The sequence below is a fragment of the Ananas comosus genome, unplaced genomic scaffold, assembly GCF_001540865.1.
Source record: "Ananas comosus cultivar F153 unplaced genomic scaffold, ASM154086v1, whole genome shotgun sequence".
NCBI classification, from domain to species: Eukaryota; Viridiplantae; Streptophyta; class Magnoliopsida; order Poales; family Bromeliaceae; genus Ananas; species Ananas comosus.
Window position 1 is genome coordinate 148851 of NW_017892583.1, and position 71349 is coordinate 220199.

The 71349-nt window shown below is 42.5% G+C and overlaps 4 protein-coding genes and 4 long non-coding RNA genes across 10 annotated transcripts; 4 read left to right on the forward strand and 4 right to left on the reverse strand.

Annotated features, from left to right (window-relative positions):
- Positions 1–5776: 5776 nt before the first annotated feature.
- Positions 5777–7341, reverse strand: LOC109705420. Its single transcript, XR_002214751.1, has 3 exons — positions 7252–7341; positions 6737–6799; positions 5777–5816 (listed from the first exon to the last, which is right to left on the reverse strand). It is a non-coding gene; the product is annotated as an uncharacterized LOC109705420 (long non-coding RNA).
- A 5822-nt stretch (positions 7342–13163) lies between these two features.
- On the forward strand, positions 13164–15017 carry LOC109705421 (putative nuclease HARBI1). Its single transcript, XM_020226156.1, has 3 exons — positions 13164–13238; positions 14252–14477; positions 14566–15017. Exons 1-3 carry the CDS (start codon positions 13164–13166, stop codon positions 15015–15017), a joined length of 753 nt encoding a protein of 250 aa, XP_020081745.1.
- A 183-nt stretch (positions 15018–15200) lies between these two features.
- Positions 15201–16208, forward strand: LOC109705422 (L10-interacting MYB domain-containing protein-like). Its single transcript, XM_020226157.1, has 2 exons — positions 15201–15542; positions 15633–16208. Exons 1-2 carry the CDS (start codon positions 15201–15203, stop codon positions 16206–16208), a joined length of 918 nt encoding a protein of 305 aa, XP_020081746.1.
- Positions 16209–29669: 13461 nt separating this feature from the next.
- Positions 29670–34322, forward strand: LOC109705423 (gamma carbonic anhydrase 1, mitochondrial-like). The gene is made up of 6 exons (XM_020226158.1): positions 29670–29675; positions 29890–29934; positions 31476–31512; positions 32769–32894; positions 33153–33304; positions 33679–34322. Exons 1-6 carry the CDS (start codon positions 29670–29672, stop codon positions 33958–33960), a joined length of 648 nt encoding a protein of 215 aa, XP_020081747.1. The 3' UTR covers positions 33961–34322.
- A 622-nt stretch (positions 34323–34944) lies between these two features.
- Positions 34945–39667, forward strand: LOC109705426. 2 transcript variants are annotated; one of them, XM_020226160.1, is made up of 3 exons: positions 34945–35708; positions 38109–38267; positions 38455–39667. In XM_020226160.1, exons 1-3 carry the CDS (start codon positions 35087–35089, stop codon positions 39522–39524), a joined length of 1851 nt encoding a protein of 616 aa, XP_020081749.1. In that variant the 5' UTR covers positions 34945–35086; the 3' UTR covers positions 39525–39667. The 2 variants fall into 2 exon arrangements, with proteins under 2 accessions (XP_020081749.1, XP_020081748.1); XM_020226159.1 differs by having other exon boundaries at positions 34952–35708; positions 38109–38272; positions 38445–39667.
- A 10429-nt stretch (positions 39668–50096) lies between these two features.
- On the reverse strand, positions 50097–51773 carry LOC109705424. Its single transcript, XR_002214754.1, has 4 exons — positions 51419–51773; positions 51213–51345; positions 51038–51138; positions 50097–50126 (listed from the first exon to the last, which is right to left on the reverse strand). It is a non-coding gene; the product is annotated as an uncharacterized LOC109705424 (long non-coding RNA).
- Positions 51774–57551: 5778 nt separating this feature from the next.
- LOC109705425 lies at positions 57552–58786 on the reverse strand. Its single transcript, XR_002214755.1, has 3 exons — positions 58665–58786; positions 58490–58590; positions 57552–57568 (listed from the first exon to the last, which is right to left on the reverse strand). It is a non-coding gene; the product is annotated as an uncharacterized LOC109705425 (long non-coding RNA).
- Positions 58787–65067: 6281 nt separating this feature from the next.
- LOC109705427 lies at positions 65068–66516 on the reverse strand. Of its 2 annotated transcripts, XR_002214758.1 has the most exons (4): positions 66425–66516; positions 66220–66351; positions 66045–66145; positions 65068–65126 (listed from the first exon to the last, which is right to left on the reverse strand). It is a non-coding gene; the product is annotated as an uncharacterized LOC109705427 (long non-coding RNA). The 2 variants fall into 2 exon arrangements; XR_002214756.1 differs by lacking the exon at positions 66425–66516 and having other exon boundaries at positions 66220–66417.
- Between the last annotated feature and the right edge of the window lie 4833 nt (positions 66517–71349).

Sequence of the window (71349 nt, forward strand, 5' to 3'; positions counted from 1 at the left end):
TTCGCAGGGTGTGTACCGGTACACGGGGTCCCGTACCGGTACACCACCCAGGCTGCCCAAACCCAAGAGCAGCCTGTGCTCGGGTCGCTTGCTGTACCGGTACAACCACCATGGTGTACCGGTACACAATGCTCCAGAATGCTGTTTTGGCTTCGACTCGACTCTACTTCGCGTCGTTCGATGCGAAAACCATTCCAACACTTCTTTAACTCATTTTTGCCATTCCAAACCTGCTGGAATGCAAAAATCACTCACCAATCCATTTCTCTCGATACTTTAACCAATTTGATTAAAGTTCGATTATCGTTTTCGAGTTTCGTTATGTTACATTCTCCACCCCTTAAATTTAGTTTCGTCCGCGAAACTAGCTTAATTTAAGCCCGAACTCGACTCGTACCTTAGTTCAGCTCGTCGAAGAGATGAGGGTAATGCTCCCGCATTGCGCTCTCGAGCTCCCAAGTAGCTTTCCGGTCGTCGTGATTGCACCAACGAATTTTAACATACGGAATCTCGCGATTTCGTAGTTTCCTTACTTCTCGATCGATGATGTATGCCGGGAACTCCTCATAGGTCATGTCCTCTTGAATCTCGGACGGTTCAAACGAGAGAACATGATCGGGGTCGTGAACATATTTGCGGAGATTCGACACGTGGAACGCATAGTACAGTCCCGCAAGTCTTTGTGGTAATGCTACTCGGTATGCCACCGCGTCGACCCGTTCCAGTATTTCGAACGGTCCAAGGTACCGGGGACTTAGCTTCCCACGGATTCCAAACCGCTTAATCCCTCGCATCGGCGAAATCTTTAGAAACACGTGGTCTCCAACGGCAAACTCTATATCTTTCCTCCGTTTGTCGGCATAACTCCTTTGCCGAGATTGCGCCGTAGCAAGTCGTTGGCGAGCAAGATGAACCTTCTCCTCCGCCTCCCGCACTACATCGGGCCCAAGAGCCGCCCTCTCGCCCACATCGCTCCAATGAATTGGGGAGCGATACTTCTTTCCATAGAGGGCCTCGAATGGCGCCATCGCAATACTTTCTTGATAACTGTTATTGTACGCGAACTCCGCCATCGGAAGATGATCATGCCAATTGCCCTTATAATCCAGTATACACGCTCGAAGCATATCCTCAAGTATTTGTATTGTCCTCTCCGATTGATCATCACTTTGAGGATGAAATGCCGTGCTAAAGTCGAGCCGCGTGCCCAAAGCCTCCTGTAGGCTCCTCCAAAAGTGAGAGGTGAACCTCGGGTCCCGATCCGACACGATAGACACGGGCACCCCATGAAGTCTCACAATCTCGTCGATATATACTTGAGCCAATTTGTCCCCCGACCATGTAATATGAATCGGTAGGAAATGCGCCGACTTCGTCAACCGGTCCACTATAACCCAAATTGCATCGTGCCCACCTTGATATCGTGGCAATCCGGTCACAAAGTCCATGGCGATATTCTCCTATTTCCAAACGGGTATAGGCAAGCTTTGTAATTTTCCCGCCGGAAAACGCCCCTCCGCTTTTACTTGTTGGCAAGTAAGGCATTGCGCAACAAACTCCCCAATTCTTTCTTCATGCCCGGCCACCAATAGTGCAACTTCAAATCTTGATACATTTTGGTGCCGCCCGGGTGTGTACTATAAAGGGATTGGTGCCCTTCTTGCATGATCGCCCTGCGGATGTCCTTATTCTTAGGCACACACCAACGGTTTCTAAACCGGAGTGCGCCGTCGGTCCCAATGCCAAAATCATCGGCACTACCGCTCTCAACTTCCCGACGCACCTTTTGGAGATATTCATCTGAAGCTTGCAACTCTTTAATCTTCTCCAATAGCGTCGGTTGAACAACCAACGCCGCAAGTGTCGCCGGTACTCCCGGTGCTACCACCTCCAATCCAAGCTGTTGCATCTCCTTTTGTAGTAATGGTTGGGGTGTAATTGCAGAAGCCAAATTTCCCCCCGATTTTTTACTAAATGCATCGGATACAACATTCGCCTTCCCGGGGTGGTATAGAATAGTAACATCATAGTCTTTCAACAATTCTAATCACCGCCGCTGTCGCATATTCAACTCCTTTTGGGTGAACAGGTACTTAAGGCTTTTGTGATCCGTATAGATCTCACAATGTTCCCCATATAGGTAATGCCTCCATAGCTTTAGCGCGAAAATAACCGCCGCTAGCTCAAGATCGTGAATCGGGTAGTTCTTCTCATAAGTCTTCAGTTGGCGTGAAGCGTAAGCTATAACCCGCCCGTTTTGCATCAAGACACACCCGAGTCCCACGTAGGAAGCATCACTGTATACCACAAAGGTCTCCCCCGGCGTTGGTAGAGCAAGCACCGGGGTCGTGGTCAACCTTTCCTTTAACTCCTCAAAGCTCCGCTCGCATTCGGGGCTCCAAACATATTTCACCCCTTTGTGTGTAAGGCGCGTTAGTGGAGTAGTTATTTTAGCAAACCCCTCCACGAACCGCCGGTAGTAGCCCGCTAGCCCTAGGAAACTGCGGACCTCCGATACACTCGTCGGGTTAGGCCAATCCTTAATTGCCTCCACTTTCCCCAGATCCACCGAGATACCATCGCCCGAAATTACATGACCAAGGAAAGTGACCTCCGATAGCCAAAAGTCGCATTTCTTCAACTTGGCATACAACTTTTCTTTTCGGAGTATTTCCAACACGGTCCTCAAGTGCTCCTCGTGTTCTTCTTCGGTCCGAGAATATACCAATACGTCGTCAATGAATACCACGACGCAACGGTCCAATAGCGGACGGAAGACTCTATTCATTAAGTCCATGAACGCCGCCGGGGCTTTAGTGAGCCCAAACGGCATCACCGTGAACTCATAATGGCCATACCGCGTACGGTACGCCGTCTTGTGCACATCTTCGGGCCGTATCTTCAACTGATGATACCCCGATTGGAGATTAATCTTTGAATATACCCTTGACCCCTGCAGCTGGTCAAATAAGTCATCAATCCTCGGCAACGGGTACTTATTCTTCACTGTAACCTTGTTCAACTCGCGGTAATCCACGCAGAGTCGAAGTGTGCCGTCCTTCTTCTTAACGAATAGCACCGGAGCTCCCCAGGGTGACACACTCGGCCTCACAAAGCCTTTGTCGAGCAAGTCTTGCAATTGCGCCTTAAGCTCTTTTAGCTCTGCCGGTGCCATTCTATACGGGGCCTTCGAGATTGGCGCCGCCCCCGGGACCAAGTCAATAACGAACTCGATCTCCCGGTCCGGTGGCAATCCCGGTAACTCCGCCGGAAATACATCCGGAAATTCGCACACCACCCGAATGCCTCCCAAATTCGGGTGCTCTTTTTGGGCTTCCACCATTGTCGCCAAGTAGGCCACACAACCACCTTTTATCATTTTCCTCACCCGAGCCGCCGACACGGTCGCCGCGAAAAGCGAGCTTTTAGCTGCTTGATACACTAGCTCCTCTCGATCAGGCTCGCGAAACGTGATCACCTTACTCTCGCAATCTATCACGGCATAATACTTGGAGAGCCAGTTGGTCCCCAAGATCACGTCGAAACCCCACATTCGGTTTAGTACCAACAGATCAATCGGCATGACCCAGTCACCTATCTGCACTAGGCACGCTACACATTCTTCGTGAACATGAAAAGTATGCTTGACCGAATTTACCGTCCAATAGTCATAATGGTGCACGATCTTAATGCCATGAGTCCTAGCGAATGATGCATCTATAAATGAATGCGATGCACCTATGTCGAATAAAGCTCTAGCTCTGGTGCCTCTGATAGAAATAATACCTGCCACGATGTCGTCGGGAACAGGAATCGGCTCCTCCTACACCTGAGTGGCAAAAACCCGCCCACTCGATGCCCTCGATGCCTCCGGTTGACGCGATGAGGACGAACGTCCAGCCGACAAAGCCGGTGGTAACCCCGCCTGCTGTCTCGGGGTATAAGGAACTGATGCCGAGGTCGGTCCAGATGAGCCCCAGCTCGGGCACTCCCGAATCATGTGCCCCGCCTGGCCGCACCTGAAGCATTTTCCTTCGCCCTGCGGGCATGCCGGTGGTTGATGGTTACCGCCGCAAATAACGCAACGGGAGGGTCTCTAACCCTTCGACTACGGTCGGGGATACCGAGAGGGTTTCTTTGCACTCGGCCGGCCCCCGGTGCCAATCCGCCGCTTGTTTCTTGCTCTTATCCCTTTCCTCAGCTGCGGCTTCGCGCTCCTCACGCTCGTGGGCATAGCCCCGCTCTGCCCACAGTGCTCGATCAAAAGCCTCGGCGAAGGTTGGAAGCTTGAGGATTTGCACGGCCCGATGAATCCCCGGCCGAAGCCCACGCACAAACCAATCGGCCCGGTCCCGATCATCACGAACTACATCCGGGACACAGTCGATTATGTGGGAGAACTCCCGCTCGTACTCCCCCACCGATCGGTCGCCCTGCTTCAACTTGCGGAACTTTTCTTGCAACTTCCGCTTCTCCGTGTCGGGAAAATAGTTGGCGAACAACGCCCTCTTAAACTCCTCCCAAAGCATAGGCGGGAGGTCAGAAGATCGATCCTGCTTCACTCGCTTCCACCACACTTTGGCCGCCTTCTCGAGGCAGTGTGTGGCGAGAGGTACTTTGTCTTTCTCCAAGGAATAGATATCCTCTCTAACGACGCGCTCCGCTCAGCTTCCACACGCCTGCACTATCGGAATTTTGCGGTTCCGATCGTCCAAGTATCGCCGTCACTGTACGGCCGCAACCGCTGGCGCCGCGCCACCCACCACTGTCGGCACCACAACGGGGAGCGCAGGGGGTTCGACCCCCGCCTGAGTCGCCGTCATCTGCTGCCGCTCCAACGCCTCTTGGAGCCTTTGAATTTGCTCCCCTTGGCGTTGGACCGACTCCGCCTGTTGCCGCACCACGCCAATGAGCGCGGCCAACTGCTCCCGAAACTCCCCGTCGCCTCCCACTCCAGGCTGCACGGGAGCCGCACTAGGCTCCTCGGCCATCGACCTCGTCCGCGGTTGTCCACGAGGCAACTTAGGTCGCCCACGAGGCGGCATCGCTTCCTGAAACGAAGCCATTCACGTTAGTTACTTAGACAGTATACTCGATTGTACCCAATCTGGCGAAAGCAATAAGTGTATTTATTCTCCTCCCTAAGCATCATGTCGTCGGCCGCCGATCACAACACAAAGGAAAGAAAACAAATAACAACTTTATGTTAGTCTCTAACCACATTAGAGACTTACAAGCATTAAACCAATCGTAAGCTTTCGCTATACTTTGTTCAACGTCACTCACGTTTCCTAGATCCTTAAGGTCTTTCCATTCCTAAGGGTCTCTAGGTCCATCCTATACCTTCACCTTTGGCTCTTTTACTCTCTGATACCATCTTATCTGTCACGCCCCGAACCCGATCCTTTTGGCCGGTTCGAGAGTGTGAAACAGACGCCGAACGGACAGAGCCTCCCCCGTCCGCCCAAGGCTCAACAACAGGTACAGATAGAGTATATAAATTGCATAAGTGGAAGCATACACAATGGCTTGCACGAGGGCAAGCAATAGCCAAGAGTGAAAGTAAACAGCTACACCTATAGAATCTATTACAACTTTGCATCATTTCTTTTTACATCTCATATCACCCAAAATATAACTTTTGACATTTAAAGTAAATATCCCTTACATCATTCATTAAAGTAAGTTCGTCATCGAGGTACAAAAGATGATATAATAAAGGGTATGCAACTAAGGTAAATGAACAACTCGGGCGGTCTCTACCTAGGGCGCGAGGCCCTTACCGCGATCGTCCGCCGGCTCGCTGGGTCCCGGCTCTGTGGAAATAGGGGTGTGAGAACTACAACGAAGTTCCCAGTGGGTTCGGCAACCAACCACGCCGACTATCCCACTAGGTCTAATCAGACATAATAGAATAAAGGAAAGTAAGTAACCAACTAGCAAATGCACTAATATGCCTGAACAATATAAATGATATGCACAATATAATGCTCATGATGAATGCAAGATCATAGTGTTAATACCCAATCTCTTGGCTAACCCGTAGGTTTCGCCCTCAACAAACTCACCAACTCAAAATCCCAATAATCGAGGAGATACCCGCTACAACCCGATGGGACCGTCCTCTGGGGAGATACCTGCTACAACCCAGTGATGTCGACTCCGGAGCACATCGCCCGAGGGGGAGCTACCGCAACCTCGAGCAAGGACTAATGTGAGTACGATCAATCCTACATTCGAGGATTCCAAGTTCAATCCATTCCTTAACTTTAAGGAAGACTATGCTCAAATGACTCTTAACACTAAGGTTGAATGTCATAATATCTCGGCCGTTCTTGTTCTTGCATTCTTTTCTATCACCAATATCATATACGCTATCAAGTTCTTGTACTCATGCCACACTTGTTTACTAAGTGTTCTATATTCTTGTTCTCACGTCAAATGCCACACTTGTTTACTAAGTGTTCTAGACTCGTCGATGTCACTTGCTTAATCTATGTCAAAGTGTCACTTTTCGTTTACTAACCCTTCTAGGTTCTTGTCACAATCATGCATACATAGGGATCATCATTCTCACATTCTTAAAAACATTTAACATGCATTTGAATTTACATTAGACTATATAAAAGAACTCACAATTAACCCTATTATGCAAGATGCTCAAAATGCATAAATGCTCAAAGTATGACACTTAGACATAGAGAGATTTCCGATGTCCTTGGAATGCACCACCCACCTCGAGGGGTAGTAGAAGCAAGGTGTGGAGTCTCGTGCGCCACACGGACGTCGAACTCGTGTCCTACAACCAAAATAGTGCCAATTAGGCCCTATGTACATGAACTATTTTCCAATATTTTCGAATGCTTAAACGGAGTTGTCCAACACGTTTAGGACACCCCCAATTAGGTTTCTACGGGTTCAATTTGTCCCCGAAAAAATTCTAGGGCAAAAACCCCAATTTTCAAACCCTAACAATGTCATTTGGCATATCCCCTAGATCGATCTCATTGCTAAGCAAAAGATAGCTTAGAATCAACCTTGAAGCTTTCTAATACCCTCCTTAACCCATTTGAACCATCCCTAGGGCATCTACTTTGAGCCCTAGTGATCCACCATGAGAGGGCTTCATGAAAACCATGGATTTAATGGTTTCATGGGTCCCCAAGGTTTCTAAATCTAGAAACAAGCTCAAAACCCTAAAACTTTGGGTTAAAATCCAAACCCTAAACTCAAATAAGTGATTAAACTCACCTTTGTCCAAGCCCTAGCAAACTCCTTCTTGTTGGAGAGCTTCTTGACCCTCCAAAGCTCCAAAATCTCCTTCTCCTAGCTCCTCTCCACCTTCTCCTTAGCTCTAGGGTTTGGTTCTAGAGAGAGAAAGAGAGAAATGAGAGGAATGAGAGAAGGGGAGATGAGTGGCTGTGGGAGGGTGAAAGAGAGGGGTTGGGGTGCTAACATGTTGCTACAATTGCAACTAAACCCTCCATCTCTTCTTATTTGCAACAAGTCTCACTGGGCTGTCTGGAGCCTCTTGTACCGGTACACGGGGTCTTGTACCGGTACAAGGCCAATTAGCAGGCCAAACCCGAGAGCTCGGTTCTCGGTTTCGTCGGGCTTGTACCGGTACAAGGAGACCTTGTACCGGTACAACAACCAGAGCACTGTTCCGTGATGGTTGTACCGGTACAGCCATCACCTTGTACCGGTACAACAGCTCCAGAATGCTGTTTTTCGCTTTTCTTCGGCTCTATTTCGCGCCGGTCGATGCTAAAAGCATTCTAAGTCTTTCTAAACTCATTTTTCCCCCTTCCAACTCGCTGGAATGCAAGAGGAACTGGTTCATCGCTTTCCTTCGACGCTTTAACCAATTTGGTCAAAGTTTGAATATCGTTTTCGGGTTTTGATACGTTACATATCATAATACATACATACATATATATACATACATACATATAATACAATATATATATATATATATGTATAGAGTGGGCTGTTATGCTTCTGGAAGCACGGAGCCCTCTGTGCTTCCAAGTTGTTTTCGATGTTCGGACTTTCGAATCGACGATCGGCTCCGTTAGAATTGATCTAGAGTATTTGAAGTACCTAAAAAATAAATTTTGTGATTTTTCGATATCATTTGCCTAGTGATCAAAGGGGCTCAAAATCAATAATTTTAATGGCCGTGGTGAGCCGTTTGCAAGTTTAACGGTGTAGAAATATACAAATCACATGAAATTTTGATAGAAAATTTTTTATACCATATAAAACAAGATCAATAACTTTGATCTAAAATTTTAATGTCATATCATCATATTTTGTAAGATTTTTATTTTCAGCCGTTGATTTTGAGCCACTTCGATCACTAGGTAAATGATATCGAAAAATCGCAAAATTTATTTCCTAGATACTTCAAATACTCTAGATCAAGTCTAACGGAGCCGATCGTCGATTCGAAAGTCCGAACATCGAAAACAACTTGGAAGCACGGAGCGCTCCGTGCTTCCAGAAGCATACCAGACGCACCTGTATATATATACATATATATATATGTATATATAGATACATATATATATATATATATATATAGAGAGAGAGAGATTAGGCTGGAAATACTATTTAATAGGCACAATGACTTGGTGCTTATTAGTTTCTGTCATTGATTAAAAAATGTCAGTTAGGATGATGTGGCCATGCGCCTAGGGTTGTAGTGGGTGGTTAGTTGAATAGTAAATTAATCGAACGGCATGAAATGATAAAAAAGAGGTAATCTACTGCAGAAAATTTGATAGCACAATGCTCGTGCTATCGATAGTTCCCCAACCGACTATTATAATAATTATTATGTATATAATACTATATGTATAATAATTAATATATGTATATATAATGTATGTATATTATATACTATATATAGCATATATATATACATATATATACATTATAATATCACATATATATATATAGTTTATTTGAATGCTATCAGTAAGCAACCGGCTTTGTGCTAATCAATGCCCCGCGACCGCCAATTTGGTCGGTTCAAGTACGTCGATCAGACGCCGAACAGACAGAGCCTCCCCTGTCCGCCCAAGGCTAACAACAACGAGATCATGTATGTCAACAGTTGCACAGGAAACACCAACCTCATACATGATCTAAGCAAGTACCAATACAAGCAATCAATAAAAGAGAGAATAAACTAGCTATTACAATTCCATTCAACATATACATCGAGTTTACATTTTTCATCTCCAAACTATATACATGTCCATCCACAACTCTCCAAAATACATATACATCATGCCCTCTCATCTATACAGGGTGTGCTAATGCATAAAGGAAAGCTGCTAGCTAACTAGGGCGCTATGCCCTTACCGTGGTCGTCGCCCGGTACGCTCGAACTCTGCCCTACAACAAAGTGGGGTGAGAACTATATAAATATAGTTCCCAGTGGATTCGGCTGCCGACTTCGCCGATCTTCTCACTAGGTCTAAGCAGGCATAAGTAGATAGATAGATAGGTATGAAAATGACCTGCTACATAGTAACGAAATCTACAACATGCTACTATGCCTCAATAAACAGAATGAATGTATGAATATAGTAATGTACTCTACTAACAAAATACTATGTTCCAAACTGCATGATATAAAGAAAATGTCTCCATAGTAATGAAACCCACTATCAAGTACTAAGTCTAATGTCCAATCTCATCTCAGCTAACCAAAAGGTTACGCCCAAACTCACATATCAAATCTCGCCGGTGAGTAGACTCTGCGCTACAAACACCCGAGACCGCCTGCTGGGTAATCATGTTACCCAAACGCGACATCCACTCCGGAGCTCACTACTTGGGGTAGAGCGACCACGCCAAGGTTACACAGACTATACGAGTACGATCCAATCCTCTCACTCGAGGATAGTTAGTGCCTCTGTTGCACTAGTTCACATGCTACTACTTAGGAAATCATCTATATTCCTAAGTTCATGTCAAAGTGTTCCTACTACACTAGTCCAAATGCCACTCTCTGGTTCACATGCTACTACTCAGGAAATCATCATTTATTCCTAAGTTAATGTCATAGTGTTTCTACTACACAAGTCCAAATGCCACTCTTTGAGTTCATTTATATGTCCAAAGTTCATCTTTTGTTCCTCGATACTATAGGATTCCATGTCAAGACCCAATCTTCATGTGTCCACTAAATCAAGTGCTCAACTCACTATATGATTTCTACTATGGAAACATGCACGGAATTGAAATACAAGTACTTAACACACCTATAATGCATGATAACAATATATATGAACATATGCTATGATAAACAACTTGGATATAGAAGGAAGTTCAACTGCTTCGGGATGGACACCCCCCATCTTCTGGTGATGCCACGAAGCTTGACTCCAACTTTCATAATTTTTCGCCGCCTATCTCTCTCGACTGCGGGAAACGAAGTCAAAAATAGGCTTTCCTTTAATATCTTCGCGCCTACTCGTCGGATCGCCGAACCGAGTTCACCAATGCGCTCGACTACCTAGCAGATAGGTATAAAAGAGATCAATCCCAACTTTAGATCTCAATTTAACAAAAACCTTTTTCGGAACCCTAGATGTTTGATCTTGCAAGAATACACCATAAAGATCCTCGATTCAAACGAATAACATCTATTTAACATCAAATGGTTCTACTAAAACCAATTCTAGAGTTTCAAACTCAAACCCTAGAATTCTACCATTAAATTACATAACGAAACTCGGTAATTAAATTCTAACACTTGGTTAAATTGACCAAAGTGTGAGGTTGGTACACTTTCGGATAGAGCGAAGGCATCCAATAAATGAAAAATGCATTCGGGGACCTTCGAAAGCTTTGGAAATCAAAATTTGCAAACTGCAGGTTTTGTGCTCTCGGGGACCGGTCCCTGGTGGGAGAGACCGGTCCCCGAACGCGTAGCCAGCGAGATGGCTGAGAAATCGGCTAAGTCCTGAAAAATCAGCTCTCGGGAACCGGTCCCTGCGAGGAGAGACCGGTCCCCGGAGAACGGTTCCATCAAGGAAGACCGGTTGCATCGCGCATAGCCTGCGTAGTCTGCGGGAGGAGCTCTCGGGGACCGGTCCCTCACTGCGAAAAATGCCCAGTCTGGGTAGTGCACAGAGAAAGAGTTGGGGGACTTAGTTGCAAATATTGCAACATGTTATATGGCCCATCCCCTCTCCCCTTTTCACAGCACACACACACACCTCTCTCCCTCTCATTTCCTCTCCTCTCTCTCTCTAGAAATCACCTAGGGCTTGAAGGAGAAGAAGAAGAAGAAGCTTGAGGAGGAATTTTTGGTGGACTTGGTAGGTCTAGGAGCTCTCCAACAAGAGGGAGCTTGCTAGAACTTGGGCCAAGATAAGTTTTTAGCAAGTAGAGCTCTAGAGTTTGGAGTTTAACCTTAGATTTTGGAGTTTTGGTCTCTTTAGAGGCTTTAGAAGAGTAGTAGAGCTTTGAATACCATGAAACCCTAGTTTTCTTCATAGTGCTCTAATGGGGGATTTCTAGGGTTTGCATTCTAAGCCCTAGGGATGGTTGGGATGGTTCTAAATGAGCTTCTAGAGGTTAAACAAGCTTTCTTTTGCTTGTTTTAGAGATCAAAATCTAGGGTTTAGTAATAGGTTTGGTTAGGGCTCTAAATTTGGGGCTTTTGCCCCCGAGTGTTTCTAAGGCAAATTGACCTTGTAGAAATCTAATTGGGGGTACTCCCGACACGTGGGACAACTCTGTTTAATGTTACGAAAAGGTTTAGATGGAGTTATTGATAAAAAGCCTAATTCGGCTTCGTTTTGCCGCAGGCGAAAAAGTAAAGCTTCAAAAAAAATTCCAAGAAATTCACCGTAGCATCCTCTCAACCTTCTAAGGTGGGTGGTGCATTCCAAGGACCTCGGAAATCCCTTTATGTCTAAAGTGTCATGTTTGAACATATATATATATTGAGCATATTGTATAGTAGGGTTAATTGTGAGCTTTTATTGCATGATTGTGAATTTAATTTCGTATGAAATACTTGTAAGAATGTGAGAATGATAACCCTATTTATGCATGGCGAGTGACAAGAATCTTGAAGGGTTAGTGAACAAAAGTGACACATGGACATAGATCTAGTGAGTGACATCGATGAGTCTAGAACACTTAGAAAACAAGTGTGACATATGGCATGAGAACAAGAATATAGCACTTAGTAAACAAGTGTGGCATGAGTACAAGAACTTAGTAGTGTATATGACACAAGTGAAGATAAAGAATGCAAAGAAAAGAATGATTGAGATATTATGACATTTCAACCTTAGAGTTAAAGGTCTTTGAGCATGGTTTTTCTTAAAGTTAAGGAATGGATTGAACTTGGAATTCTCAATGTAGGATTGATCGTACTCACTTTTAGTCCTTGCTCGAGGGTGGTAGCTCCCCCTCGGGCGATGTGCTCCGGAGTCGACATCACTGGGTCCTAGCGGGTATCTCCCCAGAGGACGGTCCTATCGGGTTGTAGCGGGTATCTCCCCAGTTAATAGGATTTTGGTTGGTGAGTTTGTTGAGGGCGAAACCTACGGGTTAGCTAAGAGATTGGGTAAAGAAATTGTGATCTTGCATTCATCATGAGCATTATATCGAGCATCGCATTTTATATTGTTCAGGCATATTAGTTGCATTTGTTAGTTGGTTACTTTCTTTCTTCTATTCTATTATGCCTGATTAGACCTAGTGGGATAGTCGGCGTGGTTGGTTGCCGAACCCACTGAAAACTTTGTTATACCCCTATTTCCGCAGAGTCGGGACCGAGTGAGTCGGCAGACGACCGCGGTAAGGGCATCGCGCCCTAGGTAGAGACCGCCTGAGATGTTTTATTCCTTAGTTGCATACCCTTTTGATATATCATCTTTTGTATTTTGATGATTATAGTTGTTAAAAGAAAGGACATGAATGATGTAAGAGAGTTTATTTAATATCAATGTTATATTTTGGAAGAATGGGATGTAAAAAGAAATGATGCAAAATTGTAATTGATTTCCTAAGGGGCTGTTTGGTTCCATGTTTTTCCAACTGCAGTGCAGTTGGAAATGCATGCATCAATTACTTTTTTGTTTGGCTTGGTGCAGTTGGGCTCAACTGCAGTAGTTGCATCCGCATGAATGGGCCCAACTGCTGCAGTTGGTACTGCAGCCAAATTGGCTGCAGTACCAACTGCAGCAGTTGGGCCCGAGTCGGTTCACCCCCAAAAAAAAAACTCTAATTTTTTTTATTTATTACTTTTTTTCCTGAAAATATCATTCGGTCCTAGGGTTTGCGGCGGCTGCTGTTCAACTCTCGTGCTTCTTCAATTCTCGTGCTTCACAATAGGTCCTAGGGTGGTGCGTCTATCTCTTTCTCTCTCTCCCTCAATCTCTCTCACACACGTACACACATAAATAATCATCACACTCATTATTCTCTCTCTCTAGTCCTGGTAATTGATTTAGTTAATTTATCATGCATACTTTATTTTTTTAATATATATATATATATATATAGTATTTTATATTTAATGCTATGTGTTTTGATACTGCATTGATGCTATTGGGTTATCTTAATACATTGAATTGTATTATGAGATTTTTTATTTTATTTTTATCTATTGTTAATTATAGATGGCCGATGAAATTTTTTTCTTCGACAACAACGATATCGAAGCCGCAGCACAAGTTGTAGTTGCAGCAGTCTATGCATTTTTAATTTGGTATAGGCATCGTTTAACTATTATTAGAGAGCCTGTGGTTAACAGAGAATCCAAACGAAGCATTTATATAGAGAGATTATTATATGGAACCGATGTTGCATGTCTAAATATGGTTCGAATGAGGAGAGATCTTTTTTTTCGACTATCCGAAATTTTACGTCAGCGAGGACTGCTTACTGACACTCTCAATGTTTGCGTGGAAGAGCAACTTGCAATGTTTCTCCATACAATTGGACATAACGTTAGGAATAGAGTAGTTGCGCATAATTTTATTCGTTCTGGTGAAACAGTAAGCCGATATTTCAATCAAGTTTTACATGCAATTGGTGAGCTTCGCAATGACTTAATAAGACCACCAAGCATGATAGTGCATCAAAGAATTGCATCGAACCGTAAGTTTATGCCATTCTTCAAAGTAAAATTCTCTCCTAAAATACAAGAAACTATAATTTGTTAAAGTTCACGTCAAAATTATTGTTAATATTATATGAATGATTATGATAGGATTGTATAGGATCACTTGACGGTACGCACATACATGCATCAGTTCCATTATCAGAAGTTGCGGCATTTCGTGGTAGAAAATCTTACCCTACACAAAATGTATTAGCGGCGATAAACTTTGACTTGCACTTTACATACGTCTTAGCTGGATGGGAGGGATCAGCACATGATGCACTTGTCTTACGAGATGCTATTGAAAGACCATGTGGTCTCAGGGTTCCTCAAGGTAAACTAAATATTATATAAAATATTTATAATAGAAAAAGTTTCAAATTTAATAATGATATAAAATTTTTATTATGTTTATCTTGTAGGAAAATATTATCTGGTTGACGCAGGCTATTCAACTAGACCTGGATTTATATCACCTTATCGAAGTGTTAGATATCATTTACGAGAATGGGGAGCTCGTACTCCTTCAAACCCACAGGAGCTTTTCAACTATAGACATTCATCTCTACGAACCTCGGTTGAGCGTGCATTTGGTTCATTAAAAAACCGTTTCAAAATTTTAACCTCCAGACCATTCTTTCCTTTTTCAACGCAAGTGGATCTAGTGCTTGCTTGTTGCATTGTGCATAACTATATAATGTCTCATGGAGGAGATGAATTAGTACCAAGTGAAGAAGAATGGCTAGCACAATCATCTCATTCCACTCAATTACCTCAATTACGATCTCGACGAGAATATAGGGAGGAGGCACGCGAATGGGAGGAAAAGAGGAATAGGATAGCGATGGAAATGTGGCAAAGTCGAAATAACTAAGTAGAAATAATTTTCTATATGAGTTTTGTGTTGTGTTCTATTTTGTGTGATTACATTTCGGTTGATTCTATGTTGTTGTATTTTCTTTTATATATCAGACATTTGTGATATATATTAAAACATATTAGATATACTTTTTTGATTTATCTTTTCTATTATCTCACTTTCTTTTTTTTATAGGTTATGGATAATGAAATACGTAGTAATATTAGCTCCAAGAAAATCAGTGCTTTCAAATGGAATTCTATTATGAGTAGATTTTTCATTCAATTTATGGCTGAGCAAGCTAGACAAGGAATGAAGATTGACAAGTCTTTTAAGCCTCAAACTCTCAATGCAGCGGTGGTAGCTGTCAATGAACAATTTGGATGTAAGATAACCGAAAGCAATGTTAGGAATCATTTGAGAACACTACGAGCGAGATGGTTACAAATCAAACAACTCAAGGAGAAAAGCGGTGTTGGGTGGGATGAGAAAGAGAAAAAAATAATAATGGGAGAAGATGAGTACAAGACATATATTCAGGTAAAGTAATCTACAAGTATTTTTCTATTATTTTACTATTAATTTATCTATATGAAATTAATACATGTTAATCTGGAATATTTTCAATAGGCCAATCCAAAAGATGAGCCATATATTAATAAACCGATCAATGATTATGAAGAGCTGGCTTTGATATGTGGCAATGATCAAGCGACGGGCAAATATACGAAGCAAACTGATCAAGCACTCGGTGTGAACTTAGATGGTCCTTCTTTTATTAACATTGATACAACTAACGAGGGTGATACTGGTCTGGATGATATAATATTCACAGAATCCTCCCAATTACCTTCTACTCCTAAGGAAACTACATCAAACTCTTCAAAAGGCAAGAATAAAAGAATTGGTGAAAAAAGGCTACGTGATAGTGAAACTGAAGTGATACGTGAATTAGCAACACAAGTAGGACAAGTCGCAACGGCCTTAAAAGGAACTAGATCTCTTCAATTTTCGAATGAGCTATTTCAGGAGGTAATGAAACTACCATTTTCAGTTGAACAACTCGAAGATGCTTATGATTTTTTAATGGAGAATGATGTGCAAGCTAGATGCTTTATGGCAAAGCCTTTAGAGATGCGTATGAAATGGATGCAACGCTTTCGGCGAACAAGATTCTATTCTGATGAGGATGAACCAAATCCTTAGGTTTAAGAAAATGATATTTTGTTTTTAGAAATAAAAGCTTAGGCTCTATCTTAGTCTCAGTCATTTTAAAATGTTGGTGAATATGATAGACTCTTCTATGAACCTTATTTTCTTATTTTTGGCATTTTAAGTATGTGTGGACTTGACGTCAGTTTATTTTATATTTTTATTTGTTAGTTCTATTATGGATTAATTTATATTCAGTTTTATAGTTCAATAATGTTTTAATTTTTGTTATGATCAAATTTATAATATGTTTGCATTTAAAATTTATTAAATTCATATATAATTTTATAATATGTAAATTATATATATATATATAAGTCTTACTTAATAATTATATAATCTCATAAGTATGTTATCTTAAGAGAGGTAATCTCACCTTTCTATCTAAAAGGTGACAGTATTTATAAATACAAATCTCAACTGCAGCCTACCAAACAGAGGAAATATAACTGCAGCAGTTGCAACTGTATAAAACCAAACAGACTAGGTGTAGTTATAACTGCAGCATTTATAACTGCATGTATTTCCAACTACACTGTTTCTACAACTACATCCAACCAAACGACCCCTAAGTGTAGTATTTACTTTCACTATTGGCTATTGCTTGCCCTCGTGCAAGCCATTGTGTATACTTCCGCTTATGCAAACCTTAAACTCTATTGATACTGGTTGTTGAGCCTTGAGCGGACAGGGGAGGCTCTGTCCGTTCGGCGTCTGTTCGACGCTCTCAAACCAGCCAAAGGGATCAGGCTCGGGGCGTGACATTAAAGCTCCAAGAGCTTACCTCTCCACAACTTCTCCAAGCCAAAGAAGAAGATGAAGAAGACAAAGATCCACTTCCAAGCTTTAATCTCCACCAAGTCCTCCTCTTAGATTCACCCTTGAGAAAGCTTCTAGAGAGAGAAGGAGAAAAATGAGTAAAGGGGAGGTTCTCTGGCTGTGAACACAAGAGAGGAAGATGGGGGCCATTTATAGGCTGCCACAATTGCAATAAAACCCCCCAACAATTACCATTTGTAACATACTGCAATCTATAGTTTTCTGCACTTGGTACTGGTACGCGGGTAATCTGTCACCGGTTTAACAGCTGCACAGAGGCCAAACCTGAGAGCTGCCTTTTCGGGTAACTAGTCTGGTACTGGTACGCATCAGGGGTATCACCGGTTTAACAGCCAAAATTACTCAAACCCGAGAGCTGCTACTCTCGGTCTGCTATGGGGTACCGGTACCACCCCGATGTTTAACCGGTTACACAATGCCCAGACTGATGTTTAGCACTTGTTCGACTACTATTTTGCGCCGAGCAATGCTAAAACTCAATTATCTCTTTTAGAACTCAACTTTGACCCTTCCAACCTCTTTGGAATGTCAAATAGAACATGTCCAAGCATCTCTCTCGCCACGCTTTGGTCCTTTTGACCAAAAGTGGTTTAATAGGACGAGGAATCAATATCTTACATATGCTATCGATAGCACCAAGCACTTGGTGCTATCAAGTTTTCTGCCGTTAGATTAATCCCTTTGATTATTTTTATCCGTTAGATTATACTATTCAACCAACCACCCACTCAACCCTAGAGGGCCCACATCATCCTAACCGTATATTTCTCAATCCAAGGGCTAAAAATTCAATAGCACCAATAACTTGGTACTATTGATAGCATTCCAGCCTAGTTATATATATATATATATATATAGTTGAGCTAGAATACTATCGATAGCAAACGGGCTCCATTGCCACCCATTTGTTTTCGATTATAGATCCTCCAAATCGACGATCGGCACCGTTGAACATGATCTATACCACTTGAAGTATTTAGAAATCAAATTTAAAATCTTTTCGACATCATTTGCCTAATGATCAAAGGGTTTCAAAATTTGTAATTTTAGTGGTCGATATGAGGCATTTTCTCGTTTAACGGCATAAAGATATCCAAATCAATTGAATTTTTGTTAGAAAATTCTTTAAACTATTTAAAACAAGATCTACACTCTTGATCTTGACTACAAGACTCCTATCATCATTTTTTAAAGAATATTCATTTTCAGCTGTTTATTTTTGTGTCCACTCGATGGATAAGAGAATAATATCGAAAATGTATGAAATTTGATTTCTAAACACTTCAAGTGGTATAGATTCATGTTCAACAGTGCCGATCGTCGATTTGGATGCTCCATCATCGAAAACAAATGGGTGGCAACGGAATCCATTTGCTACCGATAGTATTCTAGCTCAACTCTATATATATATATATATATAGTTTGAGAGGCAAGTGGCAAGTGCTCCTTAATCCCCTCTCCTCTCTCCCATTCTCAAATCTCCTCTCCTCTTTCCTATTTTCAAATATGAGAAAATCATTGCATAGGCTATTTCTATAAATAAATCATATAAATCAATCTAATTTTTTAATAATAAATTTAGTAAAATTAAGGCATGAACTAATGAAAGTTTGTCACATCTTCAATAAAAATTTTGAACGCACCTATTGCATCATAAGCCAACTTTAAAATTTGCATCAAAAATAAATTTCTATAGTATATTGAATTATTTAAATTATATAATTATGTTTTATAATATTAATTATCAAATACTCCATCAATCATCTAATATTATGCCCAGTGTATGGAACATCAGTATGCAACGGGCGAAAACAAAGATTTCTCATCTCTCTTGAAATTTTGTGTGCACCGTATTAAGGATTCTTGTATTACATCCGTATATGCACCACATTCTTAAAACCCTTCAATAAAGATTTCAAAATTAATTCATCAAATATAATTTAAATTATTAGACTTTATATATCAGGTCTATTAATTAAAATTTGATATTAAAATATTAGACATTTGTTGGAAATGGAAATCCAAGGATCTATCTAGATACTACCAAACACCTAGAGGGGACTGAATAGGTGTATTGCCCAAAATCGCAAATCTCAATGCGACAAAAAATAAGTGCAGAAAATAAAATAACACACCGAGATTTACGTGGAAAAACTCCAATTTGGAGAAAAACCACGGGACCAACACGCGATAACAATCCACTACGAAATAAAAGATTACAAGGTGATTACCGAATCCACGGACTCAAACCTCTCTTTTATCTTCTTCGGATCTCGCGCACGCCGCCAAGTTGTCCACGCCCCACGTCCGACTCCACGAACGCCACGTCCCGAATCCACAGAACGTCTACACTTTGAATCCACGAAGCTTCGACACGTCGAATCCACAACGCCGACTCAAATCCATGAGCACACTCCGTCCGGATCCAGAACAATACGGTCGATGATGATTTATTGCTTAGAATATCATTAAAGATCCGTGGGAATAATCTGTAAGTAATTCTCAAATTGAGTCTAGAAGAACATCAAGAATTAGAACATCAAGAATCAATTTGCGAGAAGCTTGTTATAGACGATGAGGAAAATGACTACCTACAAGCTTCTAGGGTTTTGAATAGATAATCTAGGCTTCACATATTTTACATGCACCTCCAAATCTTATTTATAGGTTTAGAAGACATTATAAATAGATTAGGATTGAAAAACCATATTTGGAAACCATTAGAAATAGATTATGATTGAAAAAAATCATATTTGGAAACCTTAAAACCATATTTGGAAAACCCACGTCGGGTTCAGGATCCGGACTTTCCAGTAGGGTCCGGATCTTGATCCCAAGGTTCGGATCCTCCTTGCGTAACAGCAAAACTGACGTACGTGATCCGGACCCTGGAGCCAAGGTCCGGACCCTCGCTCCGTATCAGCCAGAGAGGCTTACGGGATCCGGACCTTTCTTTCAGGGTCCCGATCCTGGAACTTGGAAAACTTAGTTTTGAATTTTTATCAATTTATACCTATTCTAATGTCTTCCAAACACTTGTAAATGTTCATAAATCATCATCAATAGTACTTAATCTTATCGAGCATTGTGGATTCATGTTTTGAGTCTTCGAGTCTTCAATCTTCGTCTCTTCTTCTTTAAACCTTCAAGACTCCGACTTACTTCATGAAATATGCTACTTAAAATCCGTAACAATCTTCCCCTTTGGCAATTTTGTGACAAAACTCAAAATTACATCAAAATACTCACAACACTCAACTCTCCAAAAATTAAAATTGAAATTCATTACTATCACCAAAATAATGAACTTCTCGCGTGAAAGATCCAAAGAAAACACAAAATTACAATTGTGCAACTCCTAAACAAACTCTACGACTTAGACACAAATGATCTGCAAAAAGATTACTTTCTCCACAAACAAAGTTAGTAGTAAAAATATGAAAATCTCTCCCCCTTTGTTCATGTGTCTAAGTATTAAATTAATCAATTTCAATTTCTCTCTCCTTTTCTCTTCAAAATCTCATCTCTCTCCCCCTTTTTGTCAAAATTTGCCAAAAGAAAAGTACCAAAATAGAGAGAGTTTAGAATATAATGATTGCATTGTGAAAACAATAATGTTAGTGTATGAATAGAATGAATTCACATAGACTTCTTTCAATCTACATCAATTTCATAAAAATTAAGAATTTTACTATAAATTCATCAAGATGTAGATAAAATATAATAAAATTTCTTTATTCATATATACTTCAAAATCAAATCATCAAAAATAATCTAAAGGCGCAAAATCTATCAAGATGTAACAGATTATAAAGATAACTTATGAAGATTCACTAAATGACAGAAATTTGTCGCATAAACGTTCAAATTCAAGACCAAGCTATAATGTACCAGGGGTGGCTCTTTGAGCATCTTTTTACTTACCACCTTATCACACTGAAATTGTCACGCCCCGGGGCCGATTTTAAAAGCCTTTTAAAATCAGAGTTGCGGAAAACGTGCCATTTTTTTTTTTTCAACCTGTCCCACGCGACGTACAGACCCGCCACAAATACCAAGTTCCTCTGTCCACTCGAACAGAGTCTCCTTTGTATTTGCACGGCGTACCAGCTATACAACAGGATCTCAACCACAACCTACATTTACCAATCAGCAATCAAATCATGATATGCATTCCCATACAGCTAACGATCCTTAGAATGATGCATGCCTCTAAGCACTCCTTAGGCGCTGGATGATGCAATGCACAATACAACAAACATCCTATTTGAAAGTGCTCCCCACACAGAAGCTTTTGTTTCTAAAATCTAATTCATTCATACATGAAAATCATTCAAAAATCTTTTGAAAACTGTTTCCCACACGGAAACTCTATTTTAAAAACCGACTACCTCGAGGGGTAGAAAACCACGATGCGTAAATCCATAAATACAAATCCGAGAACCACAAGGTATACAAACATCCCAAAACTGAAGATCCATAAACCAAATCCATAATTCCACAAATCCACAAATTCAACCAGCTCACAACATTCAAACATCAAGTATGATCATCTAACTGAACCATATAAACTAACTAAGCTATAACAACAGAATAGTAAGGATAAAAACTAAATCGATAACCTGGGTCGGAAGCTCTATCGACCGCTACGAACGTACCTCACGTCTCGTCCCAAAACTCATCGCCTGCAATACCTGAAAAATGGTGGGGGAGGTGAGAACATGTAAATATGTCTCCCCTCCCAGTGGGTACCGCAAGCCGATGAAGGCGAGGAGTACTCACCGGATCAGGAAGAGCTAAACAACAGTACGGGTCAGTAAAAAATACAGTAGCAATAATAATGAATGAAAGAGACATATATATGAAAGAAAGTACAACTACCGCTACTGTAATGAACAACTGAATGTATACATGTAACAAGACTATAGTAGCAAGACAATGTAACGAAAGAACTGAAGATATACAAGTGACCACTGCTACTATAGTTATATGCGTCAACCGGACAAGTAGTCCAAAAGTACCCAATCTAAACTGCCGTGTCGGTCTAAGGACCTCAGGCAAAAGCCACTACCTGCTCGCACCCGGCATGTAACCCTAGCACAAAGAGAACACCGCTGGGCTCACGGGTCGGATGTACGACCACTTTTCCGGAAAGAACACCCTCCTGCGGGGGATCAACCCGCTGGTGTACGTGAAATGCACTCGAGCTGTGGCGATCAATGCGAATATGATCAATAGCCAAATGTCGGCAACCAGCCGACAATCACCGCCCCTCGGGGCAAACCGACCAATAGGTCATCAAACTATATAGAAGCACAAGAAACGACTACTCAGGTCAACTAAGAGGGAACAACTCGACATCCCACCAAAGGTATGCAAGCACTGACTACTAAAGTCAACTAACACATATGCACGACGAACTGACGAATAGGTCACCAGAGTGTATCAATAGAATCCCGAATTACCGTCGGCCACTAGCCGACAATCCAACCCCTCAGGGTACACCGACCTCATAGGTCATCAAACGACAGGACTCACGAAGCTGACTGACTAGGTCACAAATATGCCAAATAGGGGAACTGTGTAAACTATAATCATCCGTCGGTGCTAACCGACAATCCCACCCCTTAGGGTATACCGACCTCAAGGGTCATCGAACGATGTACGAGAACTGACCAATCAGGTCACCGAAACGAAGTACGAGAACCGACCAACCAGGTCAACAGATACGGAAATGCAATAACCGACCAACTAGGTCAACAGATACTAAACGCAACAACAGACCAACTAGGTCAACAGGTACTGAATGCAACAACCGACCAACTAGGTCAACAGATACGCATGAAGATAGAACTACTCTACTCCTACTCAGGATACTAAGTATGCAAACAACGAGTAGAGTATAACGAATAAACAAGGGTGCAAGGCTCAATATATTATGCGATAGTAACAACAGAAGAGTAAGGGTAAGAAACCATTACCAAGCGTGCACCACTGTACCGACGTCGGATCGAAGTACCCACTTGTAAGGATGTCGCGTCTGTCTCCTGGCTGCAAAAGAATGTCGACAGGACCTATAGAGGGTCCATCGGGTTAGCATCTAACCCACAACTAATAATCACAGTATCCACAACCCCACAAACAATTTCAAGAAGATCGGTCTCCCAATACCGATTACCATAACTCGCCGGAAGTCCCGAAAACCACACCGGGACGCCGTCGGGACCCACTAAGCGTCCCGAAACTCACCGACTCATGTCACGAGTCACCTGCTGCCCCAAAGCACTCCAATTTGGGTGTTTTGGCAGCAAACACAAGATAACACCCCTACACAATTATCGCCGGATAATTGTACGAATCCGGGTTCCCGAATGTGTTTATTTGACATCGGAACCAACTATCACTCACCCGTCATCACCGAACCCCCACTGTGATGATGGTGACCAACCAACAAGGCTTAGCGACTACTCACAGAGCGACCAACCGTCGGAAAGAATCCGAACCGAAACCGCGTTCTTTCGGCGAATTTCGCCGAAAAACGCACCGAAATCGACCTACCGATTTCCGCGAAAGCTAACGGACCATGGACAATCAGTCCAGCGGTCATTACAAACTCCCACACGCTGCCCACAGTAGCCACGCAAAACACAAATGCATAAAAGACCCTCTAATTACATAAAATCTCATCATTTTATGTAATTTGAGCGATCAAGCGGCTCATTCACGCAAACCGAGGACTTCCGAAGTCCGCAGAGACACGTACTGACAGGTCTCAACGTACCGGAGTCCGTGCTCCCGATCCGGAGCACAGCGGCTCGCTGTGGGAAGCGCGGGAGCAACCCGAAGGTTCAGCGAATAACGCGCAGTCAGAGAAGATCGCGCCGAACAGAACTAATCGGACACTTCTGATCCACGGGAAGGTGAGCATTGTGATCAGCACTGACCAGCGGTCACCATGCTCACCTCCGGAGGCATCGGAACAGCCTCAGATCGCCGAAAAAACAAGCACAATCCCGGAACAGCAGCCAAAAAGGCTGAAACGGAGCGACATCGCAAAAACAGCAGAACGGGGCCTTCCCGACAGAAACCAAGGTGAGCACGATGATCAGAAATGAGTCACGATCATCGTGCTCCCTTCCGTATTGATCAGGGAGGCTCGAGAAGCTCAGAACACAGACCCATCCTAAACTAAGCCCTATTTCGGGCTTGGCCGGAGCAAGGTTGCTCCGGCCGGCTTCCGGCAGCACGGCTGTCACGCCCCGCGACCGCTACCAATTTGGTCCGGCCCGGGCGCGTCGAACAGACGCCGAACGGCCACCCGTTGCGCCGAACGGCGGCGGCCGGCGGCGTACAAACCGAACCCGTATCCGCTTGAGCGTTGGTCTCAAGGGCAATGCTGCCACCGGCCAGCGGAGCTCAGGGTGATCGGCAGCACCTCGCCGGAGTGAACGAAAGGGACAATCGCCAGCGGGAACGCAGCGGCGCGTCGAGCAAGCTACCCCGCCGGCCCGCACTTTGTCAAGGCGGCCGCAAAGAGAGAGCGGACGCCGCCGGCCGACGGTGCTGGCTGCGATGTTGCGCGGCGGCACGCCGAGCCAGCTGAGGGCTGGTCACGAGGGTGGCGCGCATGGCCGCGAGCAATCTCCACGCAAAGCTCGCTGGTACTGCAGTGCCGCAGCGACAAGGTGCTCCAGACGGCGTCGCGGTGCGCTGCCGACGGCTGGAGGCACGGCGAGGTCCGTCGCCGGAAGGTAGCTCCTCACCACACGGTGAAGGATCCTCCGGCTTCGCTTAGCTTTTCCCTGTGTACGTCCGAGAGGTGTTGGTTCGATGAAGAGAAAGATGGAATAGTGGCCGGTTCCTAATTTTTCCGGCGGCCGGCGGCGCGCGTGTGGCCGAGGGTGCGCCGCATCCGGCTAGCAGGGACCAGTTAGGTCCTGAGGAGGTTACTAGGGTTAGGGTTTCCAACCAAAAAGAAAACTAACTTCAACACCTATAAATGTATGTAATTTTGCGAAAATGTCCCTCCAATATCAACAATTTACTATCCCCAGTCCTCACAGCGCGAGTAAATCGCGCGATACCCTCCACGACCCGGTTCACCTCAAACGTTAACATAAAAATACCTCCTTTTGCAGAAAATATCGTTTGCCACACCAAACGCCATCCTCGATCAACGTGCGATCTCCGTAGATCCGTCCGTCAGATTTGCGAACGGATTGTACCAGTGCGATCAGCACTTCGGAGACAACAAAGCTACCATTTTGGTTCACCTCGAACGGTCACGGATTCGCGACGAAATCCAATCTCTCTCCATAAGGCCAAAATGACGCACAATTACATATAAAACGCGTATTTTTAGATTTTCTCAAAATCCGTGCATCAAACTCAAAATCCGTCAGCGCCAGTAGTTCCAGAATAGCTGAATCCTTCGAAATGAGCTATTGGACTGCTATGAACGGAGTCCGATACGCACCAGAAGCCAACTCTACTCCGTGGCCTCTTCGGAAAACCGGAGTTACTATTCACTTAAGTGAAAACTAATAATCGCGTAACTTCTCCGTTTAAGCTCATTTTCTCCTGAAACTTGACGAGTGCTTATGTAATTAAATTACACACATAAACATCGTCAACAGAGAGTTTAGTTGCACAGTCAAAAATCTCAGTCCTTACAAAATATATATAAATATATATTACTATATATATATAGGGTATAATATATGGATTTATATAATATATATAGGTTGAACATTTTTTTCAACCTTTCGGTTATGCATACAATTATATGCGTAACCTCAACACACCATTACCGGTACCGACCGGGTGTATCTCTTTTCCTACATGTCGTGGTAGCTTTCACCAGCTCCATTAGTCATTAACTCTTCTATATCTTTTTAAGCACCTATTGGCAGTTTTGGTTAGAATAAAGTGGAAAAGAAGACCCACGTTTATCCCTCTAATTCATCGCCAAATCTAAAAGAAGGAATGGGATTTATTTAATTCCCCCTCTTCAGACAAGCGATGCGCGTCCGGGTTGTGGTTATTCTAAAATAAGCCATTAAGAGGAGGATGTCCAACGCTCGGATTACTCGTTTCCCAGGGCACGCCGACAAATCCGCCGTATATAAAAGAATTTTCCCTGTATACGAAGCGATAGCTGTACCTATACCTGTAATCATATAAAATCACAACTAGTAGTATAGAGCTATTAATCTGAAAACACATATATATAAAAAACCTCAAGGGGTTCAACTACATATACATATACAAAAACTACTACAACACTCGCTCTAGCGAGTACTCAGACATCAACCATATGTACAAAATAAACTACAACTACCTGTAGCTGGTACTCTAGCTCTGCAGCAAAATTGGAAGGGCTCTAACTCACAATACCCTTTCCACGATCAATCTCAACAGTAGCAGCAGCCGCAACAGAAGGCTCTGCAAAAAGTCACCAACTGGGTGTGAGAACTACTGCAAAAAGTAGTCCTCAGTGGGTACCGCTACCGACCTCAACGGCTCGCCCACTAAGTCTGCAGAATGAAAGCTCAATGATAGTAAAGGAACTGGAAACAATCTACAGCTATATGCCATTATACTATCATGATCCAACACTAACTATCTGTAGAATAATGCAATATTTAACCCAATCTCACTAGGGACTGTGAATACACCTGTCCCGCCTGTCGAAGCTACATTAACTGCCACCACGCTAGGTCATCAGTGGAGAGCAAGTCCAAATAAGACAAACTGACATCAACGCAAAAGCACTAAGCCCGACTCCGGAGTGGCACTCATGGGCGCTACCCAACCGAGTATGCAAGCGTGTCTCTGCCGAGCTCAATCAGGCTCTTACAGGCTATAGTCAAAGCAGAATGGTCAAACCACCAAAACTCACGTGCCCTCGGCACAATCTGATACAAAAACAGCAAACTGGGTCCACCGTCAACCTCAACGACACCCGACAGTCCGGAACAGTCTAAACACCGCTGTAAAAATAAGCTCGGCATCCCAGCACGAGCGTAAATGCATTCTACATTATTCTGGATATCCACCGCCTACAAACTGCGGCAATACAAACAAACTACGGCTCCTAGAGCTAAATCTGGTAGTTTCAGAATATGACGGTGTAGAATCGATAGTTTTCTCATAATTCAATTTCAAGTCCAACATGTATAATTTAGCTAATATTCTAAGCTCCAATTTAGATTTAAAAGCATGCAAATCCAAGAATCGAGCTACTAAACATGCTAAACAGAGCTAAAAACACAAGCTGTCAATGTATAGAATTAGGAGAAAATCCGTAGAATCCGGTAAGCATAACATTAACCCACCTCGAATGCTAATCCACAACGGCAAGAAGTCGATAGGAGAAGAAATCCGCACTCGCCTGGCCTCCAACGGCGCTACCACGACGCACGTAGGCTCAACCGGCTCTCCGGCGCGAAGTCAACGTTGATCCGAGCTCCAACCGCGACCTCCACCATGTACGGCTCAAGCTAGAGAGAGGAAATTAGAGAAGTGAAATTCTTCAGCTAATTAAGTTGATACGTGTACTCATAAATAGAGTTGATAAGCATGGGGATAGGTGAGATCCTTATCCACCACAAAAATGACCATCCTACCCTCACCAACTAAAACCAAGGATACTATCGAGACCCGAGGTTCGTTTCGCACTTTTGGAGAAGTCTTCAGATAGCCTTGGGTATACAGTTGCATTTCAGCACAGCATTTCACCCATAGACGAATGGTCAGTCGGAGAGGACTATTCAGACTTTGGAGGACATGCTGAGGGCATGCGTCCTAGACTTTGGAGGAGGATGGCATCGACATTTAAGACTAGCTGAGTTTGCGTACAACAACAGCTATCAAACAAGCATTCAGATGGCTCCGTTTGAAGCGTTCTATGGATGCAAGTGTCGATCCCTTTTACATTGGAGTGATGTGGGTGAAAGGAAGACTTTTGGACCTGAGATTCTGATAGAGGCTGAGGAAAAGGTTAAAGCTGTGCGACGACATCTTTTGACAGCTCAAAGTCGACAGAGGAGCTACGCCGATACCAGGAGACGAGACTTGGAGTTCCAAGTTGGAGATCATGTGTTTTTGAAAGTCTCGCCGTTCCGAGGGATACGCAGATTTGGAGTGCGTGGAAAGCTCAGTCCATGCTTTGTAGGCCCTTTTGAGGTATTGGAGTGAGTTGGGCCAGTTGCTTACAGGATTGCTCTACCCCCCCGACTTACCGGTATTCATGATGTTTTCCACGTCTCGGCATTGAGGAGATATATATTCGATCCTTCTCACGTGATCGACTTCACTCCGCTGGAGCTTGGCGAGGACTTGAGATATCAGGAGTGACCGTTGCGAATTCTGGCTAGTGAAACGAAAGAATTGCGCAATCGGGTCATTCCTTATGTAAAAGTGCAATGGAGTCATCACGATGAGCGTGAAGCAACCTGACAGCCGGAGACGGTGATGCGGAAGTCCTATCCCTACTTGTTTGAGACTCAAGTTTGAGGTATGTTTTAAGTTTCGAGAACGAAACTTTTTGTAGTGGGGAAGGATGTAGTATCCTTGGTTTGAGTTGGTGAGGGTAGGATGGTCATTTTTGTGGTAGATAAGGATCCCACCTACCCCCATGCTTATCAACTCCATTTATGAGTACACGTATCAATTTAATTAGCTGAAGAATTTCACTTTTCTAATTTCCTCTCTCTCTAGCTTGAGCCATACATGGTGGAGGTCGCAGTTGGAGCTCGGATCAACGTGGACTTCACGCCGGAGAGCCGGTTGAGCCTACGTGCATCGTGGTAGCGCTGTTGGAGGCCGGGCTAGTGCGGGATTTCTTCTCCTATCGACTTCTTGCCGTTGTGGATTAGCATTCGATGTGGGTTAATATTATACTTATCGGATTCTACGGATTTTCTCCTAATTCTATACACTGACAGTATGTGTTTTTAGCTCTGTTTAGCATGTTTAGTAGCTCGATTTTTAGATTTGCATGTTTTTAAATCTAAATTGGAGCTTAGAATATTAGCTAAATTATACATGTTGGACTTGGAATTGAATTATGAGAAAACTATCGATTCTACACCGTCATATTCTGAAATTACCAGATTTAGCTCTAAGAGCCGTAGTTTGTTTGTATCGCCGCAGTTTGTAGGCGGTGGATACCCAGAATAGTGTAGAATGCATTTACGCTCGTGCTCGGATGCCGAACTTATTTTTACAGCAGTGCTTAGGCTGTTCCGGACTGTTGAGTGCCGTTGAGGTTGACGGTGGACCCAGTTTGCTGTTTTTGCATCAGATTGTGCCGAGAGCACGTGAGTTTTGGTGGTTTGACCATTCTGTTTTGACTATAGCCTGTGAGAGCCTGATTGAGCTCGGCAGAGACACGCTTGCATACTCGGTTGGTAGCGCTCACAAGTGCCACTCCAGAGTCGGGCTTAGTGCTTTTGCGTTGATGTCGGTTTGTCCTGTTTGGACTTGCTCTCCACTGACGACCTAGCGTGGTAGCAGTTAGTGTAACTTCGACAGGCGGGACGGGTGTATTCACAGTCCCTAGTGAGATTGGGTCAGATATTGCATTATTCTACAGATAGTTAGTGTTGGATCATGATAGTATAGTGTCATATAGCTGCAGATTGTTTCCAGTTCCTTTATTATCATTGAGCTTTTATTCTGTAAACTTAGTAGGCGAGCCGCTGAGGTTGGTAGCGGTACCCACTGAGGACTATTTCTTTTTGCAATAGTTCTCACACCCAGTTGGTTACTTTTTGCAGAGCCTTCTGTTGCGGCTGCTGAGACTGATCGTTGAAAGGGTATTGCGAGTTAGAGCCCTTCCAGTTTTGCTGCAGAGCTAGAGGAATACCAGCTACAGGTAATTATAGTTTTTGGGTTCTTTTACATACAGATATTTTAACTCGCTGGAGCGAGTGTTTTTGTATCTGGATACTATGTATGTATGTTGAACCAGTGTTATTTATATATGCTTTTAGTTTTAGCAGCTCTATACTACTGGTTGTAGTGTCGTATGATTACAAGTACAGCTTTCGCTTCGTATACAAGGGAAATTTCTATGTATACGGCGGGTCTGTTAGCGTGCCGGGGAAAACGAATAATCCGGGGCGTTACAGATTAAGTTGGTATCACATGTCTTTATTTGATACTGAAGTGCCTTTGGCATGATCCTTCCGAAGTTTTTTCGTTCATAAGATTATCTTTTTCGGTAAGACTATACACTCGCTTAGATAGACCTACATTCTCAAAACTCTGAGGGAAGGGGCTTACATGCTTTCTGAATTACATAATCAAATAAAAAGAATCTTGCCAAGGTCTTGACTCTTGCTAAAGTTGAAATTGGCTACACCCATATTTTCACCTTAAGAGTGTACTAGGAAGAAAAGCATTACCTCAGTTATTCTTCGCTCATTCTAATTCCCATCAAATAAAGAAAAAAGAGACACCACCAACGAAATTCGATTTTGATCAGCCCATCCATGGATTGTGCTTGGTTGCTTGCCCTTCAAGATTAAATAGATGGTAGGACAGATGAGACACCTAGTTTCGGCAGCTTGGTAAATGCAGCTCATAGGTGTATATCATCTTGAAAAGGGTTTCCCACCTCTCTCTCTCTCTCTCTTGCAGGATAAAATGAAGAAAGAGGGGGGAAGTTCTTACAGAGGGTGAGATGGATGTAGGTTGGGAATGGAACAATTCCATGGACATTGGTTGAGGATGAAGCTTTGATTAAAACACTTAAAAAGTACAATTACATATGTATTACAGCCTGTTGCACACTTAGTGTGTCCTGTTTTACACTGGCCCATTTAGTTGCTTGCTTGCATATTTAGAAAATAGGTTGCGCATATAATTTGTGCTATTGCATTATTGATATGTACAAATGGTGTATTAGGTATATATGTGAGACATAAGAGTAGAAGTCGCACACATACAAAGAACAATTCCACACATATGATTACATAGATATGCAATATCTCTGTGGATCCAAACAAGATCCATTGCACATTTAATTTGCGCAAAGCTGTTAGATGTTCAAGTGTGATTCATTACACATAATCTTTGAAAATGTTCACTCTGTTTCCTAATATACAATGCAATATCTCTGGAATGAGGATCAACATAGAGTTGCTCACTAATATAATTGTATGTGTGCAACTGTTCCTCATATTGGTGTAACACTTACTCTATGTATTATACATGTATGTGATGCAACTTATAGTCTCTAATTCTCTCTCTTAGTTATGGCTTTTCAGATGGTCTGACCCCTTGTCTGTTATTAGTGATATTCATTCATCTGTTCTTTTTGTCTCTCATTTATCATTTGTCAGTTGATTTGGAAAAAAGAAGAGTGGAGGGTTGGTTTATTCCATAAATTTAATGCGCGTTTCAATTCTACAGAAACTAAGAAGGTGGCCTGAAGTTGCAATTTGCAAAGGTGATGAATGAATGAAGTCTTTATGCAAAAACTGAAGAAAGAAGCTTCTGGTTCATATATATGAGCTTATGATTTCAAACAATATTAATCAAATTAGAGAATTGAAATCTAGAATAAATCATATTTATGTTCTAAATGCTTCTTTAGGTTAATGAATGTGGAACTTGTGTCCTTGCTGAACATAAAACTCGAAGAATATGGATATATAGCACTTCAATTTGGGGAAGTGTTGTGTGTTCACATGCCACACTTGTGAGCTTTTACCTGCAAAGACTGAATATATTAACATCCTGCATTCTGAAGTTGTTGCAGTATGTGCGTAGGAAGGCTCTGTGGCACATATGTAGTGCACATATACATACCAGTGAGGTTAGAATACTTTCAGAAGTATCTGGGTCATTGTATTTTCTTCTCAAAATAGATAAGTATTTGACTAACAACCATACCATTCTCTAGTAAATTAGCTAGCATCAACCAACTTTCTCCATGTATTTCTATTATTTATATATATGTTGTATTCTTCAGCAAAATTAGTATTATACAGTAAAATAGCCAGTAATAACTAACTGTTATGGAAAAGCAAGTAGAAGATATCGATCTAATGAATATGTATGGATTACTAAACAATAAAATAAAGCACTTAGAATCTAGAAGTATCTAATTCTCTGTTATCAACTTTCAGTCCACTATACAAAGTTTAACAGTTGCTACAGAATGGGTTATTGTTAAAAAAACATGTTTCTTTCATCAGCACAAATATGTAAATGCTAGACCTCGCGAGAAAGAAATGTATATACTAAAGTGTAATCTAAGGAACAAGGTTAAAACGCATTAATAAACAATACAACTGGCTGACAATTTAAAGAATTGAGAAACAAATGCAGTCATCTCGTAGAAGTATATTGTGAATAACTCCTGTTATTTGTGATTTAGTCTGAGGGGCTTTTTTATCGTTACTGGCTTTTTAATTTGGAAATAACCAATCTCATAATGAGCAGAGAAGCTGTTGTGTCCCCAGTTAAGACCTTTCAAGTCGTTGTAGCTTTAGCAATCTCGTTAAATTTTATGCTTAAACCTAGAAACCCAGTTTCCTTGTATTATTGCAAATATTGTTTATTTTAGATTGACATATAATAATTTGGCTGTTCGTAATTTGTCTTTCACAAGCATCTCTTTTCTATTGATATCTTTTCTGTTTTCTTCTTCTCCTTTATACTATTCTCTATGTTGATGCTTTCTTTTATATTTCTGTTCAGGTGATGTGAACAGCATTCGTGTCGGATCTGGGACAAATATACAAGACAATTCTCTTGTGCATGTTGCAAAATCTAACCTAAGTGGGAAGGTCTTGCCGACCATCATTGGTGATAATGTTACAATTGGTAAGTATGCTGTTTTCATAGCCAACAGTTTTATCTTGATTAATCAATACATATTTGTCCTACATAATAAAATCTCTCTCTCAAAGATATAGTTTCCTACTTACTAATTGCTCCTGGTGATCCTAGAGAACTCTTTTATTGTAAGGCAATTACCAGATATGCATTTGATATTAATGAAGCAGGATGCATTGCAATTAGATTTAGAGCATTAGCTTTAAGAAGATTTTTTGTTAATATTCCTGAGCCCTAATTTGACAGGTCACAGTGCCGTGTTACACGGATGCACTGTTGAGGATGAAGCATTTGTTGGCATGGGTGCAACCCTGCTAGATGGTGTAGTTGTCGAGAAAAATGGAATGGTTGCTGCTGGAGCCCTTGTAAGGCAGAATACCAGAATCCCTTGTGGAGAGGTCAAAAACTGTTCTCTATCTAAATTATTTCTTAAAACTCTTGTAAACCAAGTCACAACATGACTCTATATATGACCAATCCATTGTGTTTCGAGAAGATTGTGTTCCTAAACCTGTTTATATGGGTTTGAGAACCTCTTTGAGGGTACCTTACGGAGCCTTTTATCGGGATTTTTTTGGAATAATAGTAATTTCTAAGATAAGCCTTTTAGAGATCTTCAAGCTTGTCATTTCGTAGATATCTGAAAAAAAAGAAAAACCGGGCTTTGTTATCTATTTGTAACATGATTCCCTTGAGCAAAAGATTAAGATTACTTTTTATCCTATTGATTCTTGATTGATTTATGAGTATATTTGATATCTTATAAAATCAGGTATGGGGAGGCAATCCTGCAAAATTTCTGAGGAAGCTCACTGAAGAAGAGATTGCTTTTATCACCCAGTCCGCAACCAACTATTCCAACCTGGCCCAGGTTCATGCCGCGGAGAATGCTAAATCTTTTGATGAGATCGAGTTCGAGAAGGTGCTCCGCAAGAAGTTCGCACGTAGGGACGAGGAGTATGATTCCATGATCGGAGTGGTTCGTGAGGTGCCGCCCGAGCTGATCCTTCCCGACAACATACTTCAAAACAAATCCCCAAAACCTACTCAGTAACATGTCTTAATTCATTTTGAGGTTCTAAAAATCTCTCTTCAATCAAACACTCGGATAATTTATGCTGGAGATGTTTAGTGAGTTTGGTGGGTTTATGCTTTTCTTTTGCCATCCCAATAATTTTGGGTCGAGCTTTGTTTTAGGATCGGCCATGTATGTACCCTTTCGATAAAATCGGATGTTCCCTTTTGTTTCCATCTTCTTATGCATCCAATCCAATGCAAAGGTGATATTTATACAATTGATGATGTTTATCCTGCAGAAACAGGGAAAGAATGTTTCCACTTGTAGTATCTTATGAAAGAGTCTCCTATTTGTACTAGTTGAGTAATTTAGATTGCATAAGTTCGGGTTACGTTCGAGTTATATGTTTTTAACAGAATTTCTTAACTGTGTTGTGTTCGTGTCTTTGAATAGACTCAAGTACGAGTTGTATTGCGAATTTCTTGCTTTCTCTGGGAACGACTGTAGTTTTGATTTTCTAATTTGCGGATGTGGGAGAAAGATGAATTATTAGTGATACCAGATATGTTCAGAAAGAAACAAAATGCAGAAGTTTTGAGGTTATTCATTGCCCCAACACTAGTTAAGTTTGCAAAACTAGTTTCTGCGTTTTTGCAATACTAAAAAATGATGTTTGATGCATGATTACCTTTCTGCTTGATGTGAACTTCATGGATCTTCTTGTACATTTGTATCTCGAACATTAGAGAAGCGAAAAAGATTGAAACACTGATCTTATAACAAGGGGGTGAAAACACTTAGATGTATTTAGATTAATAGATGCCGCTTTTATTCTGATGTTGGACTATTGTAGTGTTACAAACTTACAATATTTAAGGTATCCTTAAGTTTTCTGTTGGACTCGCTCATCTATTACCTATTTCATCAACCAAATGATTAACAAGCAGCCAATAATCAAAGTTTTAAGGTCTACATTGTAACGTTCGAAGATTTGGAGGACCAAATTGCAAAATCTACACTTCCCGTTTAGCTTCGGACCCTTCCGCAGTGCATCCACACGACCACTCTCCGCCCCGAGTCCCGACCAAGATCTCTCTCTTCCTCCTCCAATGGCGAAATCCGAACAAGAGCCCCATAAACCCTAACCCAAACCCTAACCCTAATGCACCGCCGTAGAGGCCCCCTCCTCTTCCCCCTCCTCTTCCTCCTACTCCTCTCCCTCTCCGCCCTTCTCCTCCTCCCCTCCCACCACCACCACTCCTCCTCCTCCTCCCTCCTGCCCTTCCCCTCCTCAAACCCTAACCCTTACGCTAACCCTAGCAACTTCACCTTCCTCATCAAGGTCCTCGCCTTCGACCGCCCCGACTCCCTCCGCCGCTGCCTCCGATCCCTCTTCGCCGCCGACTACGGCGGCGACCGTGTCGGCCTCCACCTCTTCCTCGACCACTTCCACGTCGCCAATCCAACCAACGAATCCGATGTCGTAGATCGGAGGCTTGAGGCGGCGCGTCGCGTCCTCGACCTCGCCGACGCGTTCCCGTGGCCGCACGGGCCGAAGCTCCTGCACTACCGCACCGCCAATGCCGGGCTCCAGGCTCAGTGGCTGGAGGCGTGGTGGCCGAGCTCCGACGACGAGTTCGCCTTCGTCGTTGAGGATGACCTCGAGCTCTCGCCGCTCTACTATAGGTACCTGAAGGGGCTGATCCTGAAGTATTACTATGACAAGGCGAACTATAGCCCTTCGGTCTTCGGAGCATCGCTGCAGCGGCCGAGGTTCGTGGCCGGTAATGCCCGCAACTGTTCATCTCTCCTTTTGTGATTTGGTGTTCAATTCTATCCAAATTGTGTTAAATTTTGGTTATTGGAAGACTCGCTCCTCTTAGGTTGACTTGGTTGTATTGATCAAATTGGAGTTCATCCAATTGATGTCGTTTCGCAAGTTGTAATGATTAAATATATTTTGAATGATTGGTTAGTGGATTATGATGGTTAGCGAGGTTTGTGCGATAAGTTTTGATTGTTATGGACAGTTTGAAGATATTAGGAGGAATGAGGGACGTGAAAATAAGGACTTCAATTAGTAGAATCTATGAGGAAATTTAATTCTTTAATTCGGTAGCACTACTATGTATGAGAGATAAGTTTATGCATTTGTTGTAACGACCCAGCCCACTGGCATTAATAACTCGTTAGGCTGAAACCATTGACTCTAAATGCTTAAGACCAATTATTGGTATTAAAATTCTAGTCACATGCAGGACTTTTATAGTTTCCCACATTATTCGATGTAGGACTATTGGCTGTCACAAACTTTCCCTATACTAGGCGTTCCAAGATCACTAGGCAATGTGAGATCCATCTCACATTTCCGGTCGGTTATTTGATTCTAATACCAAATGTAATAACCCGGCCTAAGGAGTTATTAGTACTAGTGGGCTGGATTTGTTACATCCCTGAAACATTAAAGGAATATTCTTTTGGTTTGTCTTGATTTTTAACCGTGGTAGGAAGTTGGTTGAGATAGAAGGTACATTTCTTCGTTTCTTCGAGTCTTCAACCACCGGTCCACTGCTTAGCTGATTTTAGTGTGTAATAGTTTTCTCTGTATGAGACTACTTCTATTTTGTGCACGTTCGTTGGTAATTTTACATGTTATATATCAAGTTTGCAATTTTGCACAATAAAAATATTAGGAAAAACAATGGAGAGACAGTAAAAGTTTGAAGATTAATAGAGGAAAATAAAGTCATTTTTTCCTGAACAAAGTTAAGTAACCTTGAATCTAGTCAACCTCAATATTTATTCCATACATTTGCCTATTTAACACAAGAAAGCTCATGTAACTTGTACATTGTTCAATCCAACCTTATTTAATGTTGATCCAACTAGGAAATGTTTTATATGTTCTTATGACAGACAAGATTAAACATTCCTATTGTTAAACTCCTTTAGAAGAAATTTAACAATCCGGGCCAACTCCTAGTGCATTGATTGTAGTATAGATGCATTCCTTTTCGATTCTAGAGGCCGGTCTTCATTTGATTCACTGAGCAAACAATTTTGCTTTACCTTTTTGGCATTTTGGGAAGAAAGGCATTTTGGGAAGAAACTCTTTTGGCATCCCATTAATTGTTAGTTCTGAAGGTCACATTTGCTGTTTACTTTGGAGATTCAGGTGTTGGAAGAACCCTGCACAACATTTGTTTGATCATACTTAGCAAAATGAATATCATGTGGCTTTTGTTCTGTTCCACCTGGACTTGAGAAAGATTGCATCACATGGCATGGTTTGGAGAAATAGTATGTATTGCATCATAGATGTGAATGAGTAATAGAGCTGATGGGTCGTCAAGTCTAAGGGCCCGTTTGGTATTGGGGTCCATCTAACGCTAATAAATAAAATGAAGTTGGGGCGAAAGCATATAGAAATATGCTTCTGCATTCTCCAGTGGGAACGCAGAAAATATATCGTAACCGACTTATTACAATAAGTGGAACACAATATTACATTCGAAAATAAATAGGGTATTTTTCTATCGTACTTTCCAACCGTATGTAACACAATCTCTCCGCAATCCCAATGGAGCCTAAGTGCAAGTTGGTTGATCTTGAACATCTTAAATTTACTCGCCCGTAAATAGTTGCAACACTTCTACTAAGATCTCCAATCTACTAAAATCTTCAAGGCCCAGGCAATTGTGCTTTTAAGTAACCTATCACTTGAATTTGTAATTTTCCTAATATTGATAGATTTTTCATGCAGTCGATCTCTACAGTATAATACATCAAACATTTGAAATGTTAGTCCATCAAATATTTGAAATACCGTAGGTGATATGAAGATCATTTGTTACAATAAGGATCACATAGCGGTATAGGCACTTGACATTGTCCTTAGTAGTAGGGTTTACTTGTCCTATATTTATTTGCAAAATTTCATGAACACTCTTGTTTTGAATGCTTGGCATCAAATTTGTAGTAAAATCATATCTTCTCTGAAATTTCTTTGTAAAAATATGTGGTAATCAATTGTTTTTTGTCAAATATGAGTACTGTTCTTCCGGTGTTTATTTCTTTTCAGTCTTACTAATAAAATGTTGCAGCTTTTGCTCCACTATCAGATTATTAATTAGCTGTTTTGCACTGATTGCTACTTTTAACCTATTGTTCCCATTCGTAAATAGGTAAACATGGAAACAAATTGCAGTTGGACAGTGACATCCAGGTTTTCTTATATCAGATGGTCGGCACATGGGGTCAACTTCTCTTTCCAAAACCATGGAAGGAGTTCCGGTTGTGGTACGATATACACAAAGCCAAAGGAGTGAAACCCATTCTTCAAGGCATGGTAATCTTATTAAGTTTGAACAAAACTAAGTTTCTCTGAAAAGTGGGACCTAAATGCGTTGTAATTTTGCCATTATCTGAACTTCATGTTGACAAACATTTCTTCTCATCTTTTCATTTTCACGCATGTTGATTGTTCAATTGCAATATTTTTTTAATCCTACTTTTTGCAGGTGACTACAGGATGGTACAAAAGGATGGGTGAGAAAATATGGACCCCCTGGTTCATCAAATTTGTCCATTCGCGAGGATACTTCAATATCTACACAAACTTTCAGGAAGAAAGGGCCCTAAGCATCTCACACAGGGATGCAGGTGTGAACTATGGGAGAAGTGTTGGTCCCGATTCCAATTTACTGGATGAAAGCTCGCTCAATTTTGATTTGTGGAAACTTCCACCCTTGAGTAATCTAAAATGGTTCGATTTCTGCTTCAAAGAAGTTCATCCTGGGAGAATCGTTAGGAGCTTCGATGAACTTGGTACTGTACTAGATTCTTTGCAGAAGCAGAAAACTATTATAATTATAAGCTTGTATGGGACTGAAAAGAGGATTGTTAGAAACTTGATTTGCCATCTTGGCAAGGTTGGAATGGAGAACTTTGTTCTCATTGTTGACGATCCAGAGTTTATAGATGACCTCGCAAGAAGAGGATATGCAGTAATTGATGCGAATCGATTGATTCACAGCATTAAAAGCCATAACTCAGTGTTAAATCTTGAAATTTCTGGGACAGATTTGATGAAGGAAATCTTGGTTAAAGCCCATTTGGTAAAGAATTGCCTGGAATCACGGTATAACTTATGGTTAATGGATGGGAATATGATACCAATTAGCGCTAAATTACCTGAGCCATCAGATCAATTGTACGACTTCTTAGCTGCAAGAGACTTGGGGTTGTTATTTATTAAAAGTTCTCCAACTTCTCTGAAATTTTGGATTGATGGTCTAGTTTCTATGGTGGCGGCACAAGCAAGCAAGTCTACGATAGGTGGCAACAATTTCATGTACTTTGTTAACAAAGCTTTGGAAGCGAGGGGTGATTTAAGGTTGCGGAGATTGGATGAAAAGGCCATTGCCGTGAAATTAGGAGTTAATAACATGTATAATACCACTCTGAATAGTGGAAAGAATTTGATCATCTTGCCCCAGGATATGCAACCGGCTTCAGTTGAGGAGGAGCTCGAAACTCTCGGTATGTGGTTAATAGATGCAGATTCTTCATGTAATGCTGTTTTTTGCCACCAAAGGTAGAGAATCTAACACAAGAGGTATTTTTGTTCTCTCTCTCTTTTTATTCTTTCCTCTTATTTGTTAAAAATCATTGGATACTTGTAGTCGTCACATTTATTACATATTTATTTATTACATTAAAGTTCTTTGGAATTTCTCTCAAATATCCTTATTCAATGCCTTTGAAATTAGTTACACCACTTTTCAATGAGAAAATATTGTTACAATATCCTGCTTGAGTACCTGTTTGGCTCGACTTTTAGAACAATATCTCTAATTCTGTATTTGAGTAGCAGAAGCTAGATGTATATGGAAGATCTGAGCATCTGGCTTCTGGCTTTTGTAAGAAGTTATAGAGGGGTTTAAATGAAGATTAAAAATGATGTGCTTCTCTGTATTCTGGTTAGACGACAGAAATTATATCTTAACTTATTTAGCGTCATCTGTGCGACTTCTTATCGCATGCAATGGATTCTGCCTTATCTGCTGTCCCACTGAAAAAGATAGAAGCATATTTTTACATACTTTTGCTCTTAACTCCTTTGGATCTAATAGCATTATATAGCCAAGATCTCAGGGGACCTTTAAGCAAAATAGCTTGATGTCTTTTTTAAGCTTTGCTCTTAAGCCATGTGAACTCAATGTGAACTACCATTTAAGCGTTTTCCTGGAAATGTAAGGTTTGACTCCTGTTAGTTTGGTTAATTTGACATGAATCACCCTATATTTTACTGTAGGAGAAAAAAACATAAAAAAAAAGACACTTATTAGTTTTAGTTTTTTTCTTCTTCGAGAGCATGAAACTAAGATGATAAACTTTCTTGATTAATTAGGGGTCAAATTGGATGTAGAACTGGACACAACTAAGGCCCTGTTTGGGATTATGTTGTCAGAAGAACCTGCGCTGCGAGAAAGCATATAACCGCTTGCTTTTGACGAAGCAATCGCAAATAGGGTCTTATTTTTTAGAAAAAATAATTGGAGAAATAAATATTCTTTGGATTGGAAATCAAATGATACTTACTGATTCTTTATAGACACATAAAGTTCTTGTTAATCAATCATAGCAATATTTTGACAATTACATCTTTATTTGAAGTTTAATTGTCGATGTAAACAATCTGATTTTACATATTCTTTTAGGCTTGATAACACTCTACTAAACTGCTCTTTAGAATTACTTAATTTACAACATTGTACCTTCTTTTTTTCGAAGTCCCCATTAAACTATTATTTTTCATCATTCTCTATGTGATTTTAGATTTATTTTTTTTTGCTGTGCTACGTTTTTTTTTCCTTAAAATTTCTTAGGGGCATGTTTGGCACTGGGATTAGATTGGATGGGATCATAAGAACCGGATTAAATTGGATTGGATTGGCATAAGATAGGATTTATTCAATTCCATTCTTCTGTTTGGAGCAATCTAGGATTATAAGATTGAATAAATCCTATCTTATGCCAAAGCTTTGGCCATCTAGGATTCTATCAATTTGCTTTCAACTATTTTTCTATTATGTTTATCTATTTACTTTTGCTTGTCAAAACAAACTGAATATATACTTTGCTACTTTTAAGCCGCACCTTTTTAATAAATAGCTTTTATTTAGGATCATGGATTTATTACTTGTAATGTAAAGATTGAAAAAAAAAGAGAGGATAATTTAATAATGTATTTGGAAATAATATCTGTAGTATAGCGTGAAAAAAAAAACACTTCCAAGCTATAGTGTAGTATATATATTATAATTAAGCCTTCAATTAGGCAAAGTTAAAATTCCATTTTCTTGACAAATTAGATAAAAGTAATAATAAGTTGGACTAGGGTGACTTAATTGATAACAAAAATATGTTCTATTCTTTGCGAGTAGGGCGCATGTGGTTAACTCTAAGGGTGCGTTTGGTTCGCATTATGAAAGATTACTAGAAATAAAAGATATCCGAGAATTTTATTCCTATTCATTCTATTATTAAGAATGTGAAATTCCTGTGTTTGGTTCGCACGGTAATATTAATTAGCCATGTTATTTAATATTAAAAAAATATACAATTAATTAATTTATTTATTTATTTAATTTTATATAATGTTATCAAAAGTTTCAACATCTTTTTACAAAAAAGAGAGAGTATAAGTTAGAGAGAGAGAGCATGATTAAAAAAATAGAAAGAAAAATATAGTCGAAATTAGAGGGAGTGAGAGAGTTGGAATTTTAGAAAGAGAGAGAGAGAAAGCTTAGTTTAGAGAGAGAAAAAAAGTTGAATTTTAGAGAAAAATAAGTTTAGAGAGAGATATAAGGTTAGAGTGTAAAGAAAAATAATATCAATTAGCCGGCGGATAAGAAGAAAGAAAGAGATTAAACATATTATGATTAGCCCAATCTATTAATATGAGGATACCCATCCTCCCTCAAGGGAATGAGATTAGTACTTTGGGGTGAACCTTATTCCCAAATGAATCCAATATTACCAACTAGATTACTTAGTGCGTTTAGCCAAACTCCGTCATATTTTTTTATTCCCATTGGATAACTAGCAATCTTTAAAAGATAGCGCAAACCAAACGCACCCTAAAGATATCCAAAATACCCGATATACTATATCCTATCCGGACCCTACCCAGACCGGAATCGGATACAGTAAAATATGGATAGTATATAAGTAAAAAAAAATTATCCATTAAAGCTTGGGGTATGGGTCCGAATACTTTATATTCATATCCGACTTAGACCCGACGTGAATCCGATCTTCTAATGGATAGGGTTCGGAAGATTTTCCAAATCTAGACCCTGAACCGGGCACGGACCTGGATCCGGTGAAATACCTAATAGTAAATTAAAAAAAATTGAAGTTGAGGGTTCAATTTCAATATGGCTTATAGATGAAGGGTCTCTGTATATTTTCATTCTAGTGAAAACTTTAATCGCTTCGTTTACTTTTTTTTTATTTTACTTATTTTTTTTTTATTCTAGCTGTTTACTTTTGAGCGAGTTTTATTGGACTAGATACAACTAATTAGAACACCAGTTTTTTTTTACAGTGAGAGGTTTATAATTTGTCCATAAAGAATTTAATAAAGTTTATAAAAAATATATGCATACGGGTATCCGTACCCGATTTAAATCCGATCCGTATACAATCTACACCCGGTCTTAAGCGGGTAGTATACGGGTAGTCACTATCCAGACCTGCTCAAATAGATACGATCGGTATATTATTAACTTAAAGTACTCAGATCTGGACCCAATCCGAAGTTAAATAGGTAGATTTTTTTTTTCTATCCATTTTTTTTTAATGTACGGGCATATTATATCAACTATCCAGAATCCGGTCTAAGGGCACCTTTAGTTAACTCCCTAACTATTAAATCCAAAAAACAAAGAATGCAACTGGCCACCAAAGTTTTTTATTTCTTTTTTAAAGGAAAAAAAAAGTCTAAAAAGGTTGAATAATGTCTTGGAATTAAAAGGAAACAATAAAGAGCCATTCTACCAACCAAGACTACCACACCACACTAAAAATGATATGGTGATGATGTGAGAGCTGGCTGGACACCATTATCTATAACTGGAGAAGATGATTTTCCCATCATTTAGTGCACTCAAAATTTCTAAATATTATTTAACTTAATTATTTATTTGAAAGTAAATCGCATGTGTCAATTACTAATTTTCTGCATACCGAAACTGCAGAGAATTTGTGGGCTAATCACAAATTGCGCCCCCTCCCTCTATTTCACTTTACCGCATTTTTCATCCAAACAGAAAATTTGAATATCAGCAAAATAGGACAAATATTGAATTCAAAATGATCCCCATGTTTTTTTTTTTTCGTAATGTTATAGTTTTATGCTATTAATGCATTGGCATTTGTAATATTAAAATATTTAATTGGTTTATCCATGTAGTTCAGAGTACTATAATAAGAGTTTGATAACACATTAATATTATGTAAAAAAAAATTTATTTTTGTGGGACCCAAAAGCCAAACTTGGTATTTCGTGCTGTTATCTTTTACCATTTTCTAAAATAGATTTCTTTCATTCTTTGTCATAATTGAATATGAGTCAGCATGCAATTCAACCAAACATAAAAAAAACATCTTCATATAAATTACACAAAATAAAAATAAAAAAAAATAGTTACTGTTAATTTTTATCCTTTGTCATTAAGTATATCTGAGTAATTCATCATCCATTCCTACTCCCTTTTATATAAATTTTTTATTTGAAAAAAAAGGCAAAACATTTCCCTTGCCAACTGGTGAGTTGATTCCACTGGAAGAGAAGATGTCATCATGGTAATTAAATTTTAGGAAAAACTTTAAATACCACCCCTATAGTTTTGCACTTTCTCACTTGAGTACTCTGTGATTTAAAGTGCATCACTTTCGTACTCTGTGATTTTTTTTTTTTTATTATTTGCTTAACTATTTTTTTCGTTAAATCAGTGATAAAATTAAAATTAAAATGTATTAAAGTGAATATTCGATAAACTATAGATAAGGTATCTGAAAATTTTTATATATGATTTAATAAAAAGTTAACGAAAAGGCTGACGAAAAGTAAAAAAATAAAACCATAAAATATAAAATTGATACATATTAAACTATAAAATACTAAAATAAAAAAAAATGAAACTACAAAATGGTATTTGAAGTTTATCCTAAATTCTATGAAGGAGTGAACAGATGATGCATGCATTTTGAATACAACAAAGATGCCTAAATCAGCACCAAGTGGCTGCATTAAGTGCAGCCGGCCAAACCCACCAGCCTTCTCCGAGAGTAGAGTACGCTTTGGAATTCGCGTAACCCTTTAAAAATGAAAAATCCATTCCTGAAAGGACATTTTCTCTGCAGTCCCCAAATACAGAAAATATTCTGTACACCAAACTGTAGAAAATGCGCCCTTAACTCATGAATTAGACCGTGTTGTATGTTTAAACCATATTATGTAACATATTATCATACCAATAGTAGCGAATTAAGTAAAAGAAACAGCTCGTATGTGCGTTCAATAAAATTTAGAATTTGTGTCCCATGCTCTAACTGTAATATATATATATATATACACGAGCTGATAGTTTTTTTTTTAGAAATAAATAGCATATTACCCGCTTGGTTTATTTCATTTAGAAATAAACTTAGCTGAAAATATGAATCAACTAGAATTCGAACTTGAGACCTCGAGTACCAACCACCAAGTCCTTTGTTACTTGCGCTAGGGACGGTCGGTATATATGAGTTGATATTAAAAAAGTTACTCCAGTATGCGTATTACAACTAAGATAACTAGATGAGTGGAGTGTTCAAGGAGGTACGGTCAATGACTACAGCCATTAAAGAATAAAAAAAAAGAGGGGGGAATTAGCTCAACTTTTATATATTGTCTCTATAAAAGTCATGATGCTTTCAAATATATTTCTATCGTTAGAATCCGTTAGAAAATTTTAATTAATCATAAGTTAAATACTTAATCATGATTAGTTTTTGATATTTTTATCCTTTTATATGATACTGTTATGGCTTTTTAAGGGATATATTTATAATGGCAAAATTGAAAATATAAACAGTTCTTTAACGGTAACAAATCAGAGGGATATATTTAACTTTTGCAAGAACAATATATAAAAGTTTAACTTTGTAAGAATATACTTGTTATTATTCATTATATTTATAGAAATCTGTATGAAATTAACCCAAAAAAAATATTGCATGACATTTGAGTATGCTAACATAAGCTACTTATACATAACTTAATTAACTCTCCTCCCATGCATGTGCAAGGCACGTGGCTTAATTGTCACACCCAATTAACACCAAATATTTATTACACTTTGACGCAACACACATGGAGGTATTTTAGATCCTAAAGAAAAAGATTCATATTGCATGATTTCTATAAAAAGAACTTGGAAAAAAAAAAATAGATGCCTAAATTATAATTTAAGCAAGGTTGAGATGTGATCTAATAGCTAATTAGCTCGCTGATCAATTATGATTTTATAATATATTATATATGTTTTTTTTTTTATTTCTTTTTAGGAAATAAAATATATCTTTCATTCATCTAACTTGATAATGTACTTGGTTAGCATGTGATGTGGAAATTGGTGGAATGAGATTTGACATTAGCATCTGATTTGATCCGAGTATAAAATAAGAATTAAAGTGACAATAAAATTAAAAACTTAGATAGTACAATCAAAATTTTAAAAGGTTAAATAATCGGTTCAAAATGGTATACAGTTCAAATAAATTATATGTATTTTCACTGTTATGTATTCTAATGTTAACTTATAATTGTAGCATTTGGAAAAATCCGTAGTTTAAAATGTATGACTTAGGCTCAAATCAAATTAATTTGATTTGGAAAACTTTGTCGGGAAGAGATTTCAATTCGTATATAAATCACCTCTATGGTTTCGTTCTTTTCTTTTTTGTACTTTTGTTTAACAATATATGATTTCGTTTCTATGATTTTATTTTTCTCTTTTCGTTCTCTTTTAATTTTTTTGTTATCAGTGACAAGTTAAAATACAGGAGTATTTAAATAAAGTAATTCGGTAAACCCATAATACGAAAGTTAAATAATCGATAATACATAGGATAGGATTATTTAAAGTTTTTTGTATATATTTAACAAAAGTTTAACGGCATGCAATAAAACTACAGAATACTTAAGTAATACACTTTAATCCATAGAATATTAAAATAAAAAAGTGTGAAACTATAGGAATAGTATTTAAAATTTATTTTAAAATCTAAATAGATGATAAAACTTCAAATACTATCCCTGCTATCTCGCACTTTCTCACTTTAATACCATATGGTTTAAAATGTATCAAGTTAATGCCCTGTGGTTTTATTTTTATCATTTCGTCAGCTTTTTCGTTATTTCATTAAATTATATAAAAAAATCTTCAGATATACCTCATCTAGATTTATCGAATATTCATTTTAGTATTTTTTTAGTTTTAACTTTGTCATTGATTTAACGAAATAAATTAGTAGAATTGATAATAAAAAACTAAAAATAAAATATTTCTAAATTGATATATTTTAAATTACAGGGTACTAAAGTGAGAAAGTGTAAAATTATAGGAGTGGTATTTGAAGTTTTTCCTAAATTGTATACATTTTTACCTTGAAATTTTCCAGTGAGGGTGGAAAGCCGGCAGGGCGGATCACGGTGGGATAGCGAAGTCGATGTGCGCCCGCCTCGGCCGGCTTGTCGTCGCTTTTCACCTTCGCTGTGTTTTGCGTAAATCTCGGAACACCCCGCGCAGCCCCACCCCCAACACCATATATGGTCCACATCCACCCTCCAGAAGTGACATGGGCGGGCCCCACACTTTTCCGTCCTTCGAAATTACCAAACTGCCCCCCGTGCAGGCCCGAGCATCTCGCCGGCATGCCCGAAATGCCCCTGCGTGGGTACACATGTCTCAATGTCTGGGAATTAGTGAGAAACTATTACCTGCACCGGGAGTATGTGGACATCTCGTACATTTAGGGATGTAAATGGATCTGGGTTGGTGGAGCACCGCCCCGATCCGCCCCGAATGGGGTAGTAAGTGGGAACAAAAAATATAAAAAAATATAACCCGCCCCGAATCCGCCCCGATCCGCCAAGTAAATGGAGCGGGAGGTGGGAGACTCTTTTCTTCCTTAATCCGTCCCGATCCGTAAAAAATCTGGCTCCCTCCACGATCCGCCCCGAATGGAGCGGTAAGTGGGAGCCAAAAATAAAATGAAAAGTAACCCGCCCCGATAAGAAATGAAGCGGGAGGTGGGGGAACTCTCCCGCCCCCGGATTCGCCCCGTTTGCATCCCTAGGTACATTGCACCCCTTATAATCTCATAATAGAGATATTAAGGTTTGTGTGTGTGTGTGTGTGTGTGTGTGTTGTTGTGGTGTTGATATAGAAGCATCCTCGGAAGTTATACTATATATATATGAAGTGCGGGCTAGAATATTTTTAAGTTATACGAAGTGGTATTGTTGTGTTTTAACATTGATCTACTTTTTGATATTATAGCTTTGATCAACACTATTCACCTATCCACCTACACTTATCACCTCATCTTCCATCGAAGGGCTTTAAAACGTGGATCCTTGTGATACTTTTTACAATGTTTCTAGCTGTACTCTATATATTATATATATATATATATTATATAAGAGTTTAATTTGAAAAAATATTTGAAATCATTTGGTATGAAAAAAATTTGTATATGGAAAAATATTTTTTTGTTCTTTCTTCCATTTGGTTTCAAAAAGACTTTTTGCACGGAAAACCCTTTGTTTCAATTTTAGAAAAATTAGATGATTCACTTGCTATATTACAATTATAAATAATATTTATAATCAATTTTTTTCACTTGGATTTCTCCTATTTTCATCAACCCCCAATAACTCTTACAATCAAAGGTCAATAAATAATGATGTAAATATATTTTCTATACTATTAAAACGCATATTAGACATCCAAGGGTCAAAAGAAATTAGTTAATAGTTTTTTCTACTATAAACGGTATTTCATATATTATATATATTAGAGATGAGAGAGATATTATATAGATGAGAGGAGCGAGAGAGAGAGAGAGAGTGAATTGGCTACTATAATTTATATATGTACCCATAGATCAATTTTAACGATATGGATCATTAATTTAACTAGTCGTAAAATGGATGGACTATACCAGAGCCAGATATATAGATAGTATAGAGACTAGCGTTCTATCTCTCTCTCTCTCTCGCTCTTATATTATATAGTATGATAGGGCGTACTTAAGATACTTATAAGTATTAGCCTTTGTTTTATGATGTGTTTTTTAGTATTAAGAGTTCCGATTCGACGGTCCGCCATGTTTAATACGATCTTATGTATTTTGAATTTTAGAAATAAATTTCGATAATTTTTTGATATATAATGTCCATTAGGGGTATAATATGACGATTCAAAAATTGAACACCTCCTAAAGATAGAACTTAGATTTTTTTATTTAAGATTGGGTTTAAAATCTTATCTTGTATAATATATTTTTCTGATCAATTCAATCGTATTTCGAATTTTTTACACCGTTAACTAGCTAGACATTCTATACAGTCATTAAAAATTGTTTTTTAGTTCTTATTGTTGTAACGAAATGATGTCGAAAATTATAATTTATTTTTAGACTTTTCAAATGCTCTATTATTTTTATGGTATGGATCGTCAATTCAAAAATTCTATCATTGAAAACGACTTATGAGTACGAAGTTGATTATACCGATAAGAGTATAATAGCTATACTCTCTATATATAGTAGAGCTAAAATACTATTAATAGTATGAGAATAGTATTTAATATCAATTTAGAATAGTACTATTTAGTATCAATTTAGAATAGTATTGATACTATTGATGGCATGAGAATAGTATTTAGAATATTATGAAAAATCAGAATACTATTGGATGATCAAGATTCTAAATTGATAATCGGCATCGTAGAAATTGATCTACACTATTAAAAATATTTAAAAATTGAATTTTATAATTTTTAAAAAATTATTATCAAGTCCAAGAGTCGAAAAATAAACGGTCTAAAACAAATAATCTTATGAGAATAGAGATTAGACTTCCTTAATTCATGATCGGAGGAGTTATCAAATATCACCTAAATAGTATAAAAAATTTTCTATTCAAAATTTAAGTTGTTTGGATTATTCTACACTGTTAAACAAGCAAACGGCTCATATAGGCAAAAAACTGTCGATTTTGCAATTTTTTGATCACTATATAAATAATTTCTAAAAATTATGAAATTTAATTTTTAAACATTTTAAATATTCTATATCAACTTTAACAATTCCGATTATCAATTCGAAATTTTTATCATAAGAAAAAACTAATAGGATGAAAAGTATCCGTCCTATAGTAACTGAATTCTATATATAGGTTGAGTTATTATGGCTCTGGAAAAGCACCAATTTTTAACTTCTAGGCGATCAGATTCATATTATTACCACAATCAACTAGTAAACTCTAGAGTTTAAGGACTCAAAAGTTGAAAGTATATATTTTCAAAAGTATAGTAGTCTTACACTATATATATATACATATACTATACACTAGGTTCCACACAGTCTATATTATTTCACACCGCCTCGTGGATTGCGTAAGGGTGGACATAAAAACTGTGATTTTTTATGATCGAACTTTTCATTTTCCATAAAGGAGAAGTGAAAACAAAAAAATTCTATTTTTTTTTTCTACATTTGTTGTCACGCCCCGGATGTCTCGTTTTCCCCGGGCACGCCGACAAATCCGCCGTATACAATGGACTTTCTCCTTGTATACGAAGCGTTAAAAGTACCTGTAGAATATACAATACTACAAACAGTAGTATAGAGCTGCTCAATAAACAGAAGCTAAACAACTGAGTTTCATATACATAGTCCAAGTCCAAAATACAGAGTTACCCGCACTGGCGAGTTAAGTAAGCTATGTACATAAACTCAACAAAACATCTACCTGCAGTAGGGGGGTGCCTCTAGCTCTGTCAGTCGGGTAGGGCTCTAGCTCGCGACGCCCTTGCCTCGATCCTGATCCGCGGAAGGCGCAACAGCCGAAACCTGTGGCTCTGCAAAACAAGAGTAACAACTGGGCGTGAGAACTACTGTAAAAACAAGTAGTCCTCAGTGGGTACCGCCCAAAACAACATCGGTCACCCACTAAGTCTACAGAAGGGAGCAAGAATAGTAGGAAAAGCAGGAAGTACACTCTACCGCTATCAATCACTACACTATCATGCTCTACACTAACCAACTGTAGGAAATGTCAAATCTGACCCAATCCAATTGGGACTGTAAACATACCCGTCCCTGGGACTGTGAACACACCCGTCCCTGCCCCGTTGCGACTATCAGGCTCTATCCACACTAGCTGGTCTGTGGAGAGCAAGTCCAACTGGCATGAGCGACACCAACGCAAAAGCACAAGCCTGACTCCGGAGTGGCACTCGTGGGCGCTACCCAACCGAGTATGCAGCGTATTTCTGTCGAGCTCAATCAGGCTCCAACTAGCCAAGTCAAGTAATCGACTCTAAATGGTTTAACAACCAACAGGTAACGTGCCCTCGGCACAAACTGACGCCAAAAAAGGCGATACGGGTCCACCGTCAACTCTGACGGCACCCAACAGTCCGGAACCTGAACGACCCTGTAAAAATCCACTCGGCGAACCAGCACGAGTGTAAATACATTCTAAACTACCTGGAGTACTCGTCTCGAAGAAACTGCGACAGTACAATTTTCTGACGGCTCCTAGAGCTAAATCAGGTAGTTAAAACTGGTGACAGGTCCAAATCGCAAGTTTTCTCCTAATTCAATTTCCAAGTCCAACATGTATAATCTAATTACTTAATAAAATATGCTCGCAAATTCAGATTTTGCATTCTAATAATAATCCATGAATTTGAGCTAAACTATTGTAGAAATCACGATTTATACATGTCGACTAATAATACTTAGGAGTAAAACCGATGTAACCCACCTAAAGTGCTATTTCCTGGCAGCAAACGAAGCCTCGGCCTAGAAGGAACTCTGCTGGATCAATCGGGGATCTCCAAGTCCGGTCGCCAAGCCAACGCCAAGCTAAGACGACAAAAGTCCACAATTCAGTCCCCGTTCATAGCAGCTGAGAAAGGTTCAGTTTCGACCAAGCTAACCTTGTCCAAAAATTGTAAATGAGGGCTCTGTGGAATCCTCTCGCAGTCTAGAATCCAATGAACCAAGTTTCGTCGCGATCCGACGCTCCTACGCGGAGAACGAGCCGAAATACTAACAGTCGACGCAGGAAATCTGTGAAAATCAGCACATTGCTCGGTTTGAAGATGGTTGAGGTACTCGAGGTAATTGCGACCAAATTACCTACCTCAACAGCGATGAACAGCGGTGCGGCGACAGGAACGGCGAAGACGCACCCTCGCCCGGCCTCCTCGCAGCGCCCCGGCAACACGTGTGCTCGAACGGCTCGCGGCGCGACGTCGGCGACGAAGTCCTCAACCGTGCTCACGATCGGCCTAGAGAGAGAGAGAGGGAGAGGAGATGGTGAAAACTCTCTCTCTCTCAGCCCAATCCACAGATAAATAGAGAGAGGGAAAGAGGGTGACATGAACGAGGTGGAATTTTACTGATTTAGCCCTCCACCAACTCCCTTGTACCGGTACACGGATTGCTGTACCGGTACAAGGCCAAACCCGAGAGCATCTGAGTTCTGTCGCACGCTCTGTACCGGTACAAATGGCCCCTTGTACCGGTACAGCAAGCGTCTTTCCATGATGGTTGTACCGGTACAGCACAACCTTGTACCGGTACAACAGAGTAAAAATCCTGCAATTTCGCAGATTTTCACACAGAATGCTGCCCTCGCGTCAAACGGAGTCCGTTTCGCGTCTATTTGACGCCAACGCAACTCGGGCTTGTCTCGACACTCTCCAGAGCTGTCGACAAGTCCCCACTGACAGAAACTGGGTCTCACACCCTCCCCCTCTACAAAGAGTTTCGTCCGCGAAACTGGAACGTACCTCAACTCAGGACTCGAACAAGTAGGGGTAGGCCTCCCTCATCACCGTCTCGGGCTCCCAAGTCGCCTCCCGCTCCTCATGATTGCTCCACTGCACCTTTACATACGGGATGTCCCGATTGCGCAATTCTTTCGTCTCCCGAGCAAGAATCCGCAACGGTCGCTCCTCATATCTCAGATCCTCACCAATCTCAAGTGGAGTGAAGTCAATCACGTGGGAGGGATCAAACACATATTTCCTCAAAGCCGAGACGTGGAACACATCATGAATGCCGGCTAGCCGTGGTGGTAGAGCAATCCTGTAAGCAACTGGCCCGACTCGCTCCAATACCTCGAAAGGGCCTACAAAACGTGGACTAAGTTTTCCACGTACACCAAATCGGCGAATCCCTCTGGACGGCGAGACTTTAAGAAAAACATGATCTCCCACCTGGAACTCCAAGTCTCGTCTCCGTGTATCGGCGTAGCTCCTCTGTCGACTCTGGGCTGCTAAGATGTGCCGGCGTACCTCTTTTACCTTTTCCTCAGCCTCAATCAGAATCTCAGGCCCAAGCGTCTTCCTTTCACCCACATCACTCCAAAACAAAGGGGATCGGCATCTGCGTCCATACAACGCCTCAAACGGAGCCATCCGAATGCTCGCTTGATAGCTGTTGTTGTACGCAAACTCAACCAGTCTCAAATGCCGATACCACCCTCCTCCAAAGTCCAAGACACATGCCCTCAGCATGTCCTCTAGAGTCTGAATGGTCCTCTCTGACTGACCATCTGTCTGTGGGTGAAACGCCGTGCTGAAATGCAACTGAGTGCCCAAGGCTGTCTGAAGACTCCTCCAGAAGTGCGATACGAACCTCGGGTCCCGGTCAGGATACTATCGAAGTGGGCACGCCATGCAACCTCACTATCTCATCCAAGTACAACTGAGCGAGTCTCTCTCTGGACCAAGTGGTCTGCACTGGTAGGAAGTGAGCAGACTTGGTCAGTCTGTCCACTATCACCCAAATCGCATCAAAACCACCCTGTGCTCTCGGCAATCCGACGACAAAGTCCATCGTGATCTGCTCCCATTTCCACTCGGGCACTGGTAGACTCTGAAGCTTGCCAGCAGGTACCTGATGCTCGGCCTTTACCTGTTGACAAGTCAGACACTGAGCCACAAATCTACCAATGTCCCTCTTCATTCCATTCCACCAAAACTGAGCCTTTAAATCCTTATACATTTTGGTTCCACCGGGGTGAACCGTATAAGGTGAACAGTGAGCCTCTCTCAAGATGTCCTCTCGGATCTCTGAATCCATAGGTACACACAGTCGGTCCCTGTACCGCAGTACTCCCGAACTGTCCACAACAAAGCCCTCGGCCTGTCCCCTCTCAAGCTGCTCTCGAATCCTCGACAAGTGTGGATCCCCACTCTGTTTCTCTCGAATCCTGTCCAACAGAGTGGGCTGTAAGATCATAGACGTCAATCTCGCAGTAAACCCAGGAGACACTACCTCGAGTCCCAGCCGTCTCAGCTCCTCGAGTAACGGTCTCTGCCGAGTGATCAACATACTCAAGCTCTGCACTGCCTTCCTGCTCAACGCATCTGCCACCACATTCGCCTTGCCGGGATGATACTGGATACTGATGTCATAATCCTTCAGCAACTCCAACCACCGGCGCTGTCTCAAATTCAACTCCTTTTGGGTGAACAGATACTTGAGACTTTTATGATCAGTAAAAATCTCGCAGTGCTCGCCGTACAAGTAATGCCGCCAGAGCTTCAAAGCAAAAACCACCGCTGCAAGCTCCAAGTCATGCGTAGGGTAATTCTGCTCATAATCCTTTAACTGCCGTGAAGCATAAGCAATCACCCTACCATGCTGCATCAGTACGCAACCAAGTCCACTGTGCGATGCATCACTGTAGATCACAAATCCTTCGCCCATAACAGGAAGGGCAAGGATAGGAGCCGACATCAACCTCAATCTCAACTCATCAAAGCTCCTCTGACAGTCGTCGCTCCAGACAAAACGAATCCCCTTCCGCGTCAAGCGCGTGAGGGGTGTGGAAAGCTTCGCAAAGCCTTCCACAAACCGACGGTAATATCCTGCCAGTCCAAGGAAACTCCTCACCTCAGTAACCGTCGTCGGTCTAGGCCAATCTCGAATCGCCTCAATCTTCTTCGGGTCCACTGCTACGCCCTCAGCTGAAATCACATGACCCAAGAAAGCAACCTCCCGTAGCCAGAACTCGCACTTCTTTAACTTGGCATACAACTTCTTCTTGCGCAGAAGCTGTAGCACAATCCTCAAGTGCTCCTCATGCTCAGCATCACTCCGGGAGTAAATCAGGATATCGTCGATGAAGACTACCACAAACCTATCCAAGAACGGCTTGAACACTCTATTCATCAAATCCATGAATGCGGCAGGGGCATTCGTCAATCCAAAAGGCATCACCGTGAACTCATAATGCCCGTACCGAGTCCGAAAAGCCGTCTTGGGAACATCCTCGGCCCTCACCCTCAGCTGGTGGTAACCTGACTGGAGATCAATCTTCGAAAAGACACAAGATCCTTGCAGCTGATCGAATAGATCATCAATGCGCGGCAGAGGATACTTGTTCTTGATGGTCACTTTATTCAGCTCCCGGTAATCCACACATAACCTGAGCGAACCATCCTTCTTCTTTACAAATAACACCGGCGCTCCCCAAGGCGACACACTGGGTCTCACAAACCCTCTATCCATCAGATCCTGAAGTTGCGCCTTTAGCTCTCTCAGCTCTGCCGGTGCCATCCTGTAAGGTACCTTTGAGATTGGTGCAGTTCCAGGAACTACATCAATCACAAACTCAATCTCCCTCTCCGGCGGCAACGTCGTCAACTCAGGGGGAAACACATCCGAAAACTCGCGGACTACTGGGATGTCCTCGAGTCTCGGCGCCGCCGTAGGTACCTCCACAACTGTCGCTAGGAAAGCGATACACCCACTGCTCAGCATCTGTCGAGCCCTCGCCGAAGATATCCAGGTGGCAAACAGCGTGCTCCTGCAGCCTCTGAAAGTAAACTCCTCCTGGCCTGGCTCGCGGAACGTCACCGTCCTCGCTCCACAGTCGATCGTAGCATAGTACCGCGCCAGCCAATCCATACCGAGCACTACGTCGAAGTCCTGTAGCTGCCCTAACACCAACAGGTCTGCGGGCATGACCCAAGAGTCTAACTGCACCGGACAGGACCAACAACACTCCGTAACCTGCAAGACATGGTCGGAGGATCTGCACCTCTCGTGCCTGAGACAACGCTCCTAACTCTAGACCATGCAATAATGCAAATGCTCGGCTAACAAAGGAATGTGATGCACCGGTATCAAAAAGAGTGCGAACTCTAATGCCAGAAATCAAAGTGATACCTGCCACCACTCGGTCGGCTGCTGAAGAGTCCTCCACCTGAGCTGCATAGACCCTACCACTCGGAGCCTGCTGTCGCCGCTCACCCGACCGCGGCACAGACGATCTGTCCTCCTGGCGGTAGCTCGGTGCTGCTCCATAAGACTGCTGTGGTGCTGGTGGTGCCGAAGCTGATGACGGTGCTGGAGATGCTGCTCGGGGACACGCTGCCCTCATGTGCCCCGGCTGACCACATCCGTAGCACCTGCCCTCTCTATGCTCGCACTGCCGAGGCCAGTGTGGTCCCCCGCAGATCACACACTGTGGCGTCCTCTGAGTCTGCCCCTGCTGACGGGATCCCCTGGAACGCTGACGCCCCGAAGACCCACGACCCTGAGAACGTGATCGTGGAGGTCTCGGCGGACGTCTGCTGCTCGACTGCCCTCCGTCATCTGGAAAGGGGCGCTTCCTGTCCTGACCCTGCCCCACGGCCTGAGTCCTCTCCTGCAGTGACACCTCGCCTCTCTCCACCCATAGGGCCTGCTCTATGGACGCATCCAGGGTCCTCGACCTCTGCGCCCGCACTAACCTGAAGATATCCGGTCTCAGCCCCTGCTCGAACATGTATACTCGGTGCGCCTCGTCTCTGGCCACAAATGGTACACAGTTCAGGAGTCGAGTAAACTCCCGAACGTACTCCTGCACTGGGCGATCTCCCTGCTGAAGCCTCCTCAAGTCCTCCTCGAGCTTCTGCTTCACACTGTTGGGAAAGAACATCCCAAACAGCATTCCACAGAACTCGTCCCAACTCAGCTGCGCCGCCACTAGCCCCTGGTCTCGCCTCGTCCTCCGCCACCAGTCATGAGCATCACCTGCTAGACAGTGTACTCCCAGGGGTACCTGCTCCCCCTCTGGAACGAACAGATCCTCAAATAACTTCTCCATCGCACTGACCCATCCCTCAACAATCCAGGCCTCAGTGCCTCTGCCATCGAAGATCGGTGGATCAAATCGGCGAAAACGAGCTAACCTCTCCGTCCACCGCTCCTGCTCGGCCTCAGTCAACGGTACTGGCCCCCTAGCAGGCGCAACTGGCGCTACTGGAACGGCTGCTGATGGAGGAACTGCCGCAGCTGGTGCTGACACTGGAGTAATCGGGGGTGGAACTGGCGACTCTGGTGCCCTCGGTACACAACTCGGTGGCTGAGCTATCCTCTCACACAACCTCTGCAATAGCTCCCCCTGCTGTCTCGTCACCTCGGTCAGGGCAGCTAACTGTGCACTCAGATCAGGGGGTGCGCTAGTCTCTGGTCGCGCACTCGGCTCCACAATAGGGGGTACACTCGCCCCCAGTCCGTCACCCTGCTCCTGTCGAGTACTCTGCTCCATCTGCTCAGATCTCTCAGAAGGTCCAGCATGATCCCGCGCCAACTGGGCGCGCTCCCGCAACGACGGTCGACCTCGGCGACGATACATAGCTGAAAGGAACAAATCAGGGTCAGATACAACGCAACACTCTCGACCCAATCAACGAAAGTCTAGAAGGCGGTCCCTGTTTTCCTCCAAAATTATGTCGTCTGCAGCCAACATAATTTCTCAGGCCAAAACAGAAACTCCTTCAGTCACTCACTCTACTCCAAGAGGAGTTAAAACATATAATCATTGACTTTCGCAATAAAATTACGCCTCTCACGTCTTGCTTCCCTAAGGTTTGCCAAACTTAGGTTTCCTAGGTCCCAACGACCTTCAGCAAAGCTCTGATACCAACTTAATCTGTCACGCCCCGGATGTCTCGTTCCCCGGGCACGCCGACAAATCCGCCGTATACAAAGGAATTTCCCCTGTATACGAAGCGTCAAAAGTACCTGTAAATATACAATACTACAAACAGTAGCATAGAGCTGCTCAATATACAAAGCTAAACAACTGAGTTTCATATACATAGTCCAAATCCAAAATACAAAGCTACTCGCACCGGCGAGTTAAACAACTATGTACATAAACTCTAAAATAGCAACTACCTGCAGTAGGGGGGTGCCTCTAGCTCTGTCAGTCGGGTAGGGCTCTACCTCGCGACGCCCTTGCCTCGATCCTGATCCGCGGAAGGCGCAGTAGCCGAAACCTGTGGCTCTGCAAAACATAGGTAACAACTGGGCGTGAGAACTACTGTAAAAACAAGTAGTCCTCAGTGGGTACCGCCCAAAACGACATCGGTCACCCACTAAGTCTACAGAAGGGAGCAAGGATAGAAGGAAAAGCAGGAAGTACACTCTATCGCTATCATCCACTACACTATCATGCTCTACATTAACCGACTGTAGGAAATGTCAAATCTGACCCAATCCAATTGGGACTGTAAACATACCCGTCCCTGGGACTGTGAACACACCCGTCCCTGCCCCGTTGCGACTATCAGGCTCTATCCACACTAGCTGGTCTGTGGAGAGCAAGTCCAACTGGCATGAGCGACACCAACGCAAAAGCACAAGCCTGACTCCGGAGTGGCGCTCGTGGGCGCTACCCAACCGAGTATGCAGCGTATCTCTGTCGAGCTCAATCAGGCTCCAACTATCCAAAGTCAAGTAATCGACTCAAACTGGCCTAACAACCAACAGGTAACGTGCCCTCGGCACAGTCTGACGCCAAAAAGACGATACGGGTCCACCGTCAACTCTGACGGCACCCAACAGTCCGGAACAACCTGAACGACCCTGTAAAAATCCACTCGGCGAACCAGCACGAGTGTAAATACATTCTAAACTACCTGGAGTACTCGTCTCGAAGAAACTGCGACAGTACAATTTTCTGACGGCTTCTAGAGCTAAATCAGGTAGTTAAAACTGGTGACAGGTCCAAATCGCAGGTTTTCTCCTAATTCAATTTCCAAGTCCAACATGTAGAAACTATTTAATTTAAATATGCCATGCTCTAAATTCAGAATTACCAACAATAATTAAATCCACGAATTCGAGCTAGAAAAGGCTATAGCAACAATCAACATTTATACATGTCGACGATTAGAACTTAGGAGTCAAAACCGATGTAACCCACCTAAAGTGCTATCTCCTGGCAGCAAACGAAGCCTCGGCCTAAAAGGAACTCTGCTGGATCAATCGGGGATCTCCAAGTCCGGTCGCCAAGCCAACGCCAAGCTAAAATGACAAAAGTCCACAATTCAGTCCCCGTTCACAGCAGCTGAGAAGAGCATGATTTCGACCATGCTAACCTTGACCAAAAATTGCAAGTGAGGGCTCCGTGGAATCCTCTCGCAGTCTAGAATCCAATGAACCAAGTTTCGTCGCGATCCGACGCTCCTACGCGGAGAACGAGCTGAAATACTAACAGTCGACGGTAGATTCTGCGAAAACAGCACTTAAGCTCAAATCAACGATACCCGAAGTACTCGGAGCAATTGCGACCAAAATTCTCACCTCAACAGCGACAATTCTTCGGCGCGATGTCCAGGACGGCGAAGACGCACCCTCGCCCGGCCTCTTCGCAATGCCCCGGTAACAAACGCTCGCTCGAACGGCTCGCGGCGCGACGTCGGCGAATCCCCGGCTCAACCGTGCTCCACCTCCACCAAGCTTAGAGAGAGAGAAAGAAGAAAGCACAAAAGCCTTCTCTCTCTTCCTCTGCTCGGTTTCCAACTGATATATCGAGAGAGGGAAGGAATCGTTACAAACGAGGGAGAGAAAAGACCCAAATGCCCCCTCACCTACTCTGGTGTACCGGTACACGGGACTCTGTACCGGTACACATGCCAACCCGAGAGCAGTCTGCGATGGTTGTACCGGTACAGCCACTAAGCTTGTACCGGTACAGCAAGCAGAGAATGCTGCAGTTTTGCAAATTTCTGGAAAAACTCGCTATAAGCTGCCCTCGCGTCGCACGGAGTCCGTTTTACATCTATTTGACGCCAACGCGACTCGGGCTTGTCCCGACACTCTCCAGAGCTGTCGACAAGCCTCCACAGACAAACACCAGGGATCTCACATCCTCCCCCTCTACAAAAAGTTTCGTCCGCGAAACTGAAAACGTACCTCAAACTCAGAGCATCGAACAAGTAGGGGTAGGCCTCCCTCATCACCGTCTCGGGCTCCCAAGGTCGCCTCCCGCTCCTCGTGATTGACTCCACTGCACTTTCACATACGGAATGACCCGGTTGCGCAATTCTTTCGTCTTCTCGAGCAAGAATTCGCAACCGGTCGCTTCCTCGTATCGCAGAGTCCTCACCAATCTCCAAGTGGAGTGAAGTCAATCACGTGGGAGGGGTCCGAAACACGTATCCTCCTCAAAGCCGAGACGTGGAAAAACGTCATGAATGGACTGGCGAGCAAGTCGCGGTGGTAGCGCTAATCCTGTAAGGCGAACCGGTCCAACTACGCTCCAATACCTCAAAAGGGCCCAACAAAACGCGTGGACTGAGCTTTCCACGTACTCCAAATCTGCGTAATCCCTTCTGGGACGGCGAGACTTTAAGAAAAACATGGTCTCCAACCTGAAACTCTAAGTCTCGTCTCCGGGTATCGGCGTAACTCCTCTGTCGGCTCTGGGCTGTCAAAAGATGTCGTCCGAACGAGCTCTGAATCTTTTCCTTCAGCCTCCTACCAGAAATCTCTGGTCCCTAGAGTGTTCCTCCTCTTCACCCACATCGCTCCAAAACAAGGGGGATCGACACCTGCGCCCATACAACGCCTCAAACGGAGCCATCTGGAATGCTCGCTTTGATAGCTGTTGTTGTACGCAAACTTCAACCAGTTTCACAATATCGATGCCACCCTTCCTCCAAAATCCAGGACGCACGCTCTCAGCATGTCCTCAAGAGTCTGAATGGTCCGCTCTGACTGACCATCTGTCTGTGGGTGGAAACGCCGTGCTGAAATGCAACTGAGTGCCCAAGGCTGTCTGTAAGACTCCTCCAAAACTGAGATACAAACCTCGGGTCCCTGTCTGAAACTATCGACAATCAGGCACGCCGTGCAGCCTAACAATCTCGTCCAAGATACAGGCTGCGCTAACCTCTCTCCTGGACCAAGGTAGGTCTGAACCGGTAGGAAGTGGGCAGACTTGGTCAGTCTGTCTACTAATCACCCAAATTGCATCGATAAGCCACCCTGCGCTCTCGGCAATCCCCACGACAAAGTCCATCGTGATCTGCTCCCATTTCCACTCGGGCACTGGTAGACTCTGAAGCTTGCCAGCAGGTACCTGATGCTCGGCCTTTACCTGTTGACAAGTCAGAACACTGAGCCACAAATCTACCAATGTCCCTCTTCATTCCATTCCACCAAAAGTGAGCCTTTAAATCCTTATACATTTTGGTTCCACCGGGGTGAACCGTATAAGGTGAGTACAGTGAGCCTCTCTCAAAATGTCCTCTCGGATCTCCTGAATCCATAGGTACACACAGTCGGTCCCTGTACCGCAGTACTCCCGAACTGTCCACAGCAAAAAGCCTCAGCCTGCCCCCTGTCTAGCTGCTCTCTAATCCTCAACAAATGACGAATCCTCCACTCTGTTTTTCTCCTGATCCTATCCAACAGAGTGGGCTGTAAAACCATAGAGTCGTCAGCCTCGCCGTAGACCCAGGGGACACTATCTCGAGTCCCAGCCGCTGTAGCTCCTCGAAGTTAACGGCCTCTGCGGAGTGAATCAACATACTCAAGCTCTTGCACTGCCTTCCTGCTCAACGCATCTGCCACCACATTCGCCTTGCCGGGATGATACTGAATACTAATGTCATAATCCTTCAGCAACTCCAACCACCGGCGCTTGTCCTCAAATTCAACTCCTTTTTGGGTGAACAGATACTTGAGACTTTTATGATCAAGTAAAAATCCTCGCAGTGCTCGCCGTACAAGGTAATGCCGCCAGAGCTTCAAAGCAAAGACCACCGCGGCAAGCTCCAAGTCATGCGTAGGGTAATTCTTCTCATAATCCTTTAACTTGCCGTGAAAGCATAAGCAATCACCCTACCATGCTGCATCAGCACGCAACCCAAGTCCACTGTGCGATGCATCACTGTAGAATCACAAATCCTTCGCCCATAACAGGAAAGGGCAAGGATAGGAGCCGACATCAACCTCAATCTCAACTCATCAAAGCTCCTCTGAACAGTCGTCGCATCCAGACAAAACGAATCCCCTTCCGCGTCAAGCGCGTGAGGGGTGTGGAAAGCTTCGCAAAGCCTTCCACAAACCGACGGTAATATCCTGCCAGTCCCAGGAAACTCCTCACCTCAGTCACCGTCGTCGGTCTGGGCCAATCTTTAATCGCCTCAATCTTCTTCGGGTCCACTGCTACGCTAACTACAGAAATCACGTGGCCCAAGAAAGCAACCTCCCGTAGCCAGAACTCGCACTTCTTTAACTTGGCATACAACTTCTTCTCGCCTCAGAAGCTTGTAGCACAATCCTCAAGTGCTCCTCATGCTCGACATCACTCCGGGAGTAAATCAAGATATCGTCGAATGAAGACTAACCACAAACCTATCCAAGAACGGCTTGAACACTCTGTTCATCAAATCCATGAAATGCGGCAGGGGCATTCGTCAATCCAAAAGGCATCACCGTGAAACTCATAATGCCCGTACCGAGTCCGAAAAGCCGTCTTGGGAACATCCTCGGCCCTCACCCTCAGCTGGTGGTAACCTGACTGGAGATCAATCTTCGAAAAGACACAAGATCCTTGCAGCTGATCGAAACAGATCATCAATGCGCGGCAGAAGGAATACTTGTTCTTGATGGTTACTTTATTCAGCTCCCGGTAATCCACACATAACCTGAAGCGAACCATCCTTCTTCTTTACAAATAATACCGGCGCTCCCCAAGGCGACACACTGGGTCTCACAAACCCTCTTATCCATCAGATCCTGAAGTTGCGCCTTTAGCTCTCTCAGCTCTGCCGGTGCCATCCTGGTGAGGGTACCTTTGAGATTTGGTGCAGTTCCAGGAACTACATCAATCACAAACTCAATCTCTCTCTCCGGCGGCAATCGTCGTCAACTCAAGGGGGGAAACACATCCGAAAACTCGCGAACTTACTGGGAATGTCCTCGAGTCTCCGGCGCCGCCGTAGGTAACCTCCACAACTGTCGCTAGGAAAAGCGATACACATCCACTGCTCAGCATCTGTCGAGCCCTCGCCGAAGATAATCCAGGTGGCAAACAGCGTACTCCTTGCAGCCTCTGAAAAGTAAACTCCTCCTGGCCTGGCTCGCGGAACGTCACCGATCCTCGCTCCACAGTCGAATCGTAGCATAGTACCGCGCCAGCCAATCCATACCGAGCACTACGTCGAAAGTCCTGCAGCTGCCCTAACACCAACAGGTCTGCGAGGCATGATCCAAGAGTCTAACTGCACCGGACAGGACCAACAACACTCTGTACCACCTGCAAGAGTATGGTCGGGAATCCTGCACCTCTCGTGCCCGATGACAACGCTGGCCCTAACCTCTAGACCATGCAACAATGCAAATGCTCGGCTAACAAAGGAATGCGAATGCACCGGTATCGAAAAAGAGTGCGAACTCTAATGCCAGAAAATCAGAAATGATACCTGCCACCACTCGGTCGGCTGCTAAAGAGTCCTCCACCTGAGCTGCATAGACCCTTACCACTCGGAGCCTGCCTGTCGCCGCTCACCCTTACCGCGGCACAGACGATCTGTCCTCCTGGCGGTAGCTCGGTGCTGCTCCGTAAGACTGCTGTGGTGCTGGTGGTGCCGAAGCTGATGACGGTGCTGGAGATGCTGCTCGGGGACACGCTGCCCTCATGAGTCCCGGCTGACCACATCCATAGCATCGGCCCTCTCTATGCTCACACTGCCGAGGCCAGTGTGGTCCCCCGCAGATCACACACTGTGGCGTCCTCTGAGTCTGCCCCTGCTGACGGGATCCCCTGGAACGCTGACGCCCCGAAGACCCACGACCCTGAGAACGTGATCGTGGAGGTCTCGGCGGACGTCTGCTACTCGACTGCCCTCCGTCATCTGGGAAGGGGCGCTTCCTGTCCTGACCCTGCCCCACGGCCTGAGTCCTCTCCTGCAGCGACACCTCGCCTCTCTCCACCCATAAGGCCTGCTCTATAGACGCATCCAGGGTCCTCGACCTCTGCGCCCGCACTAACCATGAAGATGTCCGGTCTCAGCCCCTGCTCGAACATGTATACCCTGTGCGCCTCGTCTCTGGCCACAAATGGTACACAGTTCAGGAGTCGAGTAAACTCCCTAATGTACTCCTGCACTGGGCGATCTCCCTGCTGAAGCCTCCTCAAGTCCTCCTCGAGCTTCTGCTTCACACTGTTGGGAAAGAACATCCCAAACAGCATTCCACAGAACTCGTCCCAACTCAGCTGTGCGACGCCACTAGCCCCTGTAGTCTCGCCTCGTCCTCCGCCACCAGTCATGAGCATCACCTGCTAGACAGTGTACTCCCAGGGTACCTGCTCCCCCTCTGGAACGAACAGATCCTCAATAACTTCTCCATCGCACTGACCCATCCCTCTACAATCCAGGCCTCAGTGCCTCTGCCATCGAAGATCGGTGGATCAAAACGGCGAAAACGAGCTAAGTCTCTCCGTCCACCGCTCCTGCTCAGCCTCAGTCAACGGTACTGGTGCCCCCTAGCAGGCTGCAACTGGCGCTACCGGAACTGCTGCTGATGGAGGGTACTGCTGCAGCTGGTGCTGTCACTGGAGTAGTCGGGGGTGGAACTGGCGACTCTGGTGCCCTCAGTACAGAACTCAGTGCTGAGCTATCCTCTCACACAACCTCTGCAATAGCTCCCCCTGCTGTCTCGTCACCTCAGGTCAGGGCAGCCAACTGTGCACTCAGATCAGGGGGTGCGCTAGTCCTCTGGTCGCGCACTCGGCTCCACAACAGGGGGTACACTCGCCCCCAGTCTGTCACCCTGCTCCTGTCGAGTACTCTGCTCCATCTGCTCAGATCTCTCAGAAGGTCCACATGATCCCGCGCCAACTAGGCGCGCTCCCGCAACAACGGTCGACCTCGGCGACGGTACATAGCTGAAAGGAACAAATCGGGGTCAGATACAACGCAAAAACACTCTCGACCCAATCAAGCGAAAGTCTAGAAGGCGGTCCCTGTTTCTCCTCCAAAATTATGTCGTCTGCAGCCAACATAATTTCTCAGGCCGAAACAGAAACTCCTTCAATCACTCACTCTACTCCCAGAGGAGTTAGAACATATAATCATTGACTTTCGCAATTAAATCACGCCTCTCGCGTCTTGCTTTCCTAAGGTTTGCCAAACTTAGGTTTCCTAGGTCCCCACGACCTACAGCAAAGCTCTGATACCAACTTAATCTGTCACGCCCCGGATTACACGTTCCCCGGGCACGCCGACAAATCCGCCGTATACAAAGAAATTTTTCCTGTATACGAAGCGATAGCTGTACCTGTAAATCAAACACTACTACGAACAGTAGTAGAGAGCTGCTAGAGAAAACTGAAGCTAAATAAAACAGAGTTTCATATACATAGTTCAGATCCAAAATACAGAGCTACTCGCACTGGCGAGTTAAGTCAACTATGTACATAAACTCGAAACAAAACGTCTACCTGTAGTAGGGCACCTCTAGCTCAGCACGTCGGGTAGGGCTCTAACTCGCGACGCCCTTGCCTCGATCCAGGTCCGCAGACGGTGCAGCAGCCGAAACCTGTGGCTCTGCAAAAACATAGGTAACAACTGGGCGTGAGAACTACTGTAAAAACAAGTAGTCCTCAGTGGTACCGCCCAAAACGACATCGGTCACCCACTAAGTCTACAGAAGGGAGCAAGGATAGAAGGAAAGCAGGAAGCATACTCTACCGCTATCATCCACTACACTATCATGCTCTACACTAACCAACTGTAGGAAATGTCAAATCTGACCCAATCCAATCGGGACTGTAAGCATACCCGTCCCCGGGACTGTAAATACACCGTCCCTACCCCGTTGCGACTATCGGGCTCTATCCACACTAACTGGTCCGTGGAGAGCAAGTCCAACTGGCATGAGCGACACCAACGCAAAAGCACAAGCCTGACTCCGGAGTGGCACTCGTGGGCGCTACCCAACCGAGTATGCAGCGTATCTCTGTCGAGCTCAATCAGGCTCCAACTAGCCAAAGTCAAGTAATCGACTCAAACTGGTCTAACAACCAACAGGTAACGTGCCCTCGGCACAATCTGACGCCAAAAAGGCGATACGGGTCCACCGTCAACTCTGACGGCACCCAACAGTCCGAAACACCTGAACGACCCTGTAAAAATCCACTCGGCGAACCAGCACGAGTGTAAATACATTCTAAACTACCTGGAGTACTCGTATCGAAGAAACTGCGACAGTACAATTTTCTAACGGCTCCTAGAGCTAAATCAGGTAGTTAAAACTGGTGACAGGTCCAAATCGCAGGTTTTCTCCTAATTCAATTTCCAAGTCCAACATGTAGAAACTATTTAATTTAAATATGCCATGCTCCAAATTCAGAATTACCAACAATAATTAAATCCACGAATTCGAGCTAGAAAAGGCTATAGCAACAATCAACATTTATACATGTCGACGATTAGAACTTAGGAGTCAAAACCGATGTAACCCACCTAAAGTGCTATCTCCTGGCAGCAAACGAAGCCTCGGCCTAAAAGGAACTCTGCTGGATCAATCGGGGATCTCCAAGTCCGGTCGCCAAGCCAACGCCAAGCTAAAATGACAAAAGTCCACAATTCAGTCCCCGTTCACAGCAGCTGAGAAGAGCATGATTTCGACCATGCTAACCTTGACCAAAAATTGCAAGTGAGGGCTCCGTAGAATCCTCTCGCAGTCTAGAATCCAATGAACCAAGTTTCGTCGCGATCCGACGCTCCTACGCGGAGAACGAGCCGAAATACTAACAGTCGACGGTAGATTCTGCGAAAACAGCACTTAAGCTCAAATCAACGATACCCGAAGTACTCGGAGCAATTGCGACCAAAATGCTCACCTCAACAGCGACAATTCTTCGGCGCGATGTCCAGGACGGCGAAGACGCACCCTCGCCCGGCCTCTTCGCAATGCCCCGGTAACAAACGCTCGCTCGAACGGCTCGCGGCGCGACGTCGGCGAATCCCCGGCTCAACCGTGCTCCACCTCCACCAAGCTTAGAGAGAGAGAAAGAAGAAAGCACAAAAGCCTTCTCTCTCTTCCTCTGCTCGGTTTCCAACTGATATAGAGAGAGAGGGAAGGAATCGTTACAAACGAGGGAGAGAAAAGACCCAAATGCCCCCTCACCTACTCTGGTGTACCGGTACACGGGACTCTGTACCGGTACACATGCCAACCCGAGAGCAGTCTGCGATGGTTGTACCGGTACAGCCACTAAGCTTGTACCGGTACAGCAAGCAGAGAATGCTGCAGTTTTGCAAATTTCTTCGCTATAAGCTGCCCTCGCGTCGCACGGAGTCCGTTTTACGTCTATTTGACGCCAACGCGACTCGGGCTTGTCCCGACACTCTCCAGAGCTGTCGACAAGCCTCCACAGACAAACACCAGGGTTCTCACAATTGCAATGTTATTTATTTTACAAAATAAAAACAATCTAATTAAAAGAGACTTTTCATTAGATATCTGAATGCAATCTTCTCATTAGATATCTAGAAAAAACAAAGTTAGCATTTTTTTTTACACACTTGAAAATAAATAGAAACAAAGATAACATTTTATAAATAAATAAAAATAAAAGTATGTAGGTAAAATAGGTACTTTAGGTCTCAAAATTTTGTTTTTTATATTTTTTTTTCAAAAGTTTAAATAGTTTTTTTTTTCTCTTTCTTTATAGAGTGTTAGGTACTTTATTATAATGTAATGTAAAATTTTCTAAAACTTATTCAAACAGTCATCTCTGTAGTAAATTTAGCATGCCTGTAAAAATAACTCCGATAAAAATGACTCGGGAGGTAGCACAACACAGAGTTTTTGACTATCCAAATAGACCTATAAGCGAAAAAGTTTTTGCCCTCTGTTATTTTTCCATTGAGCATGTAAAAATCCATCTTTATTTTTTTTAAATGAGGATCATCATTTTTTTTTCTAGAGCTACTCTTGTCCTAGCATACTTAACTCTCTTAATCTTTTGGGCCTAGCCACCACCCAAAATGTTTAAACCGAGTTAAGAGTTTAGCCCTATTATATCTTATATATATGACTATCTGGAGTCTCATAATCTCCCTCCTTAAGCTTCTCGCTAGTCTAAAACGATCTTATGGTGAGCTGCGCTCCATCCACAATAGTCAACAGCATGAGAGCCTCGCTCTCCTCGCTGTATAACCTGGCTCAACCGAGACCATCTCACACTTTCAATTAGTAATTGGCTCTTATACCAACTGTGGAGTCCCAACTTCCTAGGAGATCAACTATCCTAGGATTACTCCCGTCCTAGCACTCTTAACCTCTTGAGCCTAGCCACCGCCCAAAATGCTTAAGTCGGATTAAGAATTTAGCCCTATTATATCTTATATATAGGACAATCTGGGGTCTCACACAAAAACTCTGTATTGCGCTACCTCCGGAGTTGGGAATTTATAATTCTATAAAATAGGGGGAAAAACTAGTTGTTTTTCTCATGGTGTAAAAAATACTATATTTTATCCATACAGTAAAAAGAGAGTAAAAAATTCTAAAGTATTCAAGATTTCATGGCAATCTATTATAATGAAATATAAAAATCTAATTTCAATTCTTTCGATATCTAATTTTATATGCATTAGTATTAAACTCTGTACTAAAGGAGAAATCAAACATGTTTCGTCGTTAGCAGTATCGCCTCCTTTCGCATAGATTTTTTATGTGTAAGGTTTTTTTTTTCCTTTCTCTATCGTGATCAGAAAATTTAAATTAATACGATAAAAAATGCGTTCACGTGAGTTCACAGTGAGTTCACATTTGTTCAATTACTGTACCTCTCCATCCTCTCTCTCTCTCTCTCTCTCTCTCTCTCTCAACTCATCTTCATCTCTACCTTACCCTCCCCCTATTTCAACTTGATTGAAGGGGGTAATTAGGTAGTAGAGATCTTGCCAAAAAAAGAAAAAGAGAAAAGGAGAGTAAAGGGGAGAAACCTATCTACATCTCTACCTACCCCTCTCCCCTGTTTCAGCTTGATAATAGACATCCGGCACACAAAAAGTTAAAAAAAAAAAAGAAGAAGAAATCCTTGGCTCCTCTTCCTTCTGCCCTTTCTAATTGACAAATTTTAATATAAATTTTCACTCTCTTTTCCTTTCTCCTATTTTTCTCATCTTTCCATATTTCTTAAGCGCAAATATTATGGAGAATGGTAACAAATTTATTGTCAATCGCGATGGACTAGATGGCGACATGTGGTACGGAAGGGGCCAATCTAGTGGCAGTGCGCTGTAGAAACCCAACATACAAAGAAAAGAAAAGAGAAAGGTAAAAACGGAAAGAAAGAAAAATAGAAAAAACAGAGAGAAAGAAGCTGTTGGAATTTGAAAATTTGTGTTTTGTTGGTGGGAATAAGAAATATCTAACTTTTGGACTTGTTTTTTCTTTTTCTTATTTTTTAAGCTACTTTTACTACTATTTAAATAGTTGTTAAAGTTGGTAATTTTTTGAAGCATTTTTTCTCACCAAATTTATTTTCATTTTGGTGAAATTTTTTTTTTTTTCAAATCTTCTCTTTTGACTTTTTGCCCTCTTTTATTTTTACTCTGAGAATATGAAAATCCATCTTTATTTATTTTAAATGAGGATCATCATTTTTTCCTACTATTTTTTTGTTAGGGATTTGAAGATTTGGGTTCTGTTGATGGAAGAGAGAAATATATAATTCTTTATTTTTTTCGTATTTTTTATTTTTTAAGGTGTTTTAACATCTAGATTGTGCTTGGTAAAAAAATTGACAATTTTTCTTTTCAAATTTATTTTGATTTTGCGAAAAAAATGTACGTTCAACTTTTTTCTTCTGATTTATTTTTAATTAGAGTATCTAAAAGTTTCATATTTATTTTGTTCTGTACGTAGTGGAGATCTTCACTATGGTTTTCCTACTCTTTTTCATCTCTTTATTTCTCTATAATTTTTTACAGAAAATATGTGGATAAGACATGTCATTAACGAGCATTAAAAAAGTTAGGGAAAACTTCAAAAACCTCTCATGTGGTTTCGTAATTCCTCACTTTGCCCCCCTTGTGGTTTAAAATGTATCAAATTGCTCCCCTGTGGTTTCGTTTTTATCTTTTCGGTAGCTTTTTCATTAATATTTCATTAAATTATATACCAAAAACTTTAGATACCCATCTAGATTTATCAAATATTCACTTTAGTACCCTTTAATTTTAACTTTATCACTTATTTAAGACAAAAAAATAATGAAATTGATAAGAAAAAGGAAAAAAAGAAACCACATGGGAACAAATTAATACATTTTAAACCACAGGGGGACAAAGTGAGAAACTACAAAACCACAGGGGGGTTTTTGAAGTTTTTCCAAAAAGTTACCAAAAAACTTTGTTGCATGCAAACCTCCTCCTATTGGCTACTCTCTCCATCCTTGCTCAAGGTATCTTCAATTTCTTGTTAGCCTTCTCATGCTTTACTTACATTGATAATATTTTTTTCTTACTTATTCTTTTTAGGGGAAGTATTTGGTTGTATTATCTAGTACTAACTCTTCATTGTAATATTTTAATCAAGTAGTTTCTCTTTGTTTTGAATGGTTTCTTTACATATTTTTTTCAATCAATTTTGTTATACTGTCACGGGTCTAATGACTTTTTGTCGAAAAGCCCGCGCGGCGCTCGTCTGTCACCTGCACAAAACGAGCCAGCCAAGCAAAACCGTCCCGAGGCGCAACTTCGCAAATTGGCAACGACCGAGAATCGAGAGAAAGCACGTAAAGGGATCCTGCAAATTGGCACAAACAACGAGTATTTTATTGATAACGAAAAGTTGGACTACAAGCGAAAGGCACAAGACTCGACTTGGTCGGGCATGGCCGGTGAGGGCAAAATGATCACCAAGACACTACGCTTTTAGCGAAGCGGGCTCACTTAATACGTCTCACCTAACCTTCCCGTACTACCCTATATTAGCATCCACCCATTTGGCACCCCGGGGGTACAAAGGTGCTCACCGAGGGGTACGTTTTCCCACTCCGCACATCCATGGGAAAATAGGCCGCCGACCCATGTCCGACACGCGTCCGGCTCAAACCGTCGCATAAGCGGCCATCGTTAGCGAAACCTATGTCCCCTTGGATGTGTAGCACAAGTGAACCCGCGGGTAGCCAACCGGATGCCAATTTACATGCAATGCCCATCCCAAAATAAGGAAAACCCTATGTCGAAGTCTTGCCCGACACAACATTTACAGACTCTTTACAAACTCAAAGTTATTGACAAGGTCAGGGCCGTTGACAACTAAAAGGGCCCTGACAGACTCCCCCACTTGATTCCTCGACGCCCTCGTCGAGGTCTTCAGCTTGTACCACCTTGCGTGCTCTGTTCATCCCGACGTGTCCGTCGAGGTCTTCTGCTGGTACTCCCTGATCTTGTCTTCTTCATGCCGAAGTGCATCCTCACGCTCCCAACTGGCTTCAGCCTTCGGTAGGTTCTTCCACTGGACGAGGAACTCCCTTTCAGCTGCTCCGCTGGGTAGCTTCCGCACTCTGTCCGCCAGAATGTTGTCAACTCGCCTCTCGACTGAGGAAATGGTGGGGGTGGGGCGAGTCGAGCTGTTCCTTGAGGGATCTTCACGGTCGGCATGGTAGGGCTTCAGGCAGCTCGTATGGAACACCGGGTGGATTTTAAGCCACGCCGGAAGCTGCACGCGGTAGGAGACCTTTCCCACCTTGCCCACGATAGGAAAGGGGCCTTCATACTTCCGGACCAAACCCTTGTGTACCTTTCG

What these genes read in the sequence shown, in the direction of transcription:
- LOC109705421 (XM_020226156.1), top strand. Translation starts at nt 13,164, where the DNA reads ATGGGCCCAACTGCTGCAGTTGGTACTGCAGCCAAATTGGCTGCAGTA. An exon ending in CAGCAGTTGGGCCCGAGTCG is followed by an intron (nt 13,239 to 14,251) that starts GTTCACCCCCAA and finishes TGATTATGATAG; the next exon opens with GATTGTATAGGATCACTTGA. An exon ending in TGGTCTCAGGGTTCCTCAAG is followed by an intron (nt 14,478 to 14,565) that starts GTAAACTAAATA and finishes TTTATCTTGTAG; the next exon opens with GAAAATATTATCTGGTTGAC.
- LOC109705422 (XM_020226157.1), top strand. Translation starts at nt 15,201, where the DNA reads ATGGATAATGAAATACGTAGTAATATTAGCTCCAAGAAAATCAGTGCT. An exon ending in AGTACAAGACATATATTCAG is followed by an intron (nt 15,543 to 15,632) that starts GTAAAGTAATCT and finishes TATTTTCAATAG; the next exon opens with GCCAATCCAAAAGATGAGCC.
- LOC109705423 (XM_020226158.1), top strand. An exon ending in TAGAGGAATACCAGCTACAG is followed by an intron (nt 29,935 to 31,475) that starts GTAATTATAGTT and finishes TCAATTCTACAG; the next exon opens with AAACTAAGAAGGTGGCCTGA. An exon ending in TGAAGTTGCAATTTGCAAAG is followed by an intron (nt 31,513 to 32,768) that starts GTGATGAATGAA and finishes ATTTCTGTTCAG; the next exon opens with GTGATGTGAACAGCATTCGT.
- LOC109705426 (XM_020226159.1), top strand. Translation starts at nt 35,087, where the DNA reads ATGCACCGCCGTAGAGGCCCCCTCCTCTTCCCCCTCCTCTTCCTCCTA. An exon ending in GCGGCCGAGGTTCGTGGCCG is followed by an intron (nt 35,709 to 38,108) that starts GTAATGCCCGCA and finishes ATTCGTAAATAG; the next exon opens with GTAAACATGGAAACAAATTG. An exon ending in AACCCATTCTTCAAGGCATG is followed by an intron (nt 38,273 to 38,444) that starts GTAATCTTATTA and finishes TACTTTTTGCAG; the next exon opens with GTGACTACAGGATGGTACAA.